The sequence below is a fragment of the Pocillopora verrucosa genome, chromosome 7 (assembly GCF_036669915.1).
Source record: "Pocillopora verrucosa isolate sample1 chromosome 7, ASM3666991v2, whole genome shotgun sequence".
Taxonomy (NCBI): domain Eukaryota; kingdom Metazoa; phylum Cnidaria; class Anthozoa; order Scleractinia; family Pocilloporidae; genus Pocillopora; species Pocillopora verrucosa.
The window spans coordinates 11261237-11332462 of NC_089318.1; the positions used below are offsets into that span (position 1 = coordinate 11261237).

Consider the following 71226-nt stretch of genomic DNA (forward strand, 5'->3'; position numbering starts at 1 on the left):
CCACTTGTGAAATTGAATAATTCAAGCCACTTTGACCCTTTTAGATAAATTGTACCCTTTTACTCTTCAACTGTCTTCCCTAGTTTGATCATCTTACCAGTTGATCCATTAAAGCTAAATTGTGCACTTTCTGTAGTTCAAGCTATTAAACTAGTTGCGCAAATTCTCCAGTTAGTTTGAGCATATAGACTACTTTATACAGTCGAGAAAGATTGTGCAATTTGTGCAGTTTAACTGTCGCTCGTTTAACTATTTGAACCGTTCAACCAATTAAACTAGCTTAAATATTGAACTTCTCGAACCAATTAAGCCTAATTCTATAGTTTGTGCAGTTGAGTAATTGAAGCTAGTCTGACCATTTGAACTACCTCCACCAATTAAGATAGATTGTGCAATTTGTGTATTTGTTAGCTTAACTATTTCAGCAGTTGAACAATTTAAGCTAGGATTGTGCAGTTGAAGCAATTAAGCAGGCTATGGATTTCTAGCCAGTTGAACCATTTGCGCTTGTTTAACCATGTGAACTTCTTTAAACCAATTAAGATCGATAGTGCAATTTGTGCAGTTTACTTGTTTCTGTCAGCGAACTTATTAAGCTAGTTATTCGCCGGTTCAACCAGTTTAGAAAGTTAGGCATTATATTATTTAAGCAGTTGAACCATTTGAATGTCTTCATCTAACTAAGATAGATTGTGCAGTTTCTGCAGTTCTGGTGTTTTGGCCAGTTTGACCACGTAACTAGTTCAAAAAATTAATTTAGTTCGACCATTTCAACAATGTGACCCTATTTTAACTTCTTGGACTAACTAAGCCACATTATAAGAATTTCCCATTCGAATCTAATAAGCTAATTATGCATTTTGTGCAGTAGAATCGTTTACGCTAAATTGACAAGTTGCACTACTCCCAAGAGTTGAGATAGGTTTGGCAATTTGAACGGTCGGTTTGACTTTGTTTGCTAGTTTCCTTCTTTACTAGTGGAATTATGATGGCAGATTCTTCGTGGTGTTCGTCGAAGATTAGTGGGAAGAAAGTCCTCAGTGGGTGTAGCATATCTGATGACGAGTGAGTCCAATTCTGGATTTACTTATTCTTGAGCAGGTGTTGCAAGGGAAGATCTGATCGCTGCATGAGGTTCCTTGATTAGCTGTCTTTTTGACGCTTGTGTTTCTTTTTAGCAATGTTCACTCTGGAGTCCTTGAGCTGCTAAGATCGTCTACCAGTCTCAGTAGTCAACACCAGCCTGTGCCAGCTGTGGCTTCAGCTTGTCCTTGTAGCACTTACGTGGAGCAGGAGCTTCCCTCAGCTGAGTTTGGCAAAGAATACAGCTTTGGGCATCCTAGTGTCGTTCACGCAAGAAACATGGCTGGCCCACCGGAGATGTTGATGTAGCATTGTGGTCTCGATGCTTGGTAGTCCAGCCCGCGCTAGAACCTCAACGTTGGGGACGTAGTCCTGCCACTAGTGAGTTTACGATGCTGTGATTCTAGAAGACGCCCTGGTCTCTCTTGGTGGTCGCGTCGGGCCTGGCGGCTTGTATTTAAAATAGTTTACGATCGATTCCGGTCACGACGACGCGGCGAATCGTATTGGCGGGAAAATTTCGCCATGCGCCAGTTTGAGATCAGCTCACCAAACATCGCAGCCACACGAGCAAGCAGAGTACGTGGAAAGTTTCTTAACCTTTTTTCTTTTGTAATTAGAAGTTATGCCAAAGTTGAGAGAAACAAGGATCTCCCTTCTTTATGCGTACGATTCAAGTGTCATAAATGATGAAGAATTTGTTTTGCTGTACGATATCACCACCACAAAAAGCCCTGACTTTCCTTACTGGAAGTACGAAGCTATTGAGCTCGACATGATGTCTGACGATGAATGCCAAGCTGAATTTCGCTTTTACAAGAATGATGTGTATAACTTAAAGGAAGTCTTGAATATCCCAGAGGAATTTACATGCTGGCGACAAGTAGGCACACCATGTGTATTTTATAGTCGCTAGCAAGTAAATTTTACGGGACTTTCAGTTCGTCCCACGATATTAGAATGACACAAATACACAAAGAAATTTATACAGTAACTTTAGAACTATTCTTTTGCCTTTTAAAAGCTAGAAGCTCAGTAGATTCTGTAATATCGGTCATTGTTAAAACTGTCTTTGTTTTGATGCTTTTTTTCGACATGTAAAAAGTATGTCAGACAAAAATATTCACGAAAAAATAAATATTTCTTTGCCAGCTTCAATAATGACATGGGATTAAGTTTAGATGATAAAAAAAATGATGATGTCGACAGAAATACTGGAGATCCGGTAAATTCGTTACATGAGGTCACACAACTCGGGTAATATTCAGGGTAAAAGTTTGCATATTTAAGCGGTTGAACGAAAAAAATCATTTCTCGAAAACGAAAATACATTTTCACAAACAAACTACGCCAAAATTAGTAGTATATATTGGGCTACAAAATATGAAAGTAGAAGAGAAAACTAATTTTGAGTAACTTGCTGCTGTTTGTCTGATGCACGTTGACATTAGCTCTTAACACCTTTTCACTAAACTGCGTGACGTATGCAAATATTTAGTTCTGATTTCGCACGAAATGACTTGTACAATAACTGGTTAAGCGCACTGATATTTGATTTGCTTCCAGGTGTACTTCATTTCATAAAGGGTCCAAGATGTGTACATACGCATTCCGAGGTACTGAAATTAATATGTCTCTACTGTTCCTCTTCAGCTTTTCGTGAGATAAATCCCACTGACACGAGCTGTCTCCTCGATGATCGTTCCTCCAATCATAATAGATATGCTTTGCTTTTTTTTGGTTTTAACTTGAAGGAAATCATTATTCACTTTAGACTGGACTCTCTATGGATTTCAAATTACTGGTTTTGAATGATGCATAGAATTCTACATGAACTCTTCCCTACTATGGATATGTGAAGGCAGCCTCAGAAAAGAAGCGATAGCTCAAAACCTCACAACAGATGTTTTCATAAATTTGATAATTATTGTCTACGTGTATCAAGGAATTAAAGAAGGTAAAATGTTCTGATCTTCAAGATATTGTTTTGCCACGAGAGACCCTGCGACGATTACTGAAAACCTCAGCGGTTCCGAGATCACTTTCTTTAAACCCCATCTGATTCCAGCTGCATACATGTTAACTAATACATGTTATCGTTGTAGTATAAGTAAATGTTTTCACAACCTTTTTCAGTCCGAAATTTATATTATCAAACAAAATAAAAATTGTTGGAGATCAATCCATTCGTCTAACACCCTTCTTTGCATTCCTAACTGGACTTCAGGGTCTTTCAGATGAGGGCCCCGGAGGTGCTTCAGGCTTTATTTTTAGTATTGCCATTAGCTCCTTCCTTTTGTAGTACACTCAATCCGGTAAAATAACTGTATTTCTAGTTGGAAGAATTTGTGTTAGATAAAGATAGTCTAGTTATAACCGCTTAGCAACTAAAAATTAAAATACATGATTATTACAAAAGATAATATCAATAATCAGATCAAAAGATCAAGAGTAGTTTAAAACAAGTTTTTATAAAAGTTTGTCTGTATATTAGTTACGTTTGTAAAACATTTGTCGAGGAAATATTAGAATCTAGTATAATAGTTTAGGCTTTAATGGAATTCAAAGTCATACAACTGTGTTGAGAAATCTCTTCATTTTGAACACGGGCCGAAACTTCAGTTTGTTTCTTAGGTTCAAAGTACTAGTGTTACGAGCAGGAAGAAGGTCAAGGAGCTTGTTCTTTTCCCTTTGAACACTTTTCTCTAATAGTTTATCAACTGGTTTCTAACTGCGATGTATATAACATCGAAGACTTCATTGCATTCGACTCTTACACACCGCATGTGTGTGCTCTGCGTGCTTTGCATAATGTGCAAGCTTACTTACGTACACACGATATAAAATACAAAAGGGGCTAATGTTACATCCCCTTCTCTTAAAATTATGTTTATTGAAACGGAAACAAACAAAAAGGAAAAAAACATATATTCGAGCCAATGTCTAAGGTATAAGTATCTTATATACAAGATACTAGTCATACTACTATGATTGTATAATATGATAATTGTTTCGTCGAGAAATTCTATAATTGATCATTAAGTTAATTTATCCGCTAATGAGATACGTTATAGTGATGTCATAATACTAATGTAAGTCATTTGTCAGCTGTGGACCTAGCCGACTCACTGGGTAAATATCAAATCGTTTCGTATACTTTATTATCTGAGCATTTCATAACAATGTAACTTCCTTTTAGGATTCGAACGCAGTTCTTATTGTCTGGCAGTAAGGTCGTCAATAAAGATGTTTGATAACAGTGAACCAAAAACCCACAACTGACGAAACAATAATCATGCTACTAATAATAACTACTAGTGCAAGAGTAAGAGGTTAAGTCTTTCCGGTGCTCGAATTTCATGTCCCAAGCCAGATTTTCTTGGATCCTTCTCCGTTTCTGTTTAGGTGGAACATTGTGGATTGGCGCTGGAGGGTTGTAAGGTTAAACTTCCTTGAGGAGTGCAAGTCGACAAGTTGTTTGCTAGGTTGTTGGAAGCACTGTTTGGTCTAAGATGGATCCTATCTCTTCGTAGTCGAGCACCAGTTTCAGTTTCTATAGTACATAAGCGGGGCGTATCTCCCTGATCTATGACTCTAGCAGGATTCCACGTCTTTCTCACGGGATCTTGTGCATAGATGGCTTGGTTCCCGTGTAGTTCAGAGAGTTCCTTAATGTGCCTCTTGTTATAGTAGCACTGGTTATCTTGTCTCGCTCTGAGCCAATTTTTAACTTCTTGGTCCTTTGATGGCTGGATCTTGCCGGGAAGTGTGGATTTGAACATCCGGCCATTCAGTAATTCAGCTGGTGATGGCATATTTGAGCTGAGGGGCGTTGTTCGTAGAGCCAACAGGGCCAAATCGATGTAGTCTTTAGTCTCTCTGGATTTCATGATCGTCTACTTAACCGTCTGGACTTGGCGTTCAACGAACCCATGGCCACGTGGGTAGTGGGGGGAACTCACCGGATGTAAATTGAGTACCGTTCTCACATTGAAGAGATTTTGGGATTCCATTTTCTGCGAATAGCATTTTTCATCTCTTAAGCGACGGCTCTGGTTGAGAGGTTGTGAAGCTTCTTAACAAATGAGAACTTAGAGTAGTAGTCGAAACTATGAGGAAGCAAGACTGTTGTACATTGAGCAGATCTGCACTCACTGTTTGCCATGGTCTTGAAGGGATCTCTGATGGTATCATGGGCTCCTTTTGTTGAGAATTGTGATATTTCTGGCAAGCGCTCCATGAGTTTACGAGATTTTCTGTTTCTCTGTACATGCCTAGCCAGTGAACACAGGATTTGGCTCGTAGCTTGCATTTTCTGCACCAAAGAGCCCTCTGTGGATTTGCTGTAAGATGTTGCCTCTCAAGAACTCAGGCACTATAAGCTTCCAAGAAGTATCAGTCCATCTTCTACTAATATGTCATCTCGTAAGGGCTAATTTTCCTCATTCTATCGGGCCAGCCTCGTACAACTTGTTGAGATAGAAGCTATAAGGTTTCATCTTTTTCAGTTTCTTCTTTGAACTCTTCCATTTTAGCTGGGGTGATTCTAATAAGGTGGTGAATTTTCACATTCATGTCTCGTACTTCAAATTTATCCAACGGTGAAAGGCGTGACAGAGCGTCAGCTGCGACTATTTCTTCTCCTAGAAGATATTTAACAACGCAGTCGTAGGGTTGTAGACGCAACAACATTCTGTGAATGCGTGGTGGTGCTTTCATCAGGTTCTTTTTGTGGATCTGTTCTAGCGATGGTCTGTTTTGACTACAAACGATCTTCCGTAGAGGTACGAGTGGAACTTTTCGCAGCCACGGACCACTGCTATTAGATTTCGTTTAATATTGGCATATCTGGTCTCCGTAGGGGTAAGTGCTTTCGATGGAAAGGCTATTGGCTTGTTGTTTTGGAACAGACTTGATTGATGCGTCAACGAGAAGGGCAACTGGTTCGTTTCTGTCATAGTAAGCCAGAGTCGTTGTGGTACATATCAATGACTTCACTTTCTTAAAGGCTTTCGAATGTGATAAGTTCCACGCAAAGTCAAAGTCAACGAGATTTCCTAAAGGGGGCAGTGTGATCAGCTAAATTGGGGATAAATGAGCTCATGTAGGTTGCCATCCCTAAAAAGTGTGAAGCTCCTTCTTCTCTTTGGCTGGTTCTAGATTTTCTATGGGTCTGACTTTGTCTGGGCTGGGCTTGACACCGTCTTTTGATAACGCACTTCTTGTCACTGAGCTTGATGCCAGTTTTTCTGGTACGTTCCATGGTGTTATGTAGGTGATGTTATGCTCTTTTTCATTCTTTAACGTCATTATTTAACTTCAGCCGCCAATGGCTCCTTGGCAATCACGACATGTCTCGTAGATCTTGAATTGAAAGATATCTTGGCTTATTCGTAAGCCAAATGGCATCCTAAGGAAACGGCATCGACCAAATGGTGTATTAAAATTTGTTAGGTATGAAGATTCTTCATATAATTTGACATTCCGATAGCCATTGCGGGCATTGAGCTTGCTAAAGAGCTTTGCTCCTGCTAATTTGGGTGCAATTTCCTATAGGATGATGTTCTTTTTTTATCGCCTTATTCAGTTCCTTAGAATCGAGGCATAAACGAGGTCGCCCATTTTCTTTTTCTCTAATAACCAGGAAGTTAACCCAATCTGTGGGTTGTGTTACTTTTGGCTTTTCATCTCATATAGTTGGACTTGTAGTTTGTAATTCAAATCTATGGACACTTTGCTGGGTGCGTGGACCACCGGTGATACTTCAGGATCTAGTGTGATATCATACGTATAGTTGTCAAAACACCCAACAATGCCATTAAAACATTCTAGGTACATCCCCATCAATTCTTGTTTATTTATGATTGATGGCTGTTCTTTCAGTGGTACTTGGCTTCCGATCTAATTCGGGCTTTCTTGCCAGTACCTGAATTTTGAGCTGGAACATTGTAGCTGTTAGTTGGATCGGCCTGGTCTAGTTAATTTGTTCTGAGTGAACAATGTAAGGAGACTAGTTTCAGTGCAGTGCACCAGACCGGCTTTGTTCTTTGGTTGAATTGTTTCCGTTTGCCAAACCGGCAAACAGATTGCCAACGATTAGCTGCCACCATGCGATATACAACATCGAGGACTTTATTGCATTCGACTCTAGCACATCAGCTTACTTAAATATATGTACACACGATATAACTTACAACAAGCGCTAATTATCACGTGCTAATATGTTACACTAACGGAGATCTGAAAGTTTCACTAAGCCAGCTTTAGCCAATGCCTCATTATATAAGAAAAAGGGAAAGATGATTTACATAGCTCGCTTTTGTGCTCTTTTGAGCTCGTTGGAAGGGTACATAATTGTACGAATGCAATTGCAGAAAAACTGAACTAACTCAGGTAGCAAGAACAAAGCGTTTAAACTGATAAAAGCCATACAAGCGCTTCTTGGCTTTCTTGATAATGAAGTCAATGTGACAGTTCCCATGTCAAATCTTTGGAGATGTTGAGGCCCACTATTTTGGAACTGACAACTAGATCAATAGACACACCATTAACAAAAACTGGATCGAATAAAGTGGTGTTGTTAGTGATAAAATATATACACAGTTCCTTGAATTTCGTCTCGTTTAGTTGAAACTTATCCATGGACGAACGATGTGCTAGGACTTCAACAGCAGCTTAGATATGACTGTCTTGATTCTTGCTTATTGTCTCCGAAATACTCGTATTGTTAGCATACTTCAACAGATCGGTGCCAGGAATATCTAGCTTGTTGATCATTTCGACGATAAATTCTTCAATTCTAGCATGCAATGTTTTGTTCGGGGACGGCGTTAATGACCAAGCGTTCGCCGGAACATCCTCCCCCTCGACCAGGATTCCGTTCTGATCCTTTCGTCCTCTTTTTATCTCTAACGGACATAACTTTTTGATTGGTCGCACATAATCTTGGTCTCCTGTTCTAACGCGTACAACTCTGACCTTCCCGTCAGGGCCAGGAAAAACCTCTTGAATTCGACCTAAAGGCCAATGCCCGCGTGGGTTGCCGGGATCCACCATCAGGACTACATCACCGGTATCATCAATTAATGATCATCCATTGTGGAACAGCATATCCTCCAAGTCGAAATTAACTGATAGCAGTAATTGCTTAATGACACCAAATTAACAGATATCGATAATCCCGCCAAGTGGTGTGCTCGGGTTAGACTGGTGCCCATAATGTCGTCAAGAGATTTCGAAAATCAGCATGATCTCGACACCGAAATAATGATTATCGTTACTTCTTTATTCGCCCTGAAATAATGAATAGCATTATTTCATGGCATCTGTGAGACCTTCGGGCTCGAACCTTGGGAACTAGTATACAGGGAAAGATAAAATGGCGGCGTACGGCGGCGAAGGAAATCTCAGTAGTTTAATATTTTAGCGTGAAAAGGCTTGGGTGTCGTGATCTGGTTCTCAAGTAAAAAAAATCACTATCTGCAATGGCTCTACCACCTTTTGAACAACAAGAAAGCATTGAAACGGTTGTAAAAAAGCAGCAAGTTTCGAAGTCTAAACATAAGATGGGTAAGCTGAATTTCATTCAAATATCATGACATTTGGGATGTAATTTCGACTACAAATAATCATATAATAGGCTCAGTTATGCACGCGTTTTGATTGGTTCTCACTTATGATCTATTAGAGGACAGACGTATAGATGACGTCATCATTAAAACTTTTTTAAATTCTTTATTATATAAAACAAATAGATTCCAAGTTGCCGTGCGTCTGTTCAGTAATAGATCACAGATGACGTCAAAATGTGGTAAGAACAAAAAAGTGGCACACGAGGCACAGCCGAGTGTGTCACTGACATTTTACCATATAGGTACCAAATAATCTTGATACTGAAGATCATTGCATCCTATTATGAAAAATTTACCCCTGATTGCTTTGTCAACTTGAATGTATGATGTAATATAGCTTGTGATTTGTGGGGTTTTCACAAGTATACTAGAACTACCTAAAGAGGGTAATGATGTACTTAATGCAGAGCATTTTGGTACAGGGCTGCTTTGCTCTAATCTACCTGAAGGTGCTTTTTATATGGTAGTAACACTTGCACAGCCCAGTTGAAATGTTTTTGAGTAGTAAACAAACTGGCTGTAGTAATTATAGGCAGCAGAAGCCAAACCACTTCCTGAAAGGCGGTCTGAAAGGTGTGAAGTCAGCAGAAGGTACTTAATTGTAGGCGGTCAAATCGCAGGCTGCCAGCCCATTTTGAGTGAGCAGTAAAACTCAAGATTGGCTATTTGAGCTATTTTTATTGAGAACCAATTCCCCGGCTACTGGCACATTTTGACTGGGCTTGTTGGTATTTAGCTACTAAGTAATCTTATTATTAAAGATCACTGCATTCTTTTCTTATAATCTGCTCCTGATTGTATGCTGTAGATAGCTTATGATTTGTGTGATTTTCACAAGTTAGTTAGAAATACCTGAAGATGGCAATGATGTACTAGATGATGTACTTGATGTTAAGCAATTTTGGTACAAAGTGTATGCCTTGTCCGTAGGTGATTGTAACTTGCTAATAAGACTTGTAATTCAAATAATATACATCAGCTGGAATAGGAAATTAAAAGAAAAATAATAATAGTTAACTATACCAAGTTTCAGTTTTATGTCCAAATTAAGCACTTAATCGAAGATCACTGCACTGATCAGACCCAGAGGGCCGAAAGAGTACTGTCTGCTGTTAGTTTAATTTTTGTCATTTTTATTTATTTATTTTATTTATCAATGTTTCATTGAGTTATAATTCATTGATCTCTTTCAATAGTGCAGGGTCACTCATGTAACCTAATCTCACACATATGTATAAGCCCAGTCAAAACATTTTTGAGTGAAAGGAAAGCTGGTGATAGTAGTAGGCAGCAGAGACCAAACCTTGTCCTGAATGGAAGTCTGACAAGTGTGAAGTTAGCAGCAGCTATATTGTGGCAGGCGGCCAAATTGTCGGCTATGGCACATTTTGACTGGACTACTTGTGTGTAGTATGTATGTGCACTTCTTTTAGGGTGTTAAACAGGTTAAAGTACCAAGAAATCCTCTGTGATAACTTGGTAATTCAAGATGTAAAAATTTTTAATACTAAGGTAAACCTTGATCATTCTTAAGAGTTTGCATCTGTTCTGAAAATTTAGGGGAGAGTCAGGGGAGCATTATTTTTACATAAATAATAAACATAAAAAGGAAAAAAAAAAGCAATGAGGTAAAATCCCAATTTGCTTTAAGAGTTGATTTCATGAAGAGAAAACCCTGGATATAGCTTGGGATTTTTGTGATTTTCACAAATTGTTAGGTTGTCATGTAAACTTAATTTAAAGGAACCTTGTTAATTTTCAGCTTCAAGAACAAGTACATAATCTTTAGTGCAGCCCTCTTCTCTCTCCGCCATTATTCTTCTTTTACTTGTGTTCAATTGATTTATTGTCTTTACAGGTGAAATCTTAATATCTGCTTGTACAATGACCTCTGCTAAGAGTGTCTACCATCACTCTTGCCGGTCTCAAGCCCAAAACGCTGCAAACTAGCAGAGATGACATCTATTTCGCAAAATTGCGATGAAATCTATCTAAAAACACCAAAATCCGGCAGAAACGCACGAGTTTTTGCCAAATTGTACGCAAAAGTTGACAAAAGCGCTCAATTCGAACTGAAAAAGACGTTTTGTTTTTTTTTTTTGAAAAAATCAGCTTATTTCACATTCAAAAACACGATTTCTCTAGCAAAATAAGGATACAATCTATTTGAAAACACTTGATCCAGCTAAAACGCAGTGTTCTCAGTCAAATTTGGGCAAAAAACGCGTAAAAACCCCAAGAAACACTACAAACTGGGCTGATTTTACCAATTTTTTGTATAAATGCCAAAACCCTCAAAACTACCTGGAACTACATGTCTTTCACAAGATCGCCATAAAATCTTGAAATGTTGCTTCAGATACCTTTATGCCTCCAAAACGAGTTTTTACTTAAAAAAATTTTGAATGAAGAAAGGTGTTAAAGGGGAAAAAGCTGTGAGAAAGGCGTAGTTTAGTGTTTCTGTTCGATATGCCGCCCAGCAATATCAATTTATTAATTTAACGCCTTTAGCCATGGGCAGAAGTTTTTCTCTAGACTAAGAGGACCCTCCCTATTTTGACGAATCTCAATAACTTGTTGATTTTACTGTTTTTACACAGATTTGATTTAAACCATATTCGCTAAAATAACTGCCAAAACACGGCAAACCAGTATCTCTGCCAAGAACGATATTGGCCATTTTACACATCCTTATTAGATATGAGTTTTATTGAAGATTGCCATTCTAGCATATATTGGCTAGTTTCCACAGCTTTCTTGATTTTCATGGGAAAGTGGCATTGGTTTGTACTATGACCAATTCCTCGACTTCCCCATGATTTTCATAGGATGTCAACATCGACCCATATTTCGAACCTCGGTTTTTTTGTTTTTTTTTACATTGGCGCGAGTTTCACAACTTTCTTATGGTTTGGCATTGACCCAGAGTTGGACTTATTTATATGACTAATCCTTCGGCGACTTTCTTATTATTTTCTTGGGTTCTCAACAGTGACCCGCACTTTGGAACCATAATTTCATAAATATGTCAACACTGGCAAATACTGCTAAAACCTACACTCAACTAAACTCCATGTACCACAACATCCACATGCCTAATTGAAAATCCTAACCCTAGCCCTAAAACTATCCAGTTAGCTAAGTATTGTATTGCTGGTTTGAGTGACTAAACTGGCTCAAACGATCCAGCTGCTTAGAGTAAGTTTAAAAGATTCAATTTTGCAAGTTTTTGAAAGAGTTCCAAAACTAACATGCACATAGCTCAGTGTAAAACACCGAAGCTTCTAGGACTTCACATAATTCTTACGAACGCACACACCTAATGCACGTCAATTTACCTTTGTTGTCCTCGAACGATCGCGACTTCATGGTCACGTGGTGCAAGAATTGTACAGCACTTTATATATATGTTTTACTTAATGATAAAAGTTTGAATCCGTACAAGGAAACGTAACAGAAACAGGCAACGATAATATTCCGTTGACAGAAATGCAACGGAAATATGTCGTCATGTTTCCATTCAGGAATCATAACGGAAACATGGCAGGTCCACGGAAGAAGTGAATAATGTGGAAACAGAGTTTCATTTTTCCGAATTACGGAATCATGCTATTTTGTCCTGTGCTCGCTCTAACTCTATGCTACCCTATACCTAACCCTAACCCAAACCCAAACCCTAAACCAATCCTAAGCTAAGGTAAAGGGTTTAAATTAGGGTTGAGGATAGGGTTAGGGTTAGGTTTGCTTCGGGTCAGAGGGGTTTAGTGTTACAAGCAGGGTTAGGGCTGGGGTAAAATTATGCTTAGGGTTAGCGGGGTTTAGTGTTAAAATTAGGGTTAAGGCTAGGGTGAGGTTATGCTTAGGATTCGCATTAATATTTTTCTAAAAGCATTCAATTGCAGGTTTTTTGAATTGTGTTTGCAAATTTCAGTAACTACTTGAAAGTTTGCTGAAAAACAAACGATAGGCCGACTGGTTACACTTACAGGATAAATAGAGAAGGTTAGGGTTTGGGTTAGGGTAAGGGTTTGGGGTTAGGGTTTGTGGTAAGGGATAGGGTTTTAGCCCCCCGAAAATTATTTTTAATAAGATCCAGACACTTTTGTCACTTAAATAACTACTTGAAGAATTTTGACTAGTTGGATCATTTTAAGTGGTTGGATTAATTTTGATTGGTGTAAAATGTTTTACTGGCTGGATGATTATTTTTTCCAATTGAACCATTTTAATTGCTTGGTAGTTTTAGCTAGTTGTACCATTTTTACCCGTTCGATCACTTTAATTAGTTGAACCATTTTAAGTGGTTAGATCACTCCAACCAGTTGGATCGTTTCAACCTGTTGGCTGAGAGGTTGCATCATTTTAACCAGATAAATTAGGTCATCTAGTTGGATGATTTGAACTAGTTGGACCATTTTAATCAGCTGGATCATTTTAACCAGTTGGATCACTTTAACTTGTCGGACCATTTTAACTTGTTGGATCATTTTAAGCAGATAATTCATTTTAACTGGTTGGATCATTTTAAGTAATTGGATCATTTTGAGTGGGGTATTCCTTTTTACTGGTTGGACCATTTTAACCAGTTGGATTATTATGACTAGAGGAATAATTTTCACCGCTTGACTCACTTTTCAAGTTTAGTCATTTTCAGTGGTCCCACTGGCTACTTTAGATGATTGAGTCAGGGGCTGGACCATTTTATCCAGTAAGACAATTTCCACCAGTTTGACCAGTAAGTAGTAAGACCATTTTCACCAGTAAGTAGTAAGACCATTTTCACTGATTACACATGTTTTATCTAGTTAGACCATTTCAACTAGTTGGACCATTTAAACCAGTTTGTCCATTATAGATATTGGCATCGTTTTAACAAGTTGGATCATGTTAACAAGTTGCACCATTTAACCAAGTGAGATCGTTTCTTCCAATTGGATCATGTTACGAAATTAAAATATTTTCACCATTTAAGCCATTTAACCTTGTTTTAGCTGGTTGGACCATTTTAACCAGTTGCATCATTTTGACTGGAGTGATAAGTTCCATTCTTAACCCTAACCCTAACCCTAACCCTAACCCTAACCCCGGGTTAGGGTTAGGGTTAGGGTTAGGGTTAGGGTTAGGGTTAGGGTTAGGATAGTTTGCAGCTAGAGTTAGAGTTAGGGCTTTGGTTAGGGTGGGATCATGATTACGCTGAGGGTTGCAATTTTTTTCTGAAAACATCCAATTTCGGTTTTTTGGTACTGTGGTTGGCTTTAAACTTTAGTAATTACTTTAAAGTTTTCTTAAAATCAAATCTGTACCCTAATAACTGGGAAAATGCTCAATTCGGGCCATTTTAGCAATTCACACTAAGTTTAAGCTAGGTTCTAGTGTTTTCCGACAGATTCTAGCGCTATTTTGCTGAGAACATTGTGTATTAGCTTCTTTGCAGTGTTTTTAAAACTGAAATAAGCTCATTTTTGCCAAAAAACGAAAACGTATTTTCTCCTCTAATTGTGTTTTTGTCAACTTTAGCGAAAAAATTCTGTAAAAATCGTACATTTCTGCCGTATTTTGGAGTTTTTAGACAGATTTTGTCGCGATCTTGTGAAAAACATGTAGTTTCAGCTAGTTCGGAACATTTTGGCAGTTATCTTGGCAAAAAATGGATAAATCAGCGCAATATAAATTTTTTTTTTCGGTTTTTAAGGTTTTTTTTTGCCTAAATTTTTACTGCAAACACTCTGTGTTAGCCGGATTCCAGTGTTTTTTCGCAGATTCTATCGCTTTTTTGCTGAAAACATTCGTTTAAGCTTGTTGGCATCGTTTTTGGTCGTGAAATAAGCTAATTTTTGCCAAAAAAAAAACAAAAAAACGTGTTTTTCAGCCCAAATTGACATAAAGGATACACAAGAACATTTGCTTATTGCCTTATTTTTTTTATTGTCCTAACTCATGAAGTTGATTTTGGCATTTCAAACAAAAACTCTGCTAGATCATTAACTGAATGACATACCATGCAATTACTTTGAAGCAAGAACACTTTTTCTAAATTCAGAAAAATGCCTTTTTATTTCGTTTAAGGATTGCTGGATATAACCTGTACAACCAAGATGAATTTACATTCATTATTTGCCATAACTTACACTAAATTAGAAATTCAATTAATGAAATGAGGGTACTAGCCCTTTAATAGTGTTCAAAATTTCTATTTGCAGGGATACTTGTGGCTACTGGAGAAGAATCAGTCTTTAACCCTTTACCCCCCCTAAGGGAGATAGTAAGCACAAGTATCCTCTTCCCTAGGGACAACTAGCTCAAAAGTGAGTGATCTCAAGGGCCCTTCGAAAAACTTTTCTACAGCAATAACTAAGCTCCACAGATGCACACAATGGAGACAAAAGTTGTAAGAGAATCAATGAATTCTTTTATTCTTATTCTTTACCATCTTCAGGTATTTCTAATTTACTTGTGAAATCACACAAATCATAAGCTATATACAGCATACAATCAGCAGCAAATTATTAAAAAGGAAAGTAGTAATCTTTAATAATAAGATTACTTCGTAGCTAAATAACAAATAGCTCAGTCAAAATGTGCCAGTAACCAGGGATTTGGCGGTCTACAACAAAATATCTGTTAGGCGTCTAGTCTGGATGAGGTTTGGCCTCTACCTCCTATTACTATAGCCAGCTTGCCTACTTCTCAAAAACATTTTGACTAGGCTGAAAAAAATGTTTGAGAGAAAAAATGGCTATAAAAGCCAACTTACCGCAAAATAAGAAACATAAAAGTAACACTTCAAACTAATACAGAATATAAGCCTTACAGGATTTGGCTCTCAATAAAATTAGTTAAAATAGCCAATCTTTAGGTTAACTACTTACTCAAAATGGGCTGACAGCCTGTAATTTGGCCACCTACAATGAAGTACCTTCCACTGACTTCACACCTATCAGACTGCTTTCCAGGAAGAGGTTTGGCCTCTGCTGCCTATAATTACTACAGCCTGCTTGACTATTACTAAAAAAAAAACATTTTGACTGGGCTGTGCAAGTGTTATTAGCATATAAAAAGCACCTTCAGGTAGATTAGAGAAAAGCAGACTTTGTACTAAAACGCTTTGCTTTAAGTACATCATTACCCTCTTCAGGTAGTTCTAGTTTACATGTGAAAATCCCACAAATCACAAGCTGTATTACATCATACATGTTGACAAAGCAATCAGGGGTAAATTTTTCATAATAGGATGCAATGATCTTCAGTATCAAGATTATTTGGTACCTAAATAGTAAAATGTTCGAGGGAGGAAATAACCGTAAACATTTTTCTTTCTCATCAGCATCGACTTCCAAAAATAATGGATAATGACCACCTAAAACTGTTGGGGACGATATGCAGAGAACTCTTTTACGCGTAGCCGCACCAATACAAGTCATTCCATGATTTAGTAAACCTTCTTTTAAATTTAAACATTTTCACCATTTGATATTGCGTGCTGTTTTGACTTGATTTTCGTACACCTACAGTAAAAACTGAGAACGAGAACCTAAATTAACAACTCACTGGGCGAAAGCGAAACTGCAAAACGAGGCGCATTTACTTACATATTTCTATGCGATAAACGGGTAGGAAAAGCACAAAACTTCAACAATCAAAATGAACACAGCACCCAAGGTCCTGACACGAAATTACTCTCGCACTGAAACATGTGCTACCTAATATAAGTCCACAATTCGTGCTTGGTCGCTAGTTGGCCCAAACATCCACCCCACCTTGGGGCGATCTCCCAAAGCATCCCAACTCTGGGTTCTCACATGGACTCCAAGTCATTTTCCAACAAACAAAGTTTCTGGATAGGGCGAACGTAGACACTGTCCTTAGTTTTAACCTTTACAGTTCGCACTAGGCCATCCGGGCCTGGGTACATTTCAATGACACGTCCGAGGTTCCAATGCCCCCTTGGGGTGTTGTCCTAGACTAGCAACACTAACGCATTTTTTTTGACGTTAGGTAACACCTTCCGCCATTTAGCCCGAGTCTGTAAGCTGGATAAATACTCCTTAAGCCACCTCTCCCAGAACTGATTGGCAAGATATTGCACTTGCCTCCACTTCTTCTTATACATGTCAGACTTGTCGAAGACTCCAGGTGGTAAGCAAATAACTTTGCACTGCATAAGGAAGTGTCCAGGCGTTAGCAGCTCAAAGTCGCTGGGATCATCAGAGTTTGCAGTTAAGGCTCTGCCGTTCAAAACACGCTCGACCTCGGTGAGCAGCGTTTGCAAGACCACGTCTATGACCACGTGTACACCCAAGATAGCCTTCAGGACTGTCTTCGCGCTACGAACCAAATGTTCCCACACGCCAGACATACTCGAGGCGGTAGGGGGCTGAAATATCCATTTACAGTCATGTTGTATAAGCTCACTCTCAATCCACCCCTGATTCCATTTCTCGAGACTCTCCTTTAGCTCGCGCTGAGCTCCCACAAAATTAGAGCCATTATCACAACGAATCTCTTTCACTTCGCCTCTACGATTGATGAAGCGCCTCAAGCACATGACGAAACCATCTGTGTCCATTGAGTTAACAACTTCCAGGTGCACACAACGGGTAGTTAAACAGGTAAAGAGACAACACCAACGCTTTGTGGTTCCTCGGCCATGTTTGACATGCAAGGGGCCGAAAAGGTCCATACTAGTGTATGAGAAAGGTGTTTCATATGCCATGAGGCGTGCCTCTGGTAAAGGTGCCATCTGTTGGCTCGTGGGTTTAGCGAGGACTTTCTTGCACCTGACGCATCGGTTAGGGACTGAGCGAACTAGAACGCGGATTTGAGGAATCCAGAAGTCTTCCCGCAACTTGGCTATCACGTGCTTACGCCCCAGATGACCAATGAAATGGTGGACGTGACGAACAATCCTCTCGGCTACAGCATGATTCCTGGGCAGAATGATTTTCTGGCCCATGGTAGGTTCAGATACTCTTCGCTGGCCACGTCCATTGACTCTTAGTTTTCCCTGGGCATCCAATCCGGGATTCAAGGCTGCAATCTTGCTCGATATTTTGATGGCACCATTCGACTTCAGATCCTTTATCTCCTGTGCATATGCTGAGCCCTGTACAATCCTTGCGATAGCCAATGTAGCTGCATTCAAATCATCAACAGTCAACCTTCCAGTCTGGACCTTTCTTTTATCTTTAATGAACTGCGTAAATCGTAAGAGCCACGCTACCTTGCGTCTAAGGCGGGTCCAATCAGAGCAGGTTGTTACAAGTACTTGGAAGGGATAATCCATAGGATCTTTGATGGGTTCAAATTTCGAGTTCCCTTTCTTCGCCACAACTGAATCGGGGTTCAGTTCCAGAGAGTGTACATGAGTTTCTTTCATCAGTTCCAAATCTTCACGAAGCGCAGTTCTACACTCTTGCTTCGGCCAGGAATGTTCTGGTCCCCACAGGAATTCAGGTCCACGAAGCCAGCTGTGATCAACAGTCAGAGCAGATGGGGTCAATCCCCTTGACACATAGTCTGCGGGATTCAAAGTCCCTGGCACATGGTTCCAATCATGCACGGGTGAATGCCCCTTTATTTCTTCAACTCTGTTGGTTACGAAGGTTTGAAGTCTTCGTTTCTCATTCTTTAGATAGTGCAACACTATCTCACTATCAGTCCACAACAATGTCCTGTCAATGTTCAGATCTAATTCGTCTCGCAGCATTTTACACATGCGAGTTGCAAGTATTGCTGCCTGCAACTCTAGTCTGGGAATACTAACAAACTTCACTGGTGCATTCCTAGCCTTCCCCTTGATAAAGGTACAATGAACCTGACTATCCGGGTACTCAGCTCGTAGGTAGGACGATGCACCGTATCCGACTTCTGAAGCATCTGAAAAGACATGGAGTTGCAACTTGCAGTCTTGCGGGTCGCCATCTCGCAGAAAATAGGATCGCGGAATACGCAACTGCGACAAGGAAGGTAGTTGAGTTTTCCACGACCTCCACCTTGACAAAAACTCTTCACCCAGAGGCTCATCCCATCCAACATTAGCCTTCCACAGGTCTTGCACCAAGCTTTTTGCAGCCAGTGCTACAGGTGCAGCGAACCCCAGCGGATCGAACAGGGAGCAAACAGTGGAAAAGATGCCACGTTTAGTCTCAGGGCGGTCAAGATGCCTTATTTTGAAACCAAGAGTATCATCTCCAGCAAACCAAAGTATCATCTCCAACGAACCAAAGTATCCCCAGTGCTCTTTCAACGGGAGGGTCTTCCAGATCGAGGTTGAGGTTTTGGTTGGACAGTTTGTCACTTGGAACTGTCTTAAGCACCTCCTTCGAATTTGATGTAAACTTAGTCAGGTTGAAACTACCTCGGGCAAGGACGTCGACCATATCTCGGGCCAGGTGAATGGCTGACTGCTCATCATTCTCAGAAGGGAGAGCATCATCGACATAGAAATTTCCTTTTATAGCTGCAATGACACTGGGGCTGAAGTCCTGAGCAATGTCGTCGGCAACTCGCCGAAGGGTGGAGTTAGCAACACAAGGCGAAGATGCTGCTCCAAATATATGTACTTGCATAACGTAAACGTCAGGTGGGGCTTCATAGGTATTTGTCCACCATAAAAACCTCAATGAATCCTGATCTTCTTCGTGCACACGAATCTGGTGGAACATTCCTTGAATGTCTGCGGTAATACCAATCGTACCTTGGTGAAAGCGCAGGAGGACACCGACTAAACTGTTGGTCATGTCTGGCCCGCTCAACAGATTTTTGTTAAGAGAAGTTCCTTCATATTCGGCTGCCGCATCAAAAACAATACGCACCTTTCCAGGCTTGGTAGGAGAAGTTACAGGGTGATGTGGGAGATACCAATGAGTACTGGATTCCTTAGCTAATTTTTTCTCAGACAACTTGCGAGCAAATCCACTTCTGATGTAACTGTCCATTAATTCACGATACTTGATGGCCATCTCTTCATTCCCTGACTTTGTCAGACGACGTCTCAGGGACTCTAAGCGCTGTCTGGCCATGACAAGATTATTTGGAAACCAGCGCTCATCCTTCTTCCAAAGCATGCCCACTTCATAACGTCCATCTACAAGACGTGTGGTGTCTTCAATTACTTGCATCGCTCTCTTGTCTTCAATCGAGAGGGGCCTTCCTCCTGACTTAACTGCTCCATGATCTTCAAGTTTCCAGAATCTTTCAATGAGATCAACGGGCTTGTGATCAACTGAAACAAAGTTTACGGGGGATTCTTGCTACCATAGCAACCGCAAACACACCAACCAAGGGGGTAACGACAACCATAAAGTCCTTTCCTTGCATCTTTAGGGACTCGAACTTCCTTCTGGATGTGTGCATAGGGGATGTTGTTTCCCACAAGAATGGACACTCTCTTAATGTCAACTGCTGGAAACTCAATGTCACACAAGTGAGGGTGATTGTGGACATCAATTCGCTCTGGCAATGCTCGCTGCGACTGGTTAAGGTCAGGTAGGACATAGGCCTCAGAGACTTCAATGCTTTTTCCAAAACTCTCCACGGAACTCAAGGTGAAGGATACTCGATTGGACTCTATGACCTTGCCACTGTTCGTGATTGTATTAATTCCAATCTGCTCAGGTTTTCCTTGTATACCAAGATAATCAACTAAACCACGATCGATGAGGGTATCTGTACAGCCACTATCTAGAAAGGCGTAGGTTGATACAGTATTACCATTCATCGCGGTGACAATGACAGGTACAACGTTCAACAAAACTTGTGTTTCGGCGGTAGACAAACCGGCTGACGATATGGATATTGGTTCAGGCTTGTCTGAAGTAATGTTAGCAGCTTGACCTGTATTCGCTCCCTCGTGACTAGCAGGATGGGAGATGGCTGGGGGCTTGTCACCTTTGTCGTTGGACTCCTTATTATTGGGTGGGTTAGGACGGCGGCCATCCTGAACTTTGTCAGTATGCAGAAGACTAAGGTGACGCCCTGGGCATTTTGAGCATGCGGGCGGTTCAGGGCACGAGCTAGAACCATACCCAGGCTTTTCAACGCCGCAGGAGGCCGCATACTGTCTTCGGACTGCAACATGCTCGCACTTCTTGATTATAGGACAATGTTGAAGTTTATGACGCTTAGACTTGCAGACTCCGCAGCTTCTCAAGCCAGGGGCGGGAGGTTTAAATTCAAGATCCGTGGCACCAATTGTGGGATTCCTTATTGGAGGTTTGGGAGGCGCCTTGGGCTCTTTATACTCTCGCTTCAACATTTGATCTCCGAACACTGGGTCGTTTCTAATGGACGCTTGTCTCTTCACAAAGGCAGCAATGTCCTTCAGCTGAGGAGACCTTCCGCTCTTAACAATCTCATAGTTTTCGTTTTGCCATTTGATGATCAGGTCATTAGGAAGACGGCTAACGATACGCTTGAGGTTTGTTGCGACGTTTGCTTCACGTTCAATGTCCCCTTGAAGAATTTTTGTAGCTGCGTTCAGCTTCTCAGAAAAGTTCATGAGTCCAATATTATCCCCATAGGTCAGCCTTGGCCCAGCTACAAGATCTTCTATGCATGCTTGAGTTACCCTTATTGTTTGGCCAAAGCGTTCCTCAAGGGTTTTCATGCTGTCGTTAAATGAACAGCCTCTGTTTCGCTTTACCACTTCCAAAGCTTCTCCAGTAACAAACTTTGGGAGATATTCAACACGCTGGGCATCAGTAAGCAAATCACTTTCAAGATGTGTACGCATTTGGTCACGAAAGAAGGGGAAATCCACTGGATTCCCACTAAACCGTGTTGGCTGCATACCACCCAGCATTTGAGCCTTCCACATTGCTGCGACAGGATCATGTGGGGCGTGGTCGCCACAAGTAGCCCTCTGTGATTGTTGGACACTGGGTACTCTGAAGGACTGGGGTGATTTCACGCTGTCAAGGGTCTTGGGGACATTAGACTCTATCCTTGAAAGGGATGACTTCGGTTGAGTTTTCATGCTGTCCCGAGGCTTCAAAATTCCCGACACTGGGGTGGCTGACGTTTCTGTACAAGGGTTCAGTTGGGATACGGTCTCCTTACCAGTGGCGGAGGTAGCTCCTGGGTTTGCGTCAGATACACTGGCCTCAATTTTGTCAGAAGTGACCGGAGTAGAATGTGGTCTCTTATCAACCAGGAACGTGGTAGCATCCAAGGAACTAGCAGCGCCAGCTGTCAGACCTCCCTCATCATTGTACTCTGTTTCAATCTTCCATTCTTGTTCAGCTAATGTTGCTTCCTCTTCTAGGCGCCTAAGTTTCATTCTTTGTTTATGTTCGTATGTCATTCGAGCTGCTTCAGCTTTCTCCTTTGCCCTAGCCATTGCCAGGTCCAGTTTCATTTTCGAGACAAGCGCCCTTTTCAGCGATTTCTTACGTGATGATCCGGATCCACTAGAAGACTTAGAGTAAACTGACACATTGTCATCACGTTCCACGTCCTGGTCTGTTAGTCCAGGATCCATTCTAACCTTTCCAGGTGGAGAGCCCAATTTTTGCAAGAAACCTTCGCACTCATTAATGACGTCATGTGTACTACGTTTCAGGTTAGAATAACGATTCTGTACCTCTTCTAAGCGCTTTCTCTCATTTATTCCAGAAAGTTATTTCGTGTGTAGCTCTTCCAGTACCTTCCACTTTTCCGCGAGAAAGTCAATAATTTTCTTGGTTACTTCTGGGCTTTGGCCTGCATGAAGTTTGGACGGAATTACCTTCAGTAAATTTTCAATTTCCTTGCAAACATTTGTCCACGGCACGGCTGTGCCGCGTTGCTCCCGAGAGTCTCTTTGCCGATTCAATTCGTCGAAATCGATGCGGGTGCTTGGTGGGGGCCTGGGTCTGAGCGAAGAGCCACCGTAACTTAATGGCCAAGCGAACACATCTGTTGTGGTACAACCAGAACTAACGTTACCTTCTACCGTCGATGTACCAGGAAACTGGATAGCAAAATCAGGCAATCCACGATCCATTCCATCTCCAGCGTGGTTGAAACCATCGATATTTGTTCCACCGTCGAGGCCAAAATCCAACCGATTTGATGCATCCATCGCTCGACGAAATCCACTCGCCGGCTGTCTAGAAAACGAAGACCGAAGACCGAAGACCGAAGACCGAAGACCGAAGACCGAAAAACGAAGACCCTAATTTTTTTGCCCGAATAAGGCACGGACAGTTAAAAAACTAACCCAAAGCGTTCCTCAGCACAAACCGATGTGAAATTAACGGGGGTCTTCGTTTTGTAGAAAAGCCCCCCTAAATCTACAAAACGAAGGCCCTTGCTAAAACGCTTTGCCAGACCCCTGGGAAGGAAGAATCTATTATACGTTGCCGATTTCAACCGCGCGCGACAAAAAGGGGTGCATCAGTTGTCTAGACTGATGCGGTTTTAAATCGCAAAGGAGGCCAGCTAAGGGGGTGCAGGACTTGTACAGCATTAAAGTATTTTTGTAACACGAGGTATTTCACAATTTCTAGCTGATCTTAAGCTTCCCATTATGTAGTAATTTTACAGCATGTAGGAAATATTCAGTACTCTGCTTAATACTAGGAAAGTTACTAGAGATAGTAGCATTCACAATTTGTAGTGGCAGCAGCAACATTGGCTATTAGCCTGGCAATTTTACTTATTCTCAAAAAGGCAAAGGGAGTGAAATAAATATTTGAACTAACGTCATGGTTGATAATTTATGCCGTTCAGTAGCATAGCGTGAAAATGCGACAATTTTTAAGCCTTGGCTGTGACCTAATAGCAAAATGATTTAGTCTTAGGATAGGTGATAGAAAGCACATATATATATATATTTTTTTTTTTTGTGGGGGCGGCTAAAACAGTTCAAACGTTTCAGTGTATCAGTCAAAAAATAGGCCTGATTGTGTCAGAAAGCAGCTTCGGTTGTGATGGATCGCCAACTTTGTGACAAAAACACTTCGTCAGACGCCAATTGACGCGAAATCAAGGGGGTCTTCGTTTTGTAGAAAACCCCCCTAAATCTTCAAAACGAAGACCCTTGCTAAAACGCTTTGTCAGACCCCTGGGAAGGAAGAATCTATTATACATTGCCGATTTCAACCGCGCGCGACAAAAAAGTTTCTGTAAACCCAGGGAGGAATAAGACAAAGGGAGTGAAATAAATATTTGAACTAATGTCATGGTTGATAATTTATGCCGTTCAGTAGCATAGCGTGAAGACTGACGCGATAATTTTAAAGACTTGGCTGTGACCTAATACTGCAGCAAAATGATTTAGTCTTAGGATAGGTGATAGAAAGCACATATTGCTGTTTTTTTTTTTTTGTGGGGGCGGCTAAAACAGTTCAAACGTTTCAGTGTATCAGTCAAAAAATAGGCGCGATTGTGTCAGAAAGCAGCTTCGGTTGTGATGGATCGCCAACTTTTGGACAAAAACGCTTTGTCAGACGCCAATTGACGCGAAATAACTGGGGCTTTTGTTTTCCGTTTAAAAAGAACCGTGTGGATCTAAAAAGTAAAGACCGTTGCTAAAACTGTTTGCGAGTAAACAAATAATTTAAAGCACTAAGGAAGACCGGGAGCGTTATTTGGTCTTATTTGGGTCATAATTGAATGTCTTCATTTGAAAAACTCTTTTTAGTTGGAACTCTTGTTGCTCTCCCTTGACTTGTAAATTTCTCACTTTTTAGTCCGGAAGCCGAAAAAAGGTAATTTACATTTTACCGGAAGTACAAACTTTCAGAGCAATTAACTGACACAAGCCAAACATTTCTGGAGAATAAAAAAACACAAATGAAACAAATTTTAAAATTTCTAAACAGACAAATACCTTTTCTCTGCAAGCTATTGACGTTAACTTTAGTGCCAACACGTACAACGGAACTTTTTGCCGGCTGATTGCACTCTACAGACATAAAGCTCATGAAATCTAGCCGCTTTTCACCAACCATAAATGATTGACAGTTCTCGCCTTTTTGCGTTTTGCATTTTGGCAAAAGCCTGACTTACCGCCGGCCTGATTATTTCGCTCTTCTTTGGTTGAATTGCGGTCATATCAAAATGTGAGAGCGTTGAAGCCACAAACACGATGTCGAAGTTCCGAAAATTCGGACTTCCTCGACTTCTAGATGGAACATCACCCGGACAACCAAAGCCCAGAGTTGAGGGCAGTGATGGAATACCGCGGTTCGACTGCAACAAGCTAGTTATCAAAGATCGCATTGGCCACGGTGCATTTGGCGATGTCTTTACTGCCGATTACCAGGCGCCAGGTAAGGACAGTAAAGAGACGGTAGTTATAAAAAAAATGATTAACGTCATGGATGCAGAAGAAAAAAAACTCTTCTTAAAAGAAGTAGCTTTATTAAGTGGCCTTAACCATCCCAATGTGGTGAAGTTTATGTCCGTTTGTCACAAACCTCCAGCCATGATGCTAGAATACGTTTACTTTGATTTCAATTTGTTTGGCCTAGACGAACGCGTGAGTACACTGTCCGATTTTCTGTTAAAAATCGACGAGTATGACAGTGCTGGTTATCAAGAAATGGTTTCTCATGCAGCCGCAGAGATAATAAGTGGCCTAGCGTATCTGCACCAAACAGGAATCGCCCACAGAGACCTCAAAACGGCGAACATTTTAGTGAGCAACCAACACTACTGCTCTATGTCAGTAAAGTCGCGTGATTTACATGAAAGTTATCATGAAAGGCCGATTGCCTGTAAGCTGACTGATTTTGGTGAAAGTCGGTCACCATTCGTTCAGACGCAGCAACTCTATAGCTCCAAGACCACCACTGTTGATCGAGGGAAAGTGGTCTACATGTCACCAGAGCTTCTGGTTGAAGAAAAGCGCTTAACAAAGGCTTCTATCGCAGATCTAATGATGGCAGACGTTTGGGCCCTGGGTATGGTTATCTTTACGCTACTTAACCCAAGCCTTAAAAGTCCTTACATCTTAGAAATGAGATCAGAAGGTGTAAGGAATCAAGAGCAGCTGAAGAAGTTCATTACGTCAATTGGTGTCTGACAAAGCGCTTTAGCGAGGGCCTTCGTTTTGTAGATTCAGGGGGTCTTTTCTACAAAACGAAGACCCCTTGATTTCGCGTCAATTGGCGTCTGACAAAGCGTTTTAGTAAGGGTCTTCGTTTTGTAGATTTAGGGGGGTCTTTTCTACAAAACGAAGAACCCTTGATTTCGCGTCTATTGGCGTCTGACAAAGCGTTTAAATGAGGGTCTTCGTTTTGTAGATTTAGGGGGTCTTTTCTACAAAACGAAGACCCCCTTGATTTCGCGTCAATTGGCGTCTGACAAAGCATTTAAGTAAGGGTCTTCGTTTTGTTGATTCAGGGGGTCTTTTCTGCAAAACGAAGACCCCCTTGATTTCGCGTCTATTGGCGTCTGACAAAGCGTTTAAGTAAGGGTCTTCGTTTTGTAGATTCCGGGGGGCTTTTCTACAAAATGAAGACCCCTGTTAATTTCACATCGGTTTGTGCTGAGGAACGCTTTGGGTTAGTTTTTTAACTGTCCGTGCCTTATTTGGGCAAAAAAATTAGGGTCTTCGTTTTTCGGTCTTCGGTCTTCGGTCTTCGTTTTGTAGCCACCCTCCACTCGCCATCAAATATTTAGAGAGAAATATTTTTTACTGATGTTGGGGACGATATGCAGAGAACTCTTTTACGCGTAGCCGCGCCAATACAAGTCATTCCATGATTGAGTAAACCTTCTTTTAAATTTAAACATTTTCACCATTTGACATTGCGTGCTGTTTTGACTTGATCTTCGTACACCTACAGTAAAAACTGAGAACGAGAACCTAAATTAACAACACACTGGGCGAAAGCGAAACTGCAAAACGCTAGTCGGCCCAAACAAAAACAAAGAAGAAATAAATCATATTTGTGATTTCGCAGGGCCTCAATACGAAACAAGTATGCATATTTTTATTTCCTACATCTGATAAGTGGCAGGAATAACGGAAATGGCCCTCACGTGAACACAACAGAATCCTCTGCGTATATAACCATGTTAATAATATACATGGAAAAATCACTCAGTTCTGATTGGTTAAGATAAATGCAGTTTTCAGGTAATTCAGTGCAGAAGAGAGTTAATTCAGTGCAGAAGAGGGTTAATTCAGTGCAAAGAAAGAAACAAATCAGACAGTCTGATTGGTCAATAATCAAAGAAACTCACAGATAGCCAATCAAATGCGAGCCTTGGATGTCGCAACAAAATTTGAAAATTTGAAAATTTGCGAGCGAAACAATGGCCGGCGTTTTATGTAGGTTTTCTTTCGCCACCGCAGCTGAAAAACAGCTTAAACAATGAAAACACTGTAAAAGGCGCTGCTTTTTGGTTGTCGGTTTGGAAAAAGTGGTGTTTAGAGAAGGGAATTGCCGAGGAAATCGAAAATTACGAGCCGACCCGGCTTAACACTTTGCTCGAGCGATCCAACGCCGAAATTAAAAACAAACATGGTTAAACCTCGGAAACGACGATTCCATTTCATCAAAAGTGATTCGGACACAGACTGAACAATTCCTTGAACTGTTTAGCCGGACTTTGAACTTTTTTGCACCTTAAAGATGCGAAGATATCATTACATGTTATTGTTTTGACCAAACGCACGGTTTGAATAAATTATTTTTTGTACTTGATGCGCGCGCTTTGCTTATGTTTAATTATGATAGACCATCTCGTATTTTTCCATGTATATTATTAACAGGTAATCACATGATTTTTCTCGTGCAATTTGGAATAAACAAGCACTTGTTAATTTTTTCAAAGACCACAAATTGCACTCGCCCTACGGGCTCGTGTAATTTTGTTGGTCTTTGAAAAAATTTAATCGTGCTTATTTATTCCAAATTGCACTCGAAATCAAGTGATTACCCATACAAATCTATTTACTGGGATACCTGTGGTAGCCCAGTCATAAAATCCCTTTGTTACTGGGATACCTGTGGTGGCCTAGTCATAAAATGCCTTTGTCGTCTTTTTTTACTGGGATACCTGTGGTAGCCCAGTCATAAAATGCCTTTGTTTTTTTGTCGTTTTTTTTTTTTTTTTTTTTTTTTTTTTTCCTCCGCCACAAAATGGAAAAATTGCGCAATAGTACCCAGAGGTCATTGCGCCCTCAACACCATGACAAGTAACTGTGATCCAATGAGGTGTTCACATGCATCTGATCACGCGTGTTATCCCTCAACACCATGACAACTAACTGTGATCCAATGAGGTGTTCACATGCATCTGATCACGCGCGTTATCCCTCGACACCATGACAACTAACTGTGATCCAACGAGGTGTTCACATGCTAAACACGCGTGTTATCTTGATGATGATTGACGTTGTCATGCACAGACAGGGCCGGGTCACATGACGAACACGAGATCTTGCTTATAAATATCAACGTATTTGGGTTGCGATCTCCTGGAGCATTATGGCGCAAACGCGCAAAATACTTACAGACGCATATACAAGTCGTATTAATCGCGGCTAATCCACACTGAAAGATGTTATTGAGCGGTAATTTTGGAACGAATTGAGTCGCGAACGCTTGAAAGCCATGAAAGCCTTGAATACCTTGTATGCCAAGTATGCCAATGTCTTAGTTGAAAAACGTTCACTTGTTGTAAAAAGCAAAATCTGAAATCTGAAACCAAACTGCATATACTCTATGCAATCTATTGAACAACGTTACTACTGTGAGACTGAAGAACATAACTATAATGGATGCAAACTGTTTGTGAAGAAAGACGACATTTTGGATTCACTTGATGGCATGGAACGTAGCTACGATAACAGTACGAATGGTATTAATTTCACGATCAGAAAGGTGAATCTTATGTTTGTTTTCATTGTAGTTGTATGGATATTCTTTTTTAATAAATACGTGATCCAAAACCCTGTGTTTTTTTTCGTGTATAATGTTATTATGTTAAATATTGTTACGCAATTGTCTTGTCACAGGCGGTCCAAGCTCACGTCTCGAGAAAAAGCCAACGATAAATTCATGAACGCATGACGCGTTGTGTGACTCGGTGTTAAGTTACGAGAGGAACTGCACGTTATAAGGAACAGTACAGGAAACGAAGTATGGTCGATTTACAACGATACATATTTCGAAATATGAACATTTTTCTCGTAAAATCAATAAAATTTACTCATACCCTGTGTATCCGTTATATTTTCTGGCGATTTCCGCCGTTTTAAGCTTGCTTTATCATCACTGTTATTCACGTCATCTACTTTTATTACGTTGGTAAAATCTGTACAGACATCACACCAACCAACTCGCGCGCAAAGTAAGAAGACTATATTGAAGGCTTGAAATAATTTTGCGAACGATTTTCATCAAGAAATGGGCCAGGAATATTCCACAATAGTGCAAATAATCGTGAGGGCGGATCGCAGAAAAGCGATTGCGTGACGCTCGGTAAGCTGTAAGATGACATGTTATTATATACCAGACGTAAAAACTCTTCAGATTCTCAGTCTGCATTTTGTACCCACTCTGCAGTCTGCAGTCTATATTTTGTATCCGGTCTGCAGTCTGCTGTCTGCATTTTGTACTAACAGGTTATCCGTGGCACCAATACAGTTTATTTTTGGTTACATTTATTCGCAAAACACACATAATCTACCACAAAATACCTGTGAGTGAGGTAATTCGACATTTTCGTTCTTTCCCACATTAATATTCTTCTCACCTTTTGTAAGAATGTAGACATCACTCACAATGTTTCAAGTAATCCACCCACCCTACAAAAAAGGAACTCTTACACGCATAGCATGCCTATGTTTTGAAATAGGTGTATGCCCTTGGCCAGACTTGAGCGTACTATTTCAGTATACTAGTCTGACACCCGTAGTATCACTACACTTGATTCCAAGGTTCCAGTACCATCCAGGTATCCCAGTTACCCTGCTCACAGGGTCTAGTTTTTTTTTTTTTTTTCCTTCGCCACAAAATGGAAAAAATTGCGCAATAGTACCCAGAGGTCATTGGGCCCTCAACACCATGACAACTAACTGTGATCCAATGAGGTGTTCACATGCTGATCACGCGTGCTATCTTGATGATGATTGACGTTGTCGTGCACGGACAGGGCCGGGTCACATGAAGAACACGAGATTTTTACTGGGATACCTGTGGTAGCCCAGTCATAAAATGCCTTTGTTTTTTTGTCGTCTTTTTTTTTTTTTTTTCCTCCGCCACAAAATGGAAAAATTGCGCAATAGTACCCAGAGGTCATTGGTCCCTCAACACCATGACAACTAACTGTGATCCAATGAGGTGTTCACATGCTGATCACGCGTGTTATCCCTCAACACCATGACAACTAACTGTGATCCAATGGGGTGTTCACATACTGATCACGTGGTTATCTTGATATGATTGACGTTGTCATGCACAGACAGGGCCGGGTCACATGACAAATCACGAGATTTTGCTTATAAAAGTCTTTGGTCGGTTGTTTTGTATTTCAACGTATTTGGATTGCGATCTCCTGGAGCTTTAAGGCGCAAACGCGCAAAATACTTACAGACGCATATACAAGTCGTATTAATCGCGGCTAATCCATACTGAAAGATGATATTGAGCGGTAATTTTGGAACGGATTGAGTCGCGAACGCTTGAAAGCCTTGAATGCCTTGTACGCTAAGTATGCCAATGTCTTAGTTGAAAAACGTTCACTTGTTGTAAAAAGCATAATATGAAATCTGAAACCAAACTGCATATACTCTGTGCAATCTATTGAACAACACTACTACCGTGAGACTGAAGAACATAACTATAATGGATGCAAACTGCTTGTGAAGAAAGACGACATGTTGGATTCACTTGATGGCAAGGAACGTAGCTACGATAACAGTACGAATGGTATTAATTTCACGATCAGAAAGGTGAATCTTATGTTTGTTTTCATTGTAGTTGCATGGATATTCTTTTCTAATAAATACGTGATCCAAAACCCTGTGTTTTTTGTGTATAATGCTATTATGTTAAATATTGTTTACGCAATTGTCTCGTCACAGGCAGCCCAAGCTCACGTCTCGAGAAAAAGATGAACGCGTCACGCGTTGTGTGACTCGGTGTTAAGTTACGAGAGGAACTGCACGTTTTAAGGAATAGTATAGGGAACGAAGTATGGTCGATTTACAACGATACATATTTCGAAATATGAACATTTTCTCGTAAAATCAATAAAACTTACTCATACCCTGTGTATCCGTTGTATTTTCTGGCTATTTCTGCCGTTTTAAGCTTGCTTTACCATCACTGGTATTCACGTCATCTACTTTAATTACGTTGGTAAAATCTGTACAGACTCACACCAACCAACTCGCGCACAAAGTAAGAAGACTATATTGAAGGCTTGAAACAATATTGCGATCGATTTTCATCAAGAAATGGGCCAGGAATATTCCACAATAGTGCAAATAATCGTGAAGGCGGATCGCAGAAAAGCGATTGCGTGACGCGCGGTAAGCTGTAAGATGACATGTTATTATATACCAGACGTAAAAACTCTTCAGATTCTTAGTCTGCATTTTGTAGTAACAGGTATCCGTGGCACCAATACAGTTTATTTTTGGTTATAATTTATTCGCAAAACACACATAATCTACCATAAAATACCTGTGAGTGAGGTAATTCGACATTTTCGTTCTTTCCCACATTAATATTCTTCTCTCCTTTTGTAAGAATGTAGACATCACTCACAATGTTTCAAGTAATCCAACCACCCTACAAAAAAGTAACTCTTGCATGCATAGCATGCTTATGTTTTGAAATAGGTATATGCCCTTGGCCAGACTTGAGCGCACTATTTCAGTATACTAGTCCGACACCCCTAGTTTCACTACACTTGATTCCAAGGATCCAGTACCATCCAGGTATCCCAGTTACCCTGCTCACAGGGTCTAGTTGCCCATAAAACTCTTTTGTCAGTCGTTTTATATTTCAACGTGTTTGGATTACGATCATCTGGTGCATTATGGCGCAAACGCTCAAAATACTTATAGACGCATACACAAGTCGTATTGCTCGCGGCCAATCCACACAAAAAGATGTTATTGAGCGGTAATTTTGGAACGGACTGAATCGCGAACGCTTGAAAGCCATGAAAGCATTGAATGCCTTGTATGTCTTGTATGCTAAGTATGCCAATGTCTTAGTTGAAAACGTTAACTCGTTGTAAAAAGCAAAATCTGAAATCTGAAACCAAACTGCATTTACTCTATGCAATCTATTGAACAACACTACTACCGTGAGACTGAAGAACAAAATTCAAATGGATGCAAACTGCTTGTGAAGAAAGACGCCATGTTGGATTCACTTGATGCCAGGGAACGTAGCTACCATAACAATGCGAATGGTATTAATTTCACGATCAGAAAGGTGAATCTTATGTTTGTTTTCATTGTAGTTGTATGGATATTCTTTTTAATAAATACATGATCCAAAATCCCGTGATATTTGTGTATAATGTTATTATGTTAAGTATTGTTTACGCAATTGTCTTGTCACAGGCGACCCAAGGTCACGTCTCGAGACGTTGTGTGACTCAGAGTAAGTTATGCTAGGAACCGTTGAAAATTTGAACACGTTATAAGGAATAGTATATGGAACGAAATATGGTCGATTTACAACGATAAATATTGCGAAATATGAAGATTTTTCTCGTAAAATCAATAAAACTTACTCATACCCTGTGTATCCGTTGTAGTTTCTGGCGATTGTTGCTGTTTTAAGCTTGCTCTACCATCACTATTATTCGTGTCGTCTACTTTTATTACATTGGTAAAATCTGTACAGACATCACACCAACCAACTATGTTGAAGGCTTGCAATTAAATTACGATCGATTTTCATCAAGAAATGGGTCAGGAATTTTCCACAATAGTGCAAATAATCGTGAAGGCTGATCGCGGAAAAGCGATTGCGTGACGCTCGGTAAGCTGTAAGATGACATGATATTATATACCAGACGTAAAAACTCTTCAGATTCTCAGTCTGCATTTTGTACCCACTCTGCAGTCTATATTTTGTATCTGGTCTGCAGTCTGCTGTCTACATTTTGTACTAACAGGTATCCGTGGCACCAATACAGTTTATTTTATTCGCACAACACACATAATCTACCACAAAATACCTGTGTGTGAGGTAATTCGACATTTCATTCTTTCCCGCGTTAATAATCTTCTTTCCTTTTGTAAGAATGTAGACCACTAACAATGTTTCAAGTAATCCACCCACCCTACAAAAAATAACTCTTGCATGCATAGCATGCCTATGTTTTGAGACAGGTGTATGCCCTTGGCCAGACTTGAGCTCACTATTTCAGTATACTAGTCCGACACCCATAGTATCACTACACTTGATTCCAAAGATCCAGTACTATTCAGGTATCCCAGTTACCCTGCTCACAGGGTCTAGTTTTTTTTTTTTTTTTTCCTCCGCCACAAAATGGAAAAATTGCGCAATAGTACCCAGAGGTCATTGGGCCCTCAACACCATGACAACTAACTGTGATCCAATGAGGTGTTCACATGCTGATCACGCGTGTTATACCTCAACACCATGACTACTAACTGTGATCCAATGAGGTGTTCACATGCCGATTACACATGTTATCTTGATGATGATTGACGTTGTCATGCACAGACAGGGCCGGGTCACATGACGAATCACGAGATTTTGCTTATAAAACTCTTTGATCAGTTGTTTTGTATTTCAACGTATTTGGATTGCGATCTCCTGGAGCATTATGGCGCAAACGCGCAAAATACTTACAGACGCATATACAAGTCGTATTAATCGCGGCTAATCCACACTGAAAGATGTTATTGAGCGGTAATTTTGGAACGGATTGAGTCGCGACCGCTTGAAAGCCATGAAAGCCTTGAATGCCTTGTATGCTAAGTATGCCAATGTCTTAGTTGAAAAACGTTCACTTATTGTTAAAAAACAAAATCTGAAATCTGAAACCAAACTGCATATACTCTATGCAATCTATTGAACACCACTACTACCGTGAGACTGAAGAACATAACTATAATGGATGCAAACTGCTTGTGAAGAAAGACGACATGTTGGATTCACTTGATGGCAAGGAACGTAGCTACGATAACAGATCATGATCAGAAAGGTCAATCTTATGTTTGTTTTCATTGTAGTTGTATGGATATTCTTTTTTGATAAATACGTGATCCAAAACCCAGTGTTTTTTGTGTATAATGTTATTATGTTAAATATTGTTTACGCAATTTTCTTGTCACAGGTGGCCCAAGCTTACGTCTCGAGAAAAAGCCAACGATTAATTTATGAACGCGTCACGCGTTGTGTGACTCGATGTTAAGTTACGAGAGGAACTGCACATTATAAGGAATAGTACAGGGAACGAAGTATGGTCGATTTATAACGATACATATTTCGAAATATGAACATTTTTCTCGTAAAATCAATAAAACTTACGCATACCCTGTGTATCCGTTGTATTTTTTGGCGATTTCTGCCGTTTTAAGCTTGCTTTACCATCACTGTTATTCACGTCATCTACTTTTATTACGTTGGTAAAATCTGTACAGACATCACACCAACAATCTCGTGCGCAAAGTAAGAAGACTATATTGAAGGCTTGGAATAATATTACGATTGATTTTCATCAAGAAATGGGCCAGGAATATTCCACAATAGTGCAAGTAATCGTGAAGGCGGATCGCAGAAAAGCGATTGCGTGACGCTCGGTGAGCTGTAAGGTGACATGTTATTTTATACCAGACGTAAAAACTCTTCAGATTCTTAGTCTGCATTTTGTACCCACTCTGCAGTCTGCAGTCTATATTTTGTATTCGGTCTGCAGTCTACTGTCTGCATTTTGTACTAACAGGTATCCGTGGCACCAATACAGTTTATTTTTGGTTACAATTATTTATTAACACACATAATCTACCACAAAATACCTGTGAGTAAGGTAATTCGACATTTTCGTTCTTTCCCACATTAATATTCTTCTCTCCTTTTGCACCAATACAGTTTATTTTTGGTTACATTTATTTATTAACACACATAATCTACCACAAAATACCTGTGAGTAAGGTAATTCGACATTTTCGTTCTTTCCCACATTAATATTCTTCTCTCCTTTTGTAAGAATTTAGAAATCACTCACAATGTTTCAAGTAATCCACCCACCCTACAAAAAAGTAACTCTTGCATGCATAGCATGCCTATGTTTTGAAATAGGTGTATGCCCTTGGCCAGACTTGAGCTCACTATTTCAGTATACTAGTCCGACACGCGTAGTATCACTACACAAGGATCCAGTACCATCCAGGTATCCCAGTTACCCTGATCACAGGGTCTAGTTTTGTTCTGGCTTCCACATAAAATCTTGCTAGGTTTTGGTCTAATTCCTTACTGTTCATTTTAAGAAGTGGTGTTGTGATGTTTCTTTCCTGACACCAATCTGTGTAAACAATTATTTTGACATTGAGAAAAGAATTTTTTTTTCCAAATAAATCAATCTCAGACAACTTTTGCTTATTGAGTTCGTTAATTTCGAAACAAAGCAATGGCTTCTTACCTTGAAATAATTTCACTACCCATTTTGTGTTTCTTTTAGTCGCGTTCGACTGCGACTGCTCAAGTAGTTTTGTCAATTCGTTTTCGACATAGAAACGTGATTTTCTTTCTTTCTCCTGTTTATCGTAACTGTCCACAGCCTCGACAAGACTTTTTTCGAAATCTTCGCTCACCCAGTCAGGTAAAATATCGTCTAAATTTTCAAAACTTTCCATTTTAGAATAACAGAGAGCAAAAGTTTTAATGATGACGTCATCTATGCGTCTGTCCTCTAATAGATCATAAGTGAAAACCAATCAGAATGCGTGCATAACTGAGCTTATTATATAAACAATAATATACAATGGTATCTTCACACCTTAAAGGCGCAAAAAAGTTCAAAGTCTGGCTAAACAGTTCAAGGAATTGTTCAGTCTGTGTCCGAATCACTTTCAGTGAAATGGAATCGTCGTTTCCGAGGTTTAACCATGTTTGTTTTTAATTTCGGCGTAGAATCGCTTGAGCAAAGTTTTAAGCCGGGTCAGCTCGTAATTTTCGATTTCATTGGCAATTCCCTTCTCTAAACACCACTTTTTCCAAAACTACAACCAAAAAGCAGTGCTTTTAGCAGTGTTTTCGTTGTTAGAGCTGTTTTTCGTTTGCAATTTTTCAAATTTTCAAATTTTGTTGCGACGTCTAAGGCTCCATTTGATTGGTTATCTGTGAGTTTCTTTGATTATTGACCAATTAGAATGTCTGGTTTGTTACTTCCTTTGCACTAAATTAACCCCCTTCTGCTCTGAATTACCTGAAAACTGCATTTATCTCAACCAATCAAAACTGAGTAATTTTTAATGTATATCATTAACAACAGAACAGAGCACAGTCAAGGCTTCTCTATTTGTTAAATAGAAAATTTGCACTAGTGCACACATTGAGCATAGATCTACGGAGGGGGAGGGGGAGGGGTGAAGACTGGGCACAGTGAAACCAAAGGTGCTGGTCCGCTGGAGGCTGGCAAAAATTGCAGTGCAGTTGAAATTAACAAATTCTGCATTATAATTAAACACCTGGGACGAATTGGCGTCTTCTGGCATGGTTTTCTATGGTTTTTAAAATGTCTTAACTATTCTGACTAGTTTCTGGAAACTAGTTGCACTAGTCTGTATCCAGCCCTGGGCCAGAATGTCTTCTCATCAAGTAGCAAGGCAGGTCCTTGGAACCAGCAACTTTCAGCGGATAAGTTTTTCAGGTCCAGGCCGCTTGTTGCGTCGTCAGCGGGGTTTTATTCTACTGGTACATGTCGCCACTGAGCTGGGTCCGATTTCCGTTGAATTTGAATCGGCTACTCGATTAGCAACAAATGACTTCAGTCGTCTTGAGTGACCCTGGATCCAGTATATTTCGTCCATACTGTCTGTCCACAGGGTGTGTTGACTTAGTGGAATTTCTAGCTTCTCAGGGACCGTTTCGGCTAACCGCACTCCGAGTACTGGTGCCATTAACTCAAGGCATGGGATGCTGACGGATTTAATCGGTGTTACTCTTACTTTGGCTGTCACTAGGGCGACTGAGATCTGTCCACTCACGTGTTCGTATCTGGCACAGCTTACTGCGGCATAGGCAAGTCTTGACGCGTCAACGAATGTCTAAAGTTAGACGTCTTCCACTGCTTCCTCGTGCTGTCGGTAGCAATGTGCGATTATGACCTGTAGAGCTTCAGGCAACTGTTTGGCCCACTGATGAGTGATCAACTTTAAATCGTCAGGAAACTCTTCATCCCATTCAAGACCTCGCAACCAGGCTTCTTGTAAAGCCATTTTTGCTCTGATGATGTATGGCGCCAAGAGCTGCAATGGATCAAACAGTGCAGCAATACGACTTAACAGGCATCGCTTCGTGTAAAAGGACAGGATGACTTCCTTGATAACAAACGTGACAACAGCTTCACTCGCATTCTAACGGACTCCTAATGTCTTGACACTTGGTAGTTCTGAGTTGTCAAGCTTTACTCCAGTTGCTCGATCCTCTTGTGGGATTTCTTCTAGAAGCTCTGTTCGATTACTACACCACTTTTGGGCATGGAAACCAGCGCTACCCAGGACCTTTGTCAATTCTTCACGGACGAGAACGACGTCTTCTACAGTTTCTTCTGAGTGAAAGATATCATCCATATACATATCTCGAAGCAGGACCATAGCTGCTGCTGGGTAGTTCTCTTTAAATTCTAGGGCGTGGCTGCGAAGCACGAACTGGGCTAGATAAGGGGATGCTCTGTCTCCAAAGGTTGAACGGACTGCTTCATAGACATCCACAGGCTTTGTGAGATCGAGATCTCTTCATAACAGTCTGTGATACTTGCGGGCTTTCTCAGCGAGGACCACTTGGGGAAACATTTCCTTGATGTCCGCTACTAGGGCGACAGGTCTCAGTCTAAATCGTAGAAGTATCTCCAGGACATCTCGTTGAAGTTTAGGCCCAGTAAGCATCGCATCATACAAGGAAACGCCCTTGCAACGTGCAGCCGAGTCAAATACTATGCGTACTTTAGTGGTCTCACTGGAAAGTGTGGAAGGTACCAGCTTGGACCGTCCTCTGCCTCGTAAGATTCTAACTGCCGAATGTAGCCCTTCTCGACATTCGCATTCATTGCTTCTTTGCAACGTCTCGCAACTTCTGGCTTCTTGAGGTGTTTTTTCCCAAAGAGAACAAACGTTTCTCTGCTTCTTCTCTATTGTCAGGTAAGGAGGGCAACCCTTCCTTTCGTAACGGCCCCCGATCCATCGTCTTGACTTTTCGACCTTTGATATAGCTAAGATCTCCTCCTGATTCAACTGACTATCGTCTGAATTTCTAACTCCAAGTGAGTCGATCTCCCACATTCCTCGTAGTTGTTCATCGAGACGGGTCTCGCACAAGGTCTGGATCCGAAAGGTTCTGGCGTGGGCAACCCTTTTAGCTGACGAAAGGGCGGGTAAACGTCCAACACAGGTCCACCCCAATAGCGTTTTTCTTGCTTCTGGCGCTCCAATTCGACCATAACATTCTGTCAAGGCTAACGTAAGATCAGGATGGTCTGATCCGATCAGAATGTCAGTCGTTTTCCTTTCAGAGGCTTTAGGAAATGGAATTTTTTTAGGTGTTCCCATTTGACCTTGTGCTGATTTCAGTCTGGAATAGACAAGCCTTGACACATTTCAGTCAGTGTCCATGCTTCAACAGTAGATTGAGTCTCCCCATTGAGACTCTTTATCGTCAGCGGGACTTTCTTGCTTTTGAGAGGAATACAACTGTCTGTCAAGGTTGTCGATCTGAGGGTTTGTTCATCAGTCTCGAGGCCAAGGGCTGTTAAGATGTCATCTCTGACGTAAGTTGAATCATCTGACCCGTCGTCTAAGAAGGCATTGACTTGGATGCTTTGACCCTCCGGGCCTATAAGCCATACAAAAACTGTTCGCAATATAACATCCCCTGCAAACTCAGAGTCGCCGAAAGCGCTTCGTGTTTTTACAGCAGTGTCTACACGTTCAGGCGGATTAGATCGACGTACGAAGTGCAGATGGAAGTGATGGGTGCCTCTACAATCATTGATACCACAGCGATTGTTTTCCGGACAATTCTTCCCCTGATGGCCTGATCTCAAGCAACGATAACAAAGTTCATTCTTTTTTGCGATTTCCTATCTATTCGCAATGGATGTTTCACTCCGGTTCTTGCATGAGGTTACTTGGTGAGGTTCATGACAGACAACACATTTGGGTATGGGCTCACCAGTAAAGTTGCGAATTGTTCCTTTCTCACGCTTGTATTTCTTAGACCCGATTTTATCTTCTTTCTTTTTCCTTGTTCGCTCCTTAACTTCTTCGACGTCCATACGATAAACTACTTGCTTCTGTAACCATTTAGAAAATAAGAATAGTCCATCCTTCCTGTGCAACCACTCTTGGTACGCGATAAGAGGAGACTCTGATAACTTTTGCTGCACTGCGATGTAAAGCGCAGATACTCCCGCTAACTCTTGATGCTGGTCGCTATCCTTAAGCTTAGCCACAACGTCAGTTAAACGATCTGAGAAAATCTCCAACTCCTTTAGGTTAGTCTCTTCGACAGGAGACGCACGCAAAACGGCTTCGAGGCGACGTTGCAAAAGTCGCTTTTCACCCCCGTACTTCTCATCAAGTTTCTCCAAGGCAGGTAATTTAGTGTTACCAACTGAGTTGAAAACGTAAATTGGCCATCGTAAAGGGTAAAAAAGCTGATGTTTCCGTTAGCCCTTCGTCAATCGCTCTGAGGAAGGGCTAACGCTCAAAACCCCCTTCATTCATTTCTACAAGGCAGTTTGATATTGTCTAGATGTGTAGCCTTACCGCTCACCAACTCCTAATAGCTTGCCAGACAGAGAATTCTTCAACATCATCATCTTTGGTTTTAGCTGGCACTTTCATCCGATCGACGAATATTTCAAATTTCGCTTTCCAATCGTGATAAAGGTCTTTATCTCCGCTGAAGACGGTTAAAGCGGGTTTCTTGATTCCTTTGAACAATCCGTCAAAATATTTCGAGTCGAATTTGCCTTTGTCTAGTTCGTCTTCTTCAGTTTCTTTCTCTTCCGAGTTAGAATCTTTATTGCTGAATTTAGGAGCTGATTTATTCCCTTTTTACTGAGCAGATTTCGACAGTAATTCGACGAACTTCTGTGCTGAGCTGACAACTTGCGAATCATCAAACGATTCCGGACTCCGATTCCGACTTTCCTTTTCGTCAACTTTGCAAACTGCATCGGCGACCACGGAAATTTGTCCTATTACTGATGGCGGTTCATCTGCACGGCTCTCTAAATACTCCTCAAGAGTCGACGCTGTCCTCCACTTCGCTCTGCAAATTGTCTAACCATTCTCCTGATTCTGCTCGCTTAGTCACATCATCGCTTTGCAAGGCAATTACGTCTTGCGTTGTTTTACACGCATCTTGTAATGCTTGAAAAACTCTTTCCTTTACGGTTCGTGGCACCGTTCTACTACCTTTCTAGCTAATAATATCATTTACCTTCTATGAACTCTTCGTAACGGCTCCTTTGGACGCTGCCCATCTTCGAAGAAGATACTCGACTTGCTGCGAAGTCCATGTTTCGATGTCCTCTTTGCTGATTTCCGAGGGCGTTTTGGATCCCACTTTCGACGCCATTCGAAGAATCAACTGTAATTGATCCGGCTCGAAGGACCAAAATGTGTTTCGACGATAAATTCTACAACTATCACAAAATTCGAAACGAAAACGCAGCGACTTAAGGTACTGTTTCTTTGGCTGAACTCTACGACTGCTGAACAACAACTAACCAACTGACACAACCGATTCGAATATTAATTAGTTAAGACTTAAATTCTAGCATGCAGCGTTTTGTTCGGCCGTCCCAACGGACGGCGTTAATGTTAATGACCAAACGTTGGCCGGAACAGCCCCAGTTTTGTAACTTGACGAAACCCTCGCCGGGACTGCACCCCATTCCCAAAAGCAGTCATGGCCGAGCTTAACTCGCATTTTGCGCGAGGTGAGGAAGTCGGTGATCCAAGAGATGAAAGCCTCAGCCAAAAGTTCCCGTTTTGACTAACGCAGTCAGAAGTTTACTCAGTTGATCGGAAGCATTATGATTAAGTGCTTAATTGTTCAGAACGAAAGTCTCGTGAAATTGTTTGGTTTAGCGTTCTAACAAAAAAATGTTTGATCTTCCCGGGTTGGCCAGCTGGCATGCCTACCAATATGGGTCAGTAGCGATCATATACGCATTTTCGTTAGAGTTTACTTGAAAGAGAATGGAGATAAGAGAGAAAAGAGAGTGGAGAGAACAATGAGAAGAGAAGACAAGGAGACTGTAGACGGTGTGCAGTAGGGTAGAGTCACAATTCCGTTGTTGAAGAGGTATCCTGTGAGAGCTTAAGATATTAACCAGAGTTACACCGAATGAAATACGCTTGGATGTAAGTGGAATTGTGTACTGGAGAACCGAGCAGTTAAAGAAGGCAGAAAAAGACAATTCGAGAGTCTTGGTGCTTTTCGCCGGGCGTGGTGTGCTCGATAGCTAGTCCCCGCCACACCTCATTGATGGTTTAGTATAAACTACGGTGTTTTACAAGGATTTCTAGCTCTGTGAAAAGCGTAACTACTTTCGAACTAACGAGTCTTCTGCTCACATTCGCTGAACAGTCCATCCACTCGTAAAAACTCGTGGAGAGCTGAATGAATTAACCCTGTAGGGTACAAGTGTATTCTAGTCTTTTTATTCTTATCCCTTGTCTGCCTGATATTCTAGTGACATTGTGCGGAAAAATTCTGTATCATCACTCATGGGAGTTAAAGGGTGAAAACTACTTGAAAGCTCTGAAGAATGTCAATGATCCGAGTGAATGTATAGGCTCAAATTAAAAACGTCAAATATCATATTTCAAACATAACTTGTTGACAGAACTGAGATCTAACACATCTTTTAATACATTATCCATGTCAAAACAGATACCACGTAAGTTGTAGAATATAAGATAAAAATGAACAAATAAATAATAAATACAACAAATAAATAGCATTTGTTAACAGTGTAAACCATTCCAATGTTCATCAGCCTATGTACAATTTAATCACCGCTCTACCCAATTACACACTGTTTCATAGTAGATCTAACAGCCTGGTGACAACCTGTAAGGAATGAACATAAGATAAAACCCTGTCAACTTAACTTTAAGACAACAGATGAGAAAAGAGATGTCACGAAATGCGAAGACACCCCGGAATGTCTGTATAGGGCCTGCTAACCCAGGGAGTAGTCAATGAAAAGCACGCAACTACTTGTTCCTTGGGAGATCAACGGAACATTAAATTAGGAAAACTATTCAGTGTGTTCCTTTTTCATCAATCTCTTTTTGCTTCTGATCAATTCATCATTTAAAATCATTAAATCATTGGAAGCTTCAAAGAAAAATGTGTAATTTCAGAAGGTTGATAGAACATTTATAAAAATGCAGCATTCCTATGTCCACGTTTAAAAATTCCCAATACACAGTCACCGATATCGCTTCGCTAACATCAGTCACTTCATAGTAAGACTCTGAGAACTCAGAATGTCTTATCAGGCATAAAATCATCTTTCTTCATTAGTGCTATTTTGTTCTTCTCCTACCCTTAGTATCAATACGACAATACTTACGAGAGCTTTCTCACCCACTGGTCCCTTTCTTTTAGAAACTTTGACAATGATGGCAGAAAGAGAAACGATTGCCATGTACATGCCGCTCACACTCCTGAGGTAAAATAGAAAAGTTCCAGCCTAAGAAAATCTTGTCTTAAGAATAGCATCAATACTGTCTGAACAGCTCTTCACAACATTCACAATTTCTGGTAATTTATTTACCTGCTGCATCTCTGCCACTCTGGCTCCACACCTTTACTTGTTGCAGCTTTCAATTGCATCCACCAGCGTTTGACCATTTCCCTGATCATGTCCAGTCCAGCAATAATGTAACTATAGAATAAAAGTTTAACACTAATCACTTTACAGCCACTCAGCTAACTTTGCATGCCTGTTACCTACTTCATGGTAATTACTACATGTGACTTGAAAACAAGACCTTCATCTACTGTTTCTACTTTGAGTATGTATTGCAAGTACTTCTCCTTAATGTGAGTTATTAAATTATTATTCATGAAATAAAATTGACTTTTAGAAATACCCATGTTTTCACATCTTTTTTCTGCATAGTAGTGATTCTCTAGTTTTAAAAATTAAGTCCTTTCATTTGTCAAATCATTTTACATCATATTTTCATTTCCAGTGGTAACCTTTCAGAAAATATCAGATGCCTTGGTAAGTCTTGAAAATTACAACTGTGTGAGGATGTGCAAAGATTACATTTTTGGGGGTTAACCATAAATAAATCTTTCCCTAACAAGTGAGTTCACTGAATAGGTGCCATAACTCACTCTTCGAATTTAGATGTAAGGAGTCTCTCAAGTGCAGGTAAAATTTCTAGACATGCCCCCATTGACAAGGCCTGTCCTTCGGGTGACACATCACGCACTCTGCTGACAAGAAAAACATGTTGTCATGACATTGAATAAATTTAAAGCCATTTGTTTTTCTAATTTCTAGTCAATTATTGTTCAGTACTTTCCTTTTGATGTGGAACCTCAAAAAGGTATATTTTGAGGAAGGAAAGACAACAAACACCACTGAATTTTTTAAGAAAGCTCTACAGCCCAGTTCCGATTCATAACAAACAACCAACAGCTATTGAGAAGTAAATTTTTTCTGCAGAAATTTATTCAGCAATCTTGCTTGGTTGGTCCATGACATGGCTACAAGAACTGAGGAACAATAGTAAATATCAAGGATATTTTTGTGTTCATAAGCCTGTATGAAAACTGTCATTTCTTAAAAGAGTTTAAAAAGATCTATCTGATAAGGATAAAGAAATATAGAAAACCCCTTCTGAAGCCTTGAAAAAACAGGAAATAAATAAAATGTCAACTGTTTCACATGCCCACTTCCCTCAACGAAATAGGAAAGTTACTCCCTGGTTTTTCTAGTCAGATGAGTTGGCTTTACACAGGCTAATAGAACATCTCTAAATCTGAAAACAAATCCTTGGAAACAAGGAAAGAGTGTGTAGGCTATCTGTGGGCTTTCCTTAGGTTGCCTTTATAACAATTTCACAAAATTTGCAAAGTTTCTGCATTAAAAACACCACATCTTCATAATCTTTTCAGTACAGGTAATCTCAGGATTTCAAGTGGCATTTTGTTAGTAAGGGCCTGTAAGGCATGAGTTGTTGATCCCAACTTGTACCTTTATAGCTCATAGTACCAATTAGTAAAATCTTTTCAGACTTCTTTTCCACAGTGTCATTTCTCTACTTAAATGTTACTGGGGTCAAAATATTATTTATTTCATTTGACTGTAAATATACTTAAGTTTTCATCTAAAACTACAACTAACTTTCTGTGGACTCAATATACCCCCGCTAATGCCCTGATCTCCTCCTCTTGCTATGCAGAAAAAAATTTTATTTCTATAGCATTCCCATGTTTCTACAATGAAAAAACCCAGCTAGTTTCAAGTGTTTTATAGGGAAAGAAACAAGACAGACAAATTTGCCATGTATAGAAAAAAAGGTTGCAGTGTTACTCAAGGGAGTGACACATTTGCCTCTGTGTCATACCTTGAGTAGAAAAAGGGCAATCTTACTTAGCAGATGCACAGCATGTGATTAACACACATGCAAAACTAGTTACTTAACACAACAGTTTTGTATTTTCTTCCACACACATGTACCTGCATGTCAGAAATGGCATGATGTCAACCAGCACTGCATCATCTTTCAACCTAAATGATTAGAAGTGCATACAAATAAAGAAAAACCCCAGATAACTTGTTCATCAGTCTCATAGGTGTCTCTGGAGGGTTAGGGTTACCACCATCTGACACTAATGTGCTAGTGGTTGTGGTGGCAAACTGGAGAATCTAGATTTTCAATAGTGGGTGTAGAGATTAGTAGGTTTTCAGTAGCCAATCTTCTGACTCAGTCTGTTAGGGTAGATAAGTGTAGTGTAAGATAATCATGATAAAATGTAAATATTTGTATTCATCTTCAATCTTAGAATTCATGTACATTTATTACTTATTCCTCCACTTCATCTTTTAGCCGTATTTAGAAGTGGTTTTCAAAGGTGACAAAGTTTTTGGTTGGCTTTAGTTAGTAACTGCAAGTTGAGTTTAGAGTTAGTAACTTCAATTTGCAATTTTGGTAATGTTGGTTTGTGGAATATGAATTTTTCTTATTTTCTCACAACATTTTGGCCTCTACCAGAAAAAAAAAAACTATATTAGGTATACTATCCACTTGCTTTTACCCAAAAGAGCAACCATAAAGCATAGTAACTATATGCCATGTCTCACTAAATGCAATACTACCATCGATAACATGGTAGAACTAATGCCCAGAAAAACAACAGATATCACTGCATTTTGACTTTACCAATTGAAAAAGATTGTCTCAAAATGTCAGCAGTTCTTATCTGTACTTGTACATAATTGCAACATACCCTTGTGCCACAATCTGAATGGTGTGAACAGTGAATAGTGAGCCCATGTAAATTCAAGTGACAAGAGAGAGGAAAAAATCAGTTGAAACACTAGGTAAGCAGTGTCTACTTAATGACAGCTTGAAACACCAGAACAATTGCCTAATCATTTTGGTGCTGAAGTGCTGAGGCTGGGTTGGAATGTACAAAGACCCGACAGTCATCCAGGTAAATTGCATGCCACATAGCTTACCGCAGGAGATACTCTATCAAAGCATTGGTGTCCTGTTTTAAAACATAAAGTAAGGATACTTATTGGACAATCAGACATGGTTTTATGCTACTCTGCTTTACAGATTTAATGAATGTAACTGAAGAAGTTACAATTCCTAGACCCAACATTTATAATCGTAACTTCTTTGTGAATTGTAACTTCTTCGGTTACCTTCATTAAATCTGTAAACCAGAGTAGCATCAAACCATGTCTGATTTTCCACCTGGTTGCCATGTGAACTTTAATATAACTTATTGGACAAAAACAAAACACAAAAAAATTGCCTCACTACATGCACTGTACATTAAATTTGACCATAAAAATGGAACTGAATGCACAAGGCTTTGATAGATCAAAATTTGAAAATGCCCTTTTGTCTGTTGTAACTCAGAACTTGAATGTGAAGTTTTCTTACACTGCAAGTAGTTTGTTTACATTTTGCACCTTCAAAGCAGTCTGCTTGAATCAACCACAATTTACCCTACATGTAAATTTACTAGTTAAAATGGAATTGGACTCAGAATTGATTTAAAGTAAATGGTCTCCCTGATTCTCTTCTGAAAAATCAAAATACCATAAAAACCTGCAGATAAGCCACACCTTTTTTTAAAAAATTGTTGCTAGAAATTGGAGGGTGCAGCTTATCTGCAGGAACATTTGAAAAAGGTGTTGTGAATGTCAACGCCAATGTCCACTTTTGCATCCAATCTAATGCCTGGTTACTAAGCTTTGAATGTTCCGCTCCTGTTCTTGTTGTAATGCAAAAATCTATGGAAAAACCTGTGTTGAATGAAGACATTCCTGTCAACAATTCAATCATATGTCAAAGATCATATGCAAATTCCTATGAAAGATCAATCATATGTCAAAGTTGGTAGAAATGATGTTCATTATATTAGAGTGCTAAAATTGTGGGTAAATTAAGACTTTGAAGTATTTTCCATTGCAATGTTAATAGTGAGTTACGTTTGATTAACAGTGAATGAAGAAGACATCTCACGACTCGACTTCGGATTTCTTTTGATTTCTTTCAAAAAACTTTTTTTCCAAAATTGAGCAGCTAAATTCAGGGTGTGGCTTATTTGTGGGTGCAGCTTATCTGCGGGTTTTTATGGTACCATTGATGGGACAATAAACCCAACTTATTTCTAGACACTGGTTTATTCACAGAAATTTAATAATATAAAGTAATGCACTATTTTGTGTATTTTTCACAAGCATAGGGTGGGTAAATAGTCTTAATTTATATATCATTAACAAATACCTTGTGCCAAAGTGTTTGAGCTGCTTTCAATCTAAGAAGTCTGCTTTGTAAAACACTTATCATTGTCCCATGTCCCTTGGCAATCTAAATTTCATATAACAATAGGAGATATAATAAAAAATGAAGAAATCTCAATTACATTAAATCTTTCATGTTTCACCATGGTGGGAGTTGTATCAATAGTTACATGTGCTCTGTATTTTCTCTACCATACTCAGTTTTGCTCTACAGGAATTATTTGTTTTCTTCTAACCTGAATTACTTGAAATAACACACAAGGTATTTGTATGTAATTGGTTGGTTTGTTTAATACAAAATATAATAAAGGACCTTATTTCTCGTAACTGAAATTAATGACTTATCTGCATGCAAAAAGAAATATAATTTCATCCTTCAACTTCTACATTTTACAATATATTTAATGCCAGAGCTAAGAGAAAAGAAGGAAAACTCACCTCTTGAGCTTCATTTTCTGGTTGTAAGGAGCAAAGACTTTGACTTTTTGTGACTATCTTTTCTTAAAAAATTAAAAATACAGACAAAGACTTGAATTGCTATCATTGACACCATTTAGGTTCTGTATATAACTGACAAATAGTTAACAGTTATATGCTGACACATGTATGCAGAACAGAAGGTGAATGGTGGTGGTTAGGGGGGCTCAGTAAATTTCTATCACTTTCACCCAAACAAAGGTGAATATATATATATATATATATATATATTAATATAATACAGAAATAAAAAAAAATGTTTCTTTCTATCAGTTTACAGAAAAATGGTTAGGATTTCTCTCTGATATGTGATTTTGCCAATCAGCATGCAAAAAAAAGCAACATTTACCTGTGTGGTATATACTACTGACCATATACTACCTCAGGGTATTAGACAGAACTATAATAGGTAGCCAAAAGCTAACATGGATCTTACAAATAGTGTATGACCACAGTAATGTTTTTGAGTGCATATGTATACAGAAACACATACTGACACTTATTGACTAAATTTTTTTTTTTTAAGAAACACATCACATTCTTACCGTTACTTTCATCATTAAAAAAATTTCCCTGCTTTTAGCAAAAAACGTATGTTAGAATGTTTAAAGAGTATTCATCTGCACGCCTACCTTTCTTAGTTGTGATCACATGAGTTTTCAAGTCCTCTTGGGAAATATGTTTCCTGAATGAAATCTAGAAGAAGAAGTAACTTGTTTTACTTCAAATAACTTCTCTTCTGTTTAGTTTCATTTTCTATGTTTAAGTATGGAGAATATTTCACATATTATAATAAAAGAAGACCAAGACACCCAATATGTCTTTAATGTTCCTTTAGGTTCATTTATGAAAAGGTTAACACTTAATAAAGTAATGTGTAAATAAGATAACTTTTACCACCAAACTCAATATGGATGAAAGATTTTTCATTTTCATTCATTTTCCAAGAAACCATTGAAAACCCAGCCGATATTCATAACAAAATCATAACCTCACTGTAATGAAAAATTACAAATAATAAAGTATAATAATAATAATAATAATAATAATAATAATAATAATAATAACAGAAATCAAAGTGGCCATGAGCCTCTGAACTCAGAATAGAACGCTGAGGTCAAGCAACAGAATTTGTTTCAATCACCAATGATGGCTACATTTTAATACGCTATTATAAAAAATCAATGTTGTAACAGATGTTCTTCTCACTCAATCGAATCGAAGTCGATTGAGGTGTCCACCATACAACTTCTTTCAGCTGAAAAATTAGTAAAGTAAATTTCCACTCCATGGAAGTTTTTTTTTTGTATGTAGCAAGGGCGAGTAATTTAGTAAACGGGCCGCCTCTCAGTTAGCTTATGTAAACGCTGTTAGCCACCTTGACATCTGACGAAGAATGGACCAAGTTCAAGTTTTCTACGGTTCCGAAACCAGACACTGTATTACGACAATTTTCATCTATCCATCTGTATCGTGAAATAGCCCAATCATAGCGAAAGAAGCGAAGCTCACGATCATTTTTTCTGTTGTTTCTTACTGCCATTTCGAAATCGGCTGATCGCAAACATCATACCCAAATATGGTAGCAAGTCATAAACTGGTGCGCCTGGAACATATTTAAAAGTTTTGTTTACTTGCAGGAAATGGCGAGGGTTACACTTGCTTCCAAACATGAATCACGTAATCGGCCATTAGAATTCAGTAGAATAAAGTGCATTCAGTGCTCGGGATTAGTAAATTAGTGGTTTACAATTAGTCTGCGTCGCAGATTGAAGCGCTTCGAAATGAGAAGTTTCTGCTTTTTGGCACCTGTCCGACCTCCAGCCCTCAATTTTTAAAAGACGTTCGTTTTTACTCGAGTAAGCACTACATATAGAAAAGCCGGAAATGAAGCTTAATAAAAGCACTCATAAGGTTCGACTTTGTCTAGCTCTCCTTCCCAACCATTCTTAGATTCGGTACGCGGCCGCTCAAGGAGGTGCCAGTTTGGTTGCGAGTTGCCATTGTAATGATGGCCTGGTGTCTAAGGTGGGGCTTGGACACTTAGCCTTGACTAACGCTGTCGACCAATTTCAACGAGCAGACGGAGGAAACCAATTGAATGTGTTATCTGGACTGCGTAGTGACATGGCATTGAATTTCCGTATGGATTCGGTGGAGCTTTTGAATCAGGTTTGTGCGTAAGACTGAAAAATTGTAACGACAATTACTTCTGGAGAATCTAATCAACGTTTTTGTTATTGAGCAATGCGTATCCATTTTGCCCATCTGGACTACAGCCTTGTTTGAGTTTTCCCAAATAATTTAGTATGAGCTCCATTACGAACCATAACTTTTGCTCTTTAAACGGGTAAATACCAGTAACTAGCCATTCCACTCTTTTACGACATTATACTGGCCACACAATTCACGCGTTATGCGACAACGAAAATTATGTCGTAGTTTTCCACACGGTACCCGAAAGGTAACGCCAGTGAGATTTTTGATAAATCTAAGGCTTCTAGTCAAGGCCATTACTATTCTTGGCATTCCAAAATATTGCATATTTCAATGTATGCCATCTGATATTAGTTCTCCCGAAGCTTGCTTGTTTCGGCCCGCAAGACTAAAGCTACGTTCACACGGTACTGGACGAAATTTCGACCGGCCGAAAATTTCGACGGGACATTCTGTCAACGTGGAACCGTGCGAAAGTTTCGTTCTGTTCAGATTGAGTTGATAACCGGATGAAGTTTTTGACATTCGTCTATGGTTTTACCGTCTCCTCGTGCGCAGAACACTTCCTAACCCAATGAGGAATGGCTTCCCGAAAAAGAAAAACCAATTCGAATAGTAGCAGGTATAACGAATATTTCACCTGGACGGATGAGGAGACAGCAATACTGCTTAATGTTGCTTTATCATATACAAATGAGAAAACGAGTCAGGGAAAAGAATGGGAATTGATAAGAACAAGGTTTGAGGAATCACATGAGATTTTCTTCAAAAGATATCCAAAAAACAAGGAAGTATGCAATAAAGCTGTTTATAAAATAATTCAAATAGTATGCGCACTCTGATTGGCCATAAAACCATTTAACATGAGTGTATGTAAACATGGTTTTTGTTCCTCTTTCATTAGTTATTTTATAAAAGAAATGTAAAATGGTTTCTGTGTTTACATAGCCTGATGTAAACACTTGGGAGGTTGGGAGAACACTCGATAAGCTGGAAACCACTCTGCTTCGTGTCGTGGTTTCCTACACTTATCTCGTGTTCTCCCAACCTCCCGCGTGTTTACATCAGGCTATGTAAACATGGAAACCATTTTACATTTCTTCAATATTACCAAGGTCTGCAATCAGTAAACCAACATGCTCCATTTTTGTATAAAATTTTAAACACGGTATTTATCTTATTAACCTCACATCCATGTAGCCACACCTTTACTGCATGAAAATTTAGATGATTAAGGTGTCCACACCATGGCGGTGTCAAATTATTGGCTGCACTGGCTGAAAAATTGTCCTTGATTTTGGTGTCCAAATTTTTGAATGCTTGGGTGTCCAAATTTTCATACATTAAGTGTGATTCCATGTGAATGAAATGCTTGAACACATAAATTTTCCACTGTTTGAAAATTCATCTGGTATGGTGTGAACATTGCCTAATATGTTTTTACCCAAATTATAATAATATACATGGAAAAATTACTTAGTTCTGATTGGTTGAGATAAATGCAGTTTTCAGGTAATTCAGTGCAGAAGAGAGTTAATTCAGTGCAGAAGAGGATTAATTCAGTGCAAAGAAAGTAACTGATCAGACATTCTGATTAGTCAATAATCAAAGAAACTCACAGATAGCCAAATAAATGCAAGCCTTGGATGTTGCAACAAAATTTGAAATTTTGCAAATTTGCGAGCGAAACAATGGCCAGCATTTTAAGAAGGTTTTCTTTCGCTACCGCAGCTGAAAAACAGCTCAAACAACAAAAACACTGTAAAAAGCACTGCTTTTTGGTTGTCGGTTTGGAAAAAGTGGTGTTTAGAGAAGGGAATTGCCAAGGAGATCGGAAATTATGAGCCAACCCAGCTTAACACTTTGCTGGAGCGATCCAATGCTGAAATTAAAAAAAAACATAGTTAAACCTCGGAAATGACGATTCCATTTCATCAAAAGTGATTCAGACACAGACTGAACAATTCCTCGAACTGTTTAGCTGGACTTTGAACTTTTTTGCACCTTAAAGATGTGAAGATATCATTGCATATTATTGCTTTGATCGTACGCAGTTGTTTTGACTGCTTATGCTCAATTTGACAAGCGCTCTCATATTTTTCCATGTATATTATTAACTTGTAATTATACAATTTTTCCCGTGCAATTTGGAATAAACAAGCACTTGTTAATTTTTTTTAAAGACTACAAATTGCACTTGCCCTACTGGCTTGTGCAATTTTGTTGGTCTTTAAAGAAATTTACTTGAGCTTATTTATTCCAAATTGCACTCGAAATCATGTGATTACCTATACTAATATTCCTAACAATATACATGAAAGAATTACTCAGTTCTGATTGGTTAAGATAAATGCAGTTTTCTGATAATTCAGTGCAGAAGGGAGTTAATTTAGTGCAGAAGGGAGTTAATTCAGTGCAGAAGGGAGTTAATTCAGTGCAGAAGAGGGTTAATTCAGTGCAAAGAAAGTAAAAAATCAGACATTCTGATTGGTAGGTTTTCTTTCGCCACCATGGCTGAAAAACAGCTCAAACAAGGAAAACACTGTAACAAGCACTGCTCTTTGGTTGTTGGTTTGGAAAAAGTGGTGTTTAGAGAAGGGAATTGCCAAGGAAATCGAAAATTATGAACCGACCCTGCTTAGCACTTTGCTCGAGCAATCCAACACCAAAATTAAAAACAAACATGGTTAAACCTCAGAAACAACTATTCCATTTCATGGAAAGTGATTCAGATGCAGACTGAACAATTCCTTGAACTGTTTAGCTGGACTTTGAACTTTTTTGTGCCTTAAAGATGTGAAGATATCATTGCATATTATTGTTTTGATCATATGCGGTTGTTTTAACTAAACGCACAGTTTGAGTAAATTATTTTTGCACTTGATGCATGTACTTTGCTTATGCCTAATTATGATAAGCTATCTCTTATTTTTCATGTTTATTATTAACACGTAATCACATGATTTTCTCATGCAATTTGGAATAAATAAGCACTTGTTAATTTTTTCAAAGACCACAAATTGCACTGGCCCTATGGACTCATATAATTTTGGTAGTCTTCAAAAAAATTTACTCGTGCTTATTTATTCCAAATTGCACTTGAAATCATGTGATTACCAATACAAATAACCAAATCACTTTATCAGTGAAATTTTTCCTTCCATGAGGGTCTAAACTGCAGTTTTACAGTTGCACTATCCTCCATTCAGTACAGTGTGGTGTATTGTCTCAGCACAGAATGAAATTTGAAATTGATTATTTACATCAGTATTCACTTCTGCAATCCTTCACTTAGGAAATTTTTGCTTGGTTGAATTTCAGAATTTCTTTTGGTCAGAAAATAGTATAAAATAGAAAGTCAAAGACTGCATGTGGCCACTGATATTGCACAATTTTTATGACATTGGAAAGAACTAAAGGTTGTATAATGTTGCTAGATGGTAGTGTTGCAGAATATTTGTCTCACATGCAAAACAGAAAAGGTGCTTCATCCCACATATAATGAGTACTGTCTTCTATAAGAGAAAGATGATTCTAGAATATTTTATGTAACTGACTTTCAACCAATAGTTAAATGATAACGAATTATAGTTTTCACTATTACAATAATGATAACAATAGTAATATAATAATAGTTAAATGGGGCTAGCTCAAAAAACCTAATGGTTCCCCTATCCTCTGGTCTCCAACAGTGAATACTTATGCTTCTTTTAATTTTGCCTGTAAATTATAAATGAGTTCTTATTTCACTGCAATGCCATTTTTTTGCAACTTTTGTTTCATACAAAAAAGCATTCTGGGTTTTGGGATTTTCTGTCATTCCTCGTCTTCAGATATTCCGCCTTCCACTGATCTGGCATTGCTCTGTTCCATCATTATGTTGCATGACTTAAGGTATTGTATTTCCCAGCTTGCTGGCTTTGCAAATTTAGTGGGATTTTGGGGCCTAAATTGCTGATTTAAATGGTAAAATGCTCTCTTTTCATAGGTAAAAAATTTCCTCAAAGGTTGCATGGTGTGCAGAGATGTTTATCATTGTTTGTAATGTCACAGTAAGAACTGAAAAGATGATACCTTTGAATCCATATCATTTGCTGGTTTAAGCAGTAAAATTCTCTCTTTTCAAAGGAAAATTTTCCTCTAAGTCTCATGATGTGCCCATTGCTCCTACTAAGATATTTTTGTAAGGAAAACTTTTGTTTTTATTAGTGCACAATCCTAAAATTATTGTAAGATGTTTGTCCTCTTCTGCTGTCTTTCATAGTATCATAGGAAGAAGTGAAAACATCATGTGCCAGTGGCTACAAGCCTGAAATCAGAAAAGGAGTGAACTTATCTGAGTGTCATGTGGGATTTTCAAATTACTAAGATACTATGAAACAAACAATAAGTAGCACCTGTAAACATTGAAATTCTATTGTTACACTCATTCCCTTACGTATTTCTCTTGATGACTTATGTGGCCTCTCCAATAGGAGGCAGTAGCTACAAAAAATATGTGTTTATCTGCTGGGCATAATTAGCTGATTCAAACTGTAAAATGCTTGCTCTTCAAAGAAAAAAATTTTCCTCCGAGTTTTCATGATGGAAAAATCACTTTTAAGATATTTCTGCAAGAAAAAGCTTTGTTTTTTCATGCAGCATCCTGAAATTATTGTGAGATAATAATAAACAAACAATAAGTAGCTCAGGGAAACACTGGGTCAAAAAGTGGGTCAAGATTGGAATTCTATTGTTGCCATCACTCACTCCCTCACTCATCTCAACAACATACCGTATTTACTTGTGTACAAGTTGAACTTGTATATAAGTTGACCTCCCAATTTTAAGGTCAAAAATCGGATTTTTCATCATTTCTAGTTGGAAGAAGTAAAATTCAGACAGATAGAAATTTCCCAAAAGTTAATCTCTTATTCCTGGGAATGTGTTGAAAATGAAATCTTGCATTTAACTAACCTTTATCTTAATGTTGAGTGTGAAAGTAGATTAAGTAAACCAAAGGAACACAGAATAGCTTCAAAGGATTGCGCGTAAAAAGCAAGACCGCAAGAGACAATGGCATTTGCCAGGTTACCAAGCTGGTGTAATCATTCAATGAAATCAAAAGTTCAGCATTGTAAACAACAGCAAAGCTGTATGAAAAAAATGTCTCTACAGTCGGAAGACACAATAGCCTCGCAAACTTTATTATTTCAAACTTTTTTGCGGACGAAGAATACGCTGAAAGTGATGAAACACAAACACAATTCAAACTGGTTTTATAAACTCAGTTTTCCTATGGACTTCAGACAATTGTTGTGCTAATTTCTTGTATTGCTTGGGTCTTTGTGTATGACTCGTGTATAAGTGGAGGGTGATTTTTTGGGCTGATTTTTTGGTCACAAAAGGTTGACAGGTCGACTTATACACAAGTAAATATTTTATGTGGCTATGCCTCTGATAGGAGACAGTAGCCACAAAAACCTGCCAGGAAATGCAGATAGGATAACAGTGGCTTGTACTTTTACATGTACCTATACATGAATGAACTTAATCTCTGGAATATACCAAGAAGAGTGTTACAAATCCTAAGCTAAGCTGTGTGATTAATGGCCCCATAGCAAGTTTGGCCATTACAAGTTTGTCCCTACCACTACAATTTTCTCTCCATTGAAAACAAGAATATCATGACACTTCTATCCTTATGGCAGAATTTGTTTCATATCATTTTTAGTTTGCTTGTTGTTATTTGATTGTTCACCTAAAAGGTAGGTTTTTCAACAAATCTGTGTTTACAAATTAACACTTGCTGCACAGCAAAAATAATTTTTACGACAGATCCCAGGACATAAGGATTTTATCTTGCTTGGCAAGCGATTGGAAAAATTATAACACATGCTTGGTTTCTATAAATGTTTTGGCCAAGTGCAAAATATGGCTGAAGTGAAGTTTCTTTGTTAGGGGTGATTTTTCAAGGATTGGTTGTTCGTCTTAATTTTGGGAAAACTTGTCACGGTAAAAACATTCGTATAAAGACACCTTCTGTACCATGAAATCCAACCTTAACTCTAAGGTGATTTGATTTGGTAGGCTATTTTGCTTAACTTTGCATCTAGCTGTTGAGAAAATGCCCCTTAAATTTATTTATATACAGTGCTATTTAAATAAAGATGTTTACTTGAAACAAGTGTTCCATGCTGAACCATATGTTATACGACAGTGACACTTTTGAAATTCTCCCCATTACCTGACATTAATTGCTGATTGACTACATAACCACATGGATAGAAAAATGAGCTCAAAACCCCATGACCTGCTTGCTTCAAATTCCTTTGGTTGGTTTGTTATGTGCCAATTATAGTATGTAAGGCATATGCATGATTTCAGTGATTTTCTTGAGAGTGTGTCGAAGGATGAAGCTCAAATTGGGCATGGAGTTGAATAATGAATAACTTAAGAAGTTCTCTGTATTCTCAACAGATAGGAGTGTTAGCATTCATTAATGGTGGAGAGGAGGGAAAAGCTCTTTACAATGCATTTGTAACTGGTAGAGTTTGCTATGAAGTTTACAAAAGACTTTCTGTTTCCCAAGCTGATGTCCTTAGGGTAGGTTATATAATGGTACTCAAGGAGTTTCAGTTTTGTTTCTTCTCTGATTTTATTCAGAGACATTTATTACAATGTGTTCTTACAGAGTTCAGTCACTATAGTTCTTAAGGATTAACAGGTAGTCACAAGTAAGGACTATAACACAAACCTACTGACTTCAGACAATAAGCTTTAAAAATCTTCCTACATGTCATGAAACTTTAGTGAGCCATTAACAGCCCAAGACATTGACAGCCCCTGAGTGTAACCTTTATAAATAGGATATAGCTCAACATTTATAAAATAAAAGAATTTTCAAATACTTGTACAAGAAATTTGAAAAATGTAGTAAAACAAAATCACTTCAAGTCTCAAAGTGCTCAAAGTTCCATTTAAGAGTTACATTTAGTACATTTAGTAGAATAAAAGAGAGATTTTATACTTTGGAACAAAAGACATGTTTAAGCAAACTTTTTAAGCATCATGCTCTTAAGTCCTGTACTTGAGTAGCATGTACATTTTTATCTTGAAAAATTGTTGTGTAGTTGTATGAGACTCTTTGCAGAGATGAAAAGCTGATTCATATTAGCCATGAATTGTTTTGTTCTAAATTCTAATTGCATCATTGCTGTAACTGGAACTCAAGTGACAGAATATTTCGCTGTTTTCAGGCAGAGACTGTAATGCGAATCAGTCAGTATGTGAAGAGTCACCCACAAGCAAGCCAAGCACAATTAAAAGCTGAAGTGGAAAAGGAAATAAAGATATTTGCACAGAAGGTTGCTCAACTTGAGGGAATGTAATGGTTGAATGGGTCAGATTCATTATGCAAATGTAATTATTAGTTGTTAACAAATCCCTTCAACTGGCTGTAAATGGTGTATTTGTACAATTTGCGTTTGTATTTAAAATTTGCTATCACTTCTAAAGAAAGTTTTTAAATACTTTGTCTCTAGTTCTTGAAAACAATTTCAAATAGATTTAATACTTTATCAATAGTTGGTTTATGCAAATGATGCAAATTTGTATTGGAATTGAGTGTATTGGAATTGAAAACTTATAGGGTTGATAAAAATTTGATGATTTGTTATTTCAGAAAATTTAGCATCAACTGTCAAAATGGCCTAATTTAAATCATCAGCTATGGAAGGTACTCTCCCTCTGAGACCTTCCTTATGCATCTCTGACATACTCCTAAGATTTTAAAGCTAATTTGGTTAGTATTGAAAACTACCAGTCAATGTTAAATCCAAACAATCACTCCAGGGTGATGTGCCTTATGCTCATTGCCAAGCTGTTTGGAGGTGTATATAGAATTTTAAAGCTAATTTGGTTATTACTGATAACCACCAGTAAATGTTCAGTCCAAACAACCTTCTCAAATGGATGTGTCTAATGCCTATTACTTAGCTATTTGGAGGTGTATGTAAAAAATTTTAAGAATAATTTAAGTACAGAGCTTTACCTGAGGTGAAAGGGTTACTGTAATGGCTGTAGCGGGTTTCTTAGTTAATTGTTTACTTGTCACTTGTTAAAGTAATAAATTGGTCACCCATGTTATGTTATGTGTGAATGCTTCTCTTTTGGTTCATGAACCTTTTGTCTATTCTCTGAATTATCTTGGCAAGTCCCCCACCCCCTCCGCTACCAATTTTACACCCCTATCCTGTTCTAGTGAATTATGAATGTACCTTGGCAGAGATACTTGAGATCAGGGGGTAAATTACCCAGTGAGCTGGCATTTAATAACAATACTCTTATATGGTGAACAGCAAAGCAAGCAGGTAGGGGTGTGGGATGTAAAAAAAACCAGAAACAAACAAAAAACCAGAGTCAAAGAGTCACCAGGTTCATTGTTTGTACATTTCAATACTCAAATCTTCATTTGAAAAACCACATGCTTTCTTGATTCCATTGCATAACCAATTTAAAGTCACAAAAAGTACACTGCGAGCTGAAAGATTTAAACCAACATTGAGATATAATGCCACCACAACACCAACAGTAATGCCAACCAAATAATTTAATATATGGCAAAAGGAAATGACTTGACAAAATGGAATAAACAGGGATGAAAGGTACATTTTTTTTGCTCAGGATACATCCATTTGAGGTGTCTGCTGCTACATGACTGTATACTGATCATGTAGGACTGGAGAGCACAAGACTTGGGATAGGTGACCGGTACATTTAGTGTTCTCATGTTAGCCAGTAGAGTTAACTATTCCATTCTGCTGAGGGGCAGGGTTTTGGTTTACTCTGAAACTTTAGTATGCCTTTCAGTGGCAGGTCCAGGGAAGGGGTATGTGGGGCTCCCCACCTCCCCTTCCCATCAGACCTGTGACTTTTTCGCCACTTGTCAGACCCCAAAATTCTTGCACTGAGGAGATGGCGTGTTACTACACAACATAGAGTATTAATTATCTACCTTTTTTTATTCCATAGTTCTATGCTTCTTTAGACTGCAATGTACAAAGAATTCTAAGTTTGTACCCCTAGCCATAAAAAAAGAACGGTTGCTTGCATCAAAAAAATTGAGGCGGTTTGCTGTTATGTGAGGACTACGGATAGACTTAATGCGCAGTTCACATAAATGGTTTTTCATATATTCAGAGCTATTTATTCATCGCTTCACGTGTTTATTGGTAGAGAATCGCAGAGGTCATGGGTTTAAATTCCGAACAGGCCTTAATTTCACGACTGCCTAAGTAGTGTTCATTACTGCGAAGATCGCTTTCAAATTTATCCATAGTCCACCTTCCTTTCTTTCTTGGAAAATTGACCGAGAATCCCCTGGGAACGAGACTGACGAAACTTAAGGAAAGCAGGTGGCCTTCAGTTCGCATGCGTATTTGTAACAAATAAAAAGTTACCAAGTCAGAGTTTGAGTGATTGTGTTAGAGAACAGCTGACTAAGTCTTTCGAGGTTTGGCTACCTGGGACATTGACCGAAGAAAGATCATGTCCGAAAGCGGTCAAAACCTCGAGAACTCGCACCAAGCCAGTTTCCATTCGTGCGACTCCTCTCAAAAGGAAACAGCCGCGCTAATGGGACGTTGTATGAATAAGTGTAAAGGAGAAATCCCTATCGGTGAAAAGGCCATATGTCCATTGAACGCAAAGCATGAAAGTTTTGCTGAAGAAGTGGACCATAAAGAATCTCTAAATCCCTTTCAGTCAGAAAGTTGTAAAATGCAGCGAGAAAAGGGTGATACTGATGGGAAAACTCAGAAAAACCAAGTATTTGAAAGTTTTTCGTCGGCAACTTCCCTCAAGTGTACGTCATGCGAAGCAACCGAGACCGGATGCGAGAGTGGGCTAGAAGTAGTAGGCGGCATACGAAATTACAATTCTTTCGCTAGCGAAGCAGATGAAAGTGGAAAAAATTCCCACAATGATCCAGAAATAGAGTCAAACGGGAATGACCAACAACCAGAGAAAAGACTGAACGAAGACTGTTTGAGTATGAGTGAACAAACTGTAGTATCATCCGAAGAGGGATTGAACTCGATCGACGGCAGGAAATCAATTGAACAGCGATCACCACAATCAGAAAGTGAGACACTTGTCCCTGAAACTAATGGTTGTTTGGGAAACGGTGAAAGGATCCCTAAAGAAGAGCGATTTGACTATACAAAATACATACCGAGTGAAGACCTTAAAGAGGATTTTCTTAAGTCGATTGGCAAACCTTCAAATGGCCAGGTGTACGATACCAAATGCCAATTCACAAGTTATCCATTTGCCTTACAACAGTGGCCTCTAGAGTACCAATTTGCTCCTCAGTTTCAAAACCCCAATGGCTACCAGTCCACTGGAGTACCACAAACTTTTTTGTCCTTCTCCAACATGTACAATATGATTCCTGCAGTATCAACAGGTCAGGCTTCGTTCACATGCTCATATGGGTTTCATGACCAAACTGGTGGACCAGGGTCCCTACAGTCACCAGGTCAGGGGTATGACTATTGTGTTTATCCAGCAGCCAGGCCCAGCTATTATCGATCCCTCTCCAGACGCAGAAATTTCAACAATTCATTTCGTCACAGCAATCACAAAAACCATGACTCCAATAATTATGAAATCCACACTGAGAACTTATTGAATAATTTCAACCAACCAGAGATTAGCTTGGGAGAAGGCCATCATCTGAACAAGGTAAATAACACTGAAACTAATGATAACCTTCCAATCTCTCTCTTTTTATTCATAAAAGTGGGTGTAATGATCAAAGTAAGCCATTATTACTTTCTAAGGTCAGTAAAAAAGATGTCCACTTCGAGGAGAACCCTATTGAAGATGGTGATATCCAAGAACATTTTGTAGATATTGGTGAAGTCCCTGCCAAACAGGAGTCAGAAGTTTCTGGAGGTAGCAGGTCGGTGAATCTTCATTCCTCCCAGGATGACTTAAAGAAAAGTGAGATTGAAAAACAGATTCGGAAGATTAAAAAGAAACTGGCAGAAATTAGTGGCTTAGAGGAGAAGTACTGCAAAGGGGCAAAATTAGATTGCGATCAACTGAAGAAATTGTCAAGGAAGAGTGAGTTTGAAGATCAATTGCAATCACTCAACTTATCATAGCATTATGGTAAGTCTCCTGATAGTGATGTTGCTTACATTAAGTAGTAACAATTACTAGTGACTGTAACAGAGTTCTTTTATTAACATGCAATTTTTCTTTCTGTCATATGAAAATCTGTACTGTAATTGATGCATAGCCCCACTAATTTTGATTTAGTTTTTGAAGAGATTACCTGTAGATGCAATGATAATAACATGCACAGACTATCTCACTTATCATTTATTGATATCCATTGTCTGCAGTAGTCTTTGGAAAAAGAGCTTACTTGGTCTTACACTTTCAAAACGTTAATGGTTATACACAATCTTGAAGTGTCATCATCTGTTCTTGAACAGTTTCCATTCATAATCAGATTGATTCAGTGAGCCACTCAATTTGAGATTGTTGTTGTGTATTTTCTTTGCAAATCTCTTCCTTAGGCTATCAATCTGTCAAGCTTTCTTAGTTTTGGTGAAGCTCCTGTCTCATTCTCTGCTAGTGCGTGGTTCTTTGTTTACTTTCAAAGGTTTCTTTAACAATGTTACATTCTGTTTTGAAGTTGTCTCAGTTGTGGTTGTGATAGGGCTTTCACTAAAAGGGATGTTATCTTGATCATTATTTTGGTTTCAATTTTCATCCCAACCCCTTGTAATGTAACCCATGAGCAGGGAGTTCATATGCCATTCAGAAAGAGTTAATCCAATATTACTCCATAGATGGATTGTTTTTGGTTGTGATATTGAATCTTTCATATGATATTTGAGTGTCCATAATGTATCATATAAGAAATGGACTTGTCATGAAATCAAAACTAATTCTCAAGCTTTAGGTTTGGTTTGGTGGGCTTCAATTTGGTTCCTTAATTTCTGTGACATTGATTGCAATATTTTCATTCTCATGTCTGGATGCATTCCAGAAACTAGGAAATGAAAGCAACAAATAATTATTTCATCATGTAACAATAGTCGGCTGGTCTGCTCAGTCTAACTGATACTGTAAAGAACATTTCAAATCATGATTTCTTTCTGAACCCTTAGGGTTGCAATTAAATATAGGAATATTAGGTGTGCTCCTTTTAGTTTCAACAAATTTTGTTTCTTCTTGTTCCTACAGCAAGGAATGCCTTCATTAAATTAGGAATTTGTCATTAAAGTAAAAAAAATCAACATTTGAAGCTTTTTCTCCAGGGAATGACTTGTACATAAAATTCTTTGAAAATTTAATGTAAGCATAACACTCCAAGTTGTGATTACTTGGCAACTAGGAAAAAATCAAGGACAGCCCAATTTTCTGGGAAAGTTCCAAATCCAAAGACCATGCAGTGATAAACAATCATGTAGCAAGTTGCAACATTTTTATTACTTTTTGTTTATGGTCAAAGGTTGATCTCAGATTAGCATTTGCATCAAACATTTCTTAATTTCTCATCATTTTAATTTGTGAAAAATTAGGTCTCTATCCTTGTAAGTCAAATCTAAAACCTTGAGGTGATGTGTCATCTTCAAAAATGATTGTTTTCTGTTAATTGGTTATCATTAAACCAGGGTGTATTGTCATGGTGTTACAAGTCAATTAATACTTCGTAAAGTGAACTGGTGAACTTCTAATTTATTTCTTGTGTTAATTTTAGGATTTAGGATCACCAAATAGTGACTTTGATGAAAGTTGAGCTCTAAGCCCTGAACATTAAAATCAAGAAGAAAAATTGCCAATCAGATTTTGAGAGTGAAGGAGTTACTTGAAGTGGTTTATAAGACCTAACAGTTTAGAGAGCAAAAAGTATAGGAGATTCCTTTCCAGTCATAACAAAATACAGATTTTGATTCACAAGTTAAAACCAACATCTAAAGTTGAAAGGTATTGCTAAGGTGTGGTGACTAGATTTAGACTCAGACAATGTGAGAATTATAAATTGTATGTGATTACAAGAGATACCTGCTCTTCTTCTCTTATGCCTTGGAAAATTCATGTAGATGATGATGATCAAAAGATCAAAAGATGTGTTTTTATGTCTTTCATGTCTCCATCCAGCTGTTCTTTGCACTTCCCAAAGTTTTGGTTGTTTTTGAAGGTTTAAGCAAAAGTTTGATAGAAAAAACCTTAAATTTGCACAATTTTCATGTTCTTCACTTTAAATAGTAATTTGAAGGTCTTATATTTGAATTTTAATCCTGCAGTTGAATATCTTCAATCAATGTATTTACTGTGGAAAAGTTTTGGACAAATTTATGTACTGGTAGTTTCTGCAACTAACAAAGGATAAATCAAGTTTGTTGCATCATGATAGCTTTCACTGAAATTATGGTAATATAGGTAGTTTTCAAAAACTTTCTCTGATATAGCTCCATCTTTTGAGCCTAGGGATAAGTACTGGCCTTTGGCAGTGGTAAATGTCCATTACTCATGGTTAACATAAGTGCTGACAAAGTGATATGCACAACTCCATTTCAGTATGTTGATCCCTCTGCTCAATCTAATTGTGGGGTTGTAAATTTATTAAATGTAGCAAATGAGGTAGCCCAAACATAGAACTAACAAGTTCCATGTCAAAGTAGTTGATGATTTCTTAAAGATAATTATTGTTATCCATGATTAAGATCATTTGTATTTCTAAATGATTTTATTGATTTTAAAGTTCCCAGTGTCATTGTGCATTATTTCATTTTACTCTATTCAGTAATTGGACTGTTAAGGACAATTTTTATGTCATTGTGGGAATCTATGTTATATTAATTAAATATAAAACAAGTCTATAAGTGCCTCTGAAATGTGATAATTATCAGTTTGATTGATCATTAATCAATGAATGTTATTAGCCTAAATAACTCACCATTTGTGAGTTACATCTTCTGGAATCAGCTTTTTATTGCCTTCAAAGCATTTGAATCCTCATGTGGGGGAATTGCGATTGGAATATGTTATCACTGACAGTTAACTCATTTCTCAGGCACTTTGAGATTGTTACTCTAAAGCAATGTAAATTAATGTGATAGCATGAGAGGATTTTATCTTTAGTTATTAAAACTTGATTATTTCTTCTATTATCCCTTCTTCTGTTATCTCAGTGTCTAGTACCAAGAAGAATATAGTTTATCAGGTACTAGAGGGAAAATCATGAATTGAATTTAATAAGACATTGTAAATAGTATGTCTGAGTTGGTGATAGAAGAAGCTTATTTATTTTGCAATGATCTATCTATTTATTTATTTGTGTACCTATTTATTCAGATTTTATTTATTTATGTAGTGTACTTATTGTCTAACAATATGTTTCTGCATTCAAACAATTATCATGAGGTAAATGGTGGTCTTGGTAAAACAAATGCAAAATGTTTGGGAAATATGTAACACATTTGGGAAATAGAGTATGTTTTAGTTAATGCAAAATGTTATATTTAATTGTCACATGAACATGACAAAATTAAAATGAACACATATATTTTTTGGTTGTGATGATTTATTTGATGTTTAGGTTATAAAGAATGTCTGCCTTTTACCCCAATCCAAATACAAGGGAGTTAGGAGAATTTTAGTCAGTTATGTATATGCCAGAAAAAGCTAGTCTCCTGCAGACATTATGTCCACTTGAAAAAGTATGTCCATTTATAGGAGAGAAACAGGCAGCTGATTTGTGACGTTATGAGAGACAGGCATCTGTATACAGTGTGATCATCATCATTTTTCTGTTTTGCTTCTTTGTTACGAAACAATCCTGTTTCTCTAGAAAATTATGTATCTAGAGATTGATTTCAAAGTAACCCATGTTGTGGGAAAAAACAACTTGACGTACATCTTTACACCTCACCAGTCCAGGGACCTCTATTTTGCAACATGTTTCTTTATAAAACCTCACGATTAGAGCCAAAATCGAAATTTGGTCTCAGAGAATCCAAACATATTTTTACTTAATCTCTTTCTTACCGACACTGCAGACCAGTGATCAGATGATGAAAGTTTTTTTGCACAAAATTCCCAAATGGGGGTCGGAGGATTCTGGCAATTCTTGCTAGAGGTGTGGTCCCCTTTTTCAGACCGGTTTCAGTTCTTGCCCTTTGTTTCTTGATTTCGTGTCTAAATAACATCCCCTTTTTAGGTGCTACATTTTAGTTTGTTTCGTTCGTTTGTTACAACGTGTCAATACCGCAGTGGAAGATGTTTTTTCGTTTAGTCACGAGCGTGGGACAAAGAAAAAAATTCCATGAGTCTCCATGAGGAATCGAACCTCAGATTCCGCACTCTAATGCTCTATCACTGAGCCACGGAAACTCTAAGGTGAGCAAGACCAATTATGAAGTTCATATGTCAATACTGGGGGTTTGTTTGGGAAAAACTGTTCCCGAGGTCTTGGATACCGCCTTTTCTTAAGGCCTTTAGCGGTAAGAACTCAGGCACATTTTTTCTCATTACAGACTGACGTAGGATGGTGAGAAACATTTTTATTTTTTTTAACTTAGAAAAATGCTTGGAAAAAAATCCCGAATATCCAGGGCTGTAATAACGGCACGATTCTCCATGAACTGAACAATTCATTGAGAAAACAGAATTAAAGAGAGGCTTCACCTAAACATTTTTATTTGTGTAATAGTAGAATTGATTTACTATAGTGTTCAATGAAAACCTTGCAACAATTTTTATAAGATTATGTCACAACCTGACACCTGTCCACTAGAAAGCAAAAAAAAAAAAAAAAATATGCATGTGCAAATTTGCATGAACAGCAATAGTGTACTGGTTTGCCAATCAAACTCGAGTTAAATATTATCACGACGATGCTGTCTTCACAAACAGTTAGTGCTCTTACACGGAAAGTATTATTCATTCCCAACGGCGATTAGTTTTCGAAGATTTATCTCTGTTCAGTTATGAAAGGCAACGAAAATTATTGTAGGTAAATTCAAATGTGTGTTTTAAAGTTTTGAGAGTTTTTATTTGTTTGCTGCAATTTTTTATTTCTTCCGCCGAAAAGCTGAAGTCAAATGAGGCACTTTTTCTTGTTAGACACGCGGATTTATTGCGACTTTTAGTAATAGAATCACTTCGGTTTCTGTTGTGAAATGTACGGTAGATGTCCAAATTCATGAGAATTGCGAAGAGTTAGCGAAAGTGCATTTGGGGTGGAAATCAAAACTTCACTCAACTTTGTACCACGAACAAATTGTTTTGGAGAATTCAAATTTTATATGAACGCGAAAGTTTCACTGATTAATGTAACCGTTAACTTCAAATACCTTTCGTTTTAACTTTCTCAGTTACTTTTTGAGAAGGATTGAAAAAGTTAACTGGCCGTGTGCCAATCTACCTAAAAAACACATTTAGTAGCACAAAGTTCACAACTTCAAAATCAATTTTTGCGGAAGAACTAGTCATTTGAGAGAGAAAGAGAGAGAGAGCTAGAGGAAAGGGTACTTTTGTAACACAAAGGGGCACTTCTGTAACGTGACAGGCACTTTGGTAACTTTTAAGGGCACTTTGGCAACTTTGGAGGGCACTTTAGTCACTTTTAGGGCACTTTTGCAACTATGGAAGGTTATAAAAATTATTTATTTCCTGAACTACTTAAACCCTTAAAAAAATTGTTAAAGCAACCACTTCAGTTGCTTTTAGGAAAAAGAAACTTTTAAACTGAACGACTTCTGATCTGATCGAGTTTGGGGATCAGAAAGGTACTACTTCAAACGTTCTACATGGACAGGAAACGTTCTTTCACAAAAAAAATAGATCGTTTTGTTAAGGGTTGAGGATTGTGGCAGACAATCGTTCTGATAAATAATAATAATTCATGATTTTTTGAAAGATTTATGCTCAAAAAAGTGTTGATACGGTATCTGATTCTCAAAACCAACATTGAAAGTACCGTAATTGATTTCATACATACTGAGCGAATGAGTGAGAATACATCGTTCGTCCAATCGTAGACATGAACGATGGTACTTCACAGTGGAGGGCAACAAGTGTGCGGCTTTCAGTAAAAAAAAAAAATTTTAGTACGTATGAAATAAAAACATTACACCATGGAAAATGCTTGAACGTTTCTATTCACTTGTATAACGTGAATAAAAATCTTTCGATGCCAATTGTATCCCTCAGCGGTGCGTTATCCTTTCCCTCATTGCTTTACGAGTACGTTTTGACAACTAACTTGTTAGGTCTAAGCGCGCTCTGTAATTTATGTTTGACTGTCTTGTTAGGTCAAAGAGCACTCCGTAGTTTACGTTTGATTGTTTTTTTAGGTCTAAGTGCGCTCTGTAGTTTACGTTTGAATGTCTTGCTAGGTCAAAGTGCACTCTGTAGTTTATGTTTGACTGTTTGTTAGGTCTAAGTGCGCTCTGTAGTTTACATTTGAATGTCTTGCTAGGTCAAAGTGCACTCTGTAGTTTATGTTTGACTGTCTTGCTAGGTCAAAGTACATTCTGTAGTTTATGTTTGACTGTTTGTTAGGTCTAAGTGCGCTCTGTAGTTTACATTTGAATGTCTTGCTAGGTCAAAGTGCACTCTGTAGTTTATGTTTGACTGTCTTGCTAGGTCAAAGTACATTCTGTAGTTTATGTTTGACTGTCTTGTTAGGTCAAAGTGCACTCCGTAGTTTACGTTTGATTGTTTTGTTAGGTCTAAGTGCGCTCTGTAGTTTACGTTTGAATGTCTTGCTAGGTCAAAGTGCACTCTGTAGTTTATGTTTGACTGTCTTGCCAGGTCAAAGTGCACTCTGTAGTTTATGTTTGACTGTCTTGTTAGGTCAAAGTGCACTCTGTAGTTTACGTTTGATTGTTTTGTTAGTTCTAAGCGCTCTCTGTAGTATATGTTTGATTGTTTTGTTAGGTCTAAGCGTGCTCTGTAGTTTACGTTTTATTATTTTGTTAGTTCTAAGCGCGCTCTGTAGTTTATGTTTGACTGTCTTGTTAGGTCTAAGCGTGCTCTGTAGTTTACGTTTTATTATTTTGTTAGTTCTAAGCGCTCTCTGTAGTTTATGTTTGACTGTCTTGTTAGGTCTAAGCGTGCTCTGTAGTTTATGTTTGACTGTCTTGTTAGGTCTAAGCGTGCTCTGTAGTTTACGTTTTATTATTTTGTTAATTCTAAGCGCGCTCTGTAGTTTATGTTTGACTGTCTTGTTAGGTCAAAGTGCGCTCTGTAGTTTACGTTTGATTGTTTTTTTGGGTCTAAGCGTGCTCTGTAGTTTACGTTTGAGTGTTTTGCTAGGTCTAAGTGCGCTCTGTAGTTTATGTTTGATTGTTTTGTTGGGTCTAAGCGCGCTCTGTAGTTTATGTTTGATTGTCTTGCCAGGTCAAAGTGCACTCTGTAGTTTACGTTTGACTGTCTTGTTAGGTCAAAGTGCACTCTGTAGTTTTAGTTTGATTGTTTTGTTAGGTCAAAGTGCACTCTGTAGTTTACGTTTTATTATTTTGTTAGTTCTAAGCGCTCTCTGTAGTTTATGTTTGACTGTCTTGTTAGGTCTAAGCGTCCTCTGTAGTTTACGTTTTATTATTTTGTTAGTTCTAAGCGCTCTCTGTAGTTCATGTTTGACTGTCTTGTTAGGTCTAAGCGTGCTCTGTAGTTTACGTTTTATTATTTTGTTAGGTCTAAGTGCGCTCTGTAGTTTATGTTTGACTGTCTTGCCAGGTCAAAGTGCACTCTGTAGTTTATGTTTGACTGTCTTGTTAGGTCAAAGTGCACTCTGTAGTTTACGTTTGATTGTTTTGTTAGTTCTAAGCGCTCTCTGTAGTATATGTTTGATTGTTTTGCTAGGTCTAAGCGTGCTCTGTAGTTTACGTTTTATTATTTTGTTAGTTCTAAGCGCGCTCTGTAGTTTATGTTTGACTGTCTTGTTAGGTCTAAGCGTGCTCTGTAGTTTACGTTTTATTATTTTGTTAGTTCTAAGCGCTCTCTGTAGTTTATGTTTGACTGTCTTGTTAGGTCTAAGCGTGCTCTGTAGTTTACGTTTTATTATTTTGTTAGTTCTAAGCGCTCTCTGTAGTATATGTTTGACTGTCTTGTTAGGTCTAAGCGTGCTCTGTAGTTTACGTTTTATTATTTTGTTAGTTCGAAGCGCGCTCTGTAGTTTATGTTTGACTGTCTTGTTAGGTCAAAGTGCGCTCTGTAGTTTACGTTTGATTGTTTTTTTTGGGTCTAAGCGTGCTCTGTAGTTTACGTTTGAGTGTTTTGCTAGATCTAAGTGCGCTCTGTAGTTTATGTTTGATTGTTTTGTTGGGTCTAAGCGCGCTCTGTAGTTTACGTTTTATTATTTTGTTAGGTCTAAGCGCTCTCTGTAGTTTATCTTTGACTGTCTTGTTAGGTCTAAGCGTGCTCTGTAGTTTACGTTTTATCATTTTGTTAGGTCTTAGCGCTCTCTGTAGTTTATGTTTGACTGTCTTGTTAGGTCTAAGCGTGCTCTGTAGTTTACGTTTTATTATTTTGTTAGTTCTAAGCGCGCTCTGTAGTTTATGTTTGACTGTCTTGTTAGGTCAAAGTGCGCTCTGTAGTTTACGTTTGATTGTTTTTTTGGGTCTAAGCGTGCTCTGAAGTTTACGTTTGAGTGTTTTGCTAGGTCAAAGTGCGCTCTGTAGTTTATGTTTGATTGTTTTGTTGGGTCTAAGCGCGCTCTGTAGTTTACGTTTGAGTGTGTTGTTAGGTCTAAGCGCGCTCTGTAGTTTACGTTTGATTGTTTTGTTGGGTCTAAGCGCGCTGCGTAGTTTACGTTTGAGTGTGTTGCTAGGTCTAAGTGCGCTCTGTAGTTTACGTTTGATTGTTTTGTTGGGTCTAAGCGCGCTCTGTAGTTTACGTTTCAGTTTGTTGCTAGGTTTAAGCGCGCTCCGTAGTTTACGTTTGAGTGTGTTGCTAGGTCTAAGCGCGCTCTGTAGTTTATGTTTGATTGTTTAAGAGCGACGGTCAGGAAATATCGACCATTGAGTGGCAAGAGTTGAAAAATGAATTTCGCTTATTTTCCGACTATAAAAAGCTACTAAGAATAGAAGAAATTTAATGTATTTCTTTTTCTTCCGGAGCGCTTTAATTCTGAGAAAACTGAGAAAAACAAATTTGACCCGCGACGATCCCGAAAGGTCCCGCAAGCAAGTGTGAAATTGATATTTTAAACTGACTTTTGGTCTTCAAGGAAAAATGATTCAAAGGATCATGACACCGAATTTTGATAGAATGAGTGCCGTACTTTCCCAGAAACTATATGACTAATCTTTATTGTTGTTCATAAATAGCAAACAACGCGCAGGAAAGTTCTGTATTTTCAAACGTGAAAAATCCCGCAAATACCTCCTTAATTCAAATGTTTTTTTCACTATGTGGTATAATTCAGATTTTCCTTTTAACTATGTCATTAGAGGGATTTAAGGTTTTCCTTGATAATATGCTAGAATCAGCATGGGTTTTCTTTACAGTGCCTCACGCGAAGGTTTTGAAATGACAGTAATTCATTCAAATTTTTTACAACGGCTTAGTAAACAATTCTTGTTGCGTGACCGTAACGTCAAGCGGTGTTTTTACACAGCAGGCCGGAATATACACGAAAGCGTACTGAAAACGATTCTGGTGTGAGCTTTTCGTCCCTTTTTATTGAAAAAAAGGTAATCGGCCAAAGAGAGGTTATTTTTTCTCATTGTTAAGGTGGAAGTTTTCCTTTTCAGTGTAAGATGTTTTCCTGATAAATATTAGGATGTAATTTGATTAGCTCTCGGCTAACCTGTTTAACTTTTATACTTGTTTTTTCCACTTCCTTTGGTTTCAGAAGAATCGGAACAGAAAGACAAAAATCATAGATGCTTTTTCAAATTGATATTTTCTTCAATTGTGAGGATTCATTTCTATTATTTGTTGAAGAAATGACAGAGTTGGCTAAAGCTCGAAGTAGTTTACTAGCCGTAGTAAATTGAATTAGTCAATTAAATGCAAGGAGAAAATATTTAATTAGCGAAGTTGGGGTGAATTTGTTTTGCCAGTTTTGTGTCATCAGGGACGTTAAGTGCTCTTTTAGCTCCTTAGTCGGCGGTTCTTGCTCTTATGACCCCAGAGATAGGAGCAGATCAACTGAGGTTATTCCATTTCTGAACTGCAAAAGAGACATCGCGGGTCATAAGTCTTCCTTGTCAATAACTAACGTAGAAACCGAAATCGAACTTATTTTGGGAAGAGTATCTACATCCTTTTCTTCGGAGTTAGACCTTTCGGAATTAACGATTTGTCCTCGGCACCGCTCATCCCTTGGTATTGGGTGGCGTCGAGGATCGAATCTGTGCTGAGTTCCTCCGCCAATCTCGAAGCACGGCGGACAAGCCCAAAAAACGCAAAGGCAGAAAGAGGACTTGGCAAAAGTGCTTGTTATTTGATATGGAAGAAACTGGGAGTTTTTATTCCAGTTGGTTCAGGTATGTATACATCATTTTTCATCTTTTTCAACCAAACAGACCAGCTCTAAAATGGCGGTCCAATCTGACACTTCAATTAAAGCACTTTGTAAGCACTTTTCTTTTTTTTTTTGTTTTGACTTTTTCAATAATTAAGT

General features: G+C 38.7%; 5 protein-coding genes and 1 pseudogene across 7 annotated transcripts; 3 read left to right on the top strand and 3 right to left on the bottom strand.

Moving 5' to 3' along the window:
- Positions 1–4397: 4397 nt before the first annotated feature.
- LOC136282502 (uncharacterized) lies at positions 4398–5277 on the bottom strand (annotated as a pseudogene).
- An 11394-nt stretch (positions 5278–16671) lies between these two features.
- LOC131792554 (uncharacterized) lies at positions 16672–22194 on the bottom strand. Its single transcript, XM_059109961.2, has 3 exons — positions 19995–22194; positions 18936–19938; positions 16672–18877 (listed from the first exon to the last, which is right to left on the bottom strand). Exons 1-3 carry the CDS (start codon positions 22192–22194, stop codon positions 16672–16674), a joined length of 5409 nt encoding a protein of 1802 aa, XP_058965944.2.
- A 2934-nt stretch (positions 22195–25128) lies between these two features.
- On the top strand, positions 25129–25725 carry LOC131792555 (putative 3-phosphoinositide-dependent protein kinase 2). The gene has a single exon (XM_059109962.1). The coding sequence runs from the start codon at positions 25129–25131 to the stop codon at positions 25723–25725; it is 597 nt and encodes a 198-aa protein (XP_058965945.1).
- Positions 25726–41524: 15799 nt separating this feature from the next.
- Positions 41525–49137, bottom strand: LOC131792558 (uncharacterized). 2 transcript variants are annotated; one of them, XM_059109965.2, is made up of 10 exons: positions 48751–49137; positions 48005–48068; positions 47334–47395; positions 46879–46962; positions 45594–45625; positions 44592–44642; positions 43241–43342; positions 42672–42782; positions 42468–42561; positions 41525–41959 (listed from the first exon to the last, which is right to left on the bottom strand). In XM_059109965.2, the coding sequence occupies exons 1-10, from the start codon at positions 48913–48915 to the stop codon at positions 41930–41932; spliced, it is 795 nt and encodes a 264-aa protein (XP_058965948.1). In that variant the 5' UTR covers positions 48916–49137; the 3' UTR covers positions 41525–41929. The 2 variants fall into 2 exon arrangements, with proteins under 2 accessions (XP_058965948.1, XP_058965950.1); XM_059109967.2 differs by having other exon boundaries at positions 41531–41959; positions 43241–43339; positions 48751–49129.
- A 275-nt stretch (positions 49138–49412) lies between these two features.
- Positions 49413–57716, top strand: LOC131792560 (uncharacterized). Its single transcript, XM_059109968.2, has 3 exons — positions 49413–49544; positions 56049–56174; positions 56828–57716. The coding sequence occupies exons 1-3, from the start codon at positions 49500–49502 to the stop codon at positions 56957–56959; spliced, it is 303 nt and encodes a 100-aa protein (XP_058965951.1). The 5' UTR covers positions 49413–49499; the 3' UTR covers positions 56960–57716.
- Positions 57717–59025: 1309 nt separating this feature from the next.
- On the top strand, positions 59026–64145 carry LOC131792947 (uncharacterized). Of its 2 annotated transcripts, XM_059110361.2 has the most exons (3): positions 59026–60314; positions 60413–60746; positions 62350–64145. In XM_059110361.2, exons 1-2 carry the CDS (start codon positions 59118–59120, stop codon positions 60737–60739), a joined length of 1524 nt encoding a protein of 507 aa, XP_058966344.2. In that variant the 5' UTR covers positions 59026–59117; the 3' UTR covers positions 60740–60746; positions 62350–64145. The 2 variants fall into 2 exon arrangements, with proteins under 2 accessions (XP_058966344.2, XP_058966343.2); XM_059110360.2 differs by having other exon boundaries at positions 60413–64145.
- Positions 64146–71226: the final 7081 nt, after the last annotated feature.

Coding starts and splice junctions, on each gene's coding strand:
- LOC131792554 (XM_059109961.2), bottom strand. CDS start 22,194: ATGGATCCTGGACTAACAGACCAGGACGTGGAACGTGATGACAATGTG. Junction 19,939..19,994: donor TGGTTGTCGTTACCCCCTTG/GTTGGTGTGTTT, acceptor ACTTTGTTTCAG/TTGATCACAAGCCCGTTGAT. Junction 18,878..18,935: donor AGAGCACTGGGGATACTTTG/GTTCGTTGGAGA, acceptor TTTCAAAATAAG/GCATCTTGACCGCCCTGAGA.
- LOC131792555 (XM_059109962.1), top strand. CDS start 25,129: ATGCTAGAATACGTTTACTTTGATTTCAATTTGTTTGGCCTAGACGAA.
- LOC131792558 (XM_059109965.2), bottom strand. CDS start 48,915: ATGGCAGTAAGAAACAACAGAAAAAATGATCGTGAGCTTCGCTTCTTT. Junction 44,643..45,593: donor TTGATAGAGTATCTCCTGCG/GTAAGCTATGTG, acceptor CTAATCATTTAG/GTTGAAAGATGATGCAGTGC. Junction 41,960..42,467: donor CAGTGGGTGAGAAAGCTCTC/GTAAGTATTGTC, acceptor CATTCCTTACAG/GTTGTCACCAGGCTGTTAGA.
- LOC131792560 (XM_059109968.2), top strand. CDS start 49,500: ATGGCATTGAATTTCCGTATGGATTCGGTGGAGCTTTTGAATCAG. Junction 49,545..56,048: donor CGGTGGAGCTTTTGAATCAG/GTTTGTGCGTAA, acceptor TATTCTCAACAG/ATAGGAGTGTTAGCATTCAT. Junction 56,175..56,827: donor CCCAAGCTGATGTCCTTAGG/GTAGGTTATATA, acceptor CGCTGTTTTCAG/GCAGAGACTGTAATGCGAAT.
- LOC131792947 (XM_059110360.2), top strand. CDS start 59,118: ATGTCCGAAAGCGGTCAAAACCTCGAGAACTCGCACCAAGCCAGTTTC. Junction 60,315..60,412: donor AAGGCCATCATCTGAACAAG/GTAAATAACACT, acceptor TTACTTTCTAAG/GTCAGTAAAAAAGATGTCCA.